This window comes from Erinaceus europaeus, chromosome 7 (genome assembly GCF_950295315.1).
Source record: "Erinaceus europaeus chromosome 7, mEriEur2.1, whole genome shotgun sequence".
NCBI classification, from domain to species: domain Eukaryota; kingdom Metazoa; phylum Chordata; class Mammalia; order Eulipotyphla; family Erinaceidae; genus Erinaceus; species Erinaceus europaeus.
The window spans coordinates 17,504,837-17,576,925 of record NC_080168.1 but is presented as its reverse complement, the minus strand read 5'-3'; the positions used below and the strand labels follow the sequence as shown (position 1 = coordinate 17,576,925).

Below are 72,089 nucleotides of genomic sequence, written 5' to 3'. Positions count from 1 at the left end.
CTGAAACAATCTTGTCAGAGCTTTCTGATACAGACCCCAGTGAGGGGCCAGCCCAGCCCCCGTCCCCTTCCAGCACAGAACCTGGGCAGGGCTGAGAGTGGGGAACAGAGCAGCCTGGAAGGTGAGAGCTGCAGCTGCGCAAACAGAGCCTGCATTGTTCCCCCAGCAGCTCAGGCTGCAGCCCGGGCTGGTGCAGAAAGGAGGCTGGAGCATGGGGCTGCTGGCTGGCTGCTGTGTTTACACAGGTGCCTGCCCTCCCAGGGGTGAAGCCCTGGCTCTGCAAACACGCGTGACCGCACGCTTCCAGAAGATGGATGCGCACATCTGCATGCTGCCAAGGGGAGAAACTGAGGCCCAGACCGGGGAAGGAAGGCTCTCTGCCCAGCAGAGCTGTGATGGCAGGCGGAAGGCCAGGCAGGTGCTCCGCATCCCAGCTGGCCTCTCTGGTTACCAGGCTGCCTTTGTCTTGTCAGACCTGCTCTTGACAGGCTGAAGCCTGCAGGCTTTTCACCTGAGATTGTAGCAGTTCGCCCAGCTGCTTCTCCCAGCTGAGCCCCAGGCCCCAGACTGTCTGGGGTGGGGCTGGGCTCCTGACCCACCCCCAGCCACACCTGTGGACACAGCCCTGCCAGCAAGAGTGGAAGGGGGCTGGGGGCACCCAGAGGCTGGAAACATTGCCCCAAGCTTAAGCTTACCTCCAGGCCACAAGAGCACCACTCCTTTGTATTCATGAATGTTTCCCTTCCCCACCCCCACCCCACAGTGACTTCTGAAAAAGCAGTGTCTCAGAGAAGCCAAAGGAATAGTCCAGTCTATCCATTTATTTGTCAGTCTTTTTTTAAAATTAATTGCCCAATTTAAAAATCCTCAGTTCAAATGCTCCAGATCTCTTCCCCTCCCCCCTTTTGGTTATTGCTGGAGCTCAGTGCCTGCACAATGAATCTACCACTCTCTAAAGCCATTTTATATTTTCTTCTTCTTTTTTTTTTTTTTAACTTGACAGAACAGAGGGAAATTGGGAGGGAAGGAGGAGAAAGAGAGGGAGTGAAAAGAGATGCACCTGCAGCCCTGCTTCACCACTGGTCAAGCTTCCCTCCTGCAGGTGAGGAGAGGGGGCTTGAACCTGCGTCTTTGCACATTATGACTTGTATGCTCAACCAGCTGTGCCCCCCCATATTTTTCAACAAATAAATTGTAAGGATGCGACAATAAAGGAAGAAGCAAAACATCCTACTTAAAAAACAAAAGAAAAGGGAAGGGTCAGGAGACACCTTATCCTTTACCACGTGCAAGGACTTGAGTTTAAGACCCTGCTCAAACATGGGGCTCAAAGCTCGGAGCAGGGAGAGCGAGCTTCATGGGCAGTAGAGCTGTGCCCCGGTGTGTGTGTGTGTGTTTTGTCTCTGTTTATTTGAACTTAAAAGGGAAACATGGGGTCAGGTGGAGGTGTACATACCTGATTATATGTGTGATTATACTCACATATTCAAGTCCCTGACCCCCCACCTACAAGGGGGGAAGCTACACGATTGGTTATCCTCTCCCTCTTTCTCTCCCCTTCCTCTCAATTTCTTCCTGTCCTATCAAATAAACAAGAAAGAAAGAAACAAAGAAAGGAAGAAAGAAGGAAGGAAGGAAGGAAAGAAAGAAAGAAAGAAAGAAAGAAAGAAAGAAAGAAAGAAAGAAAGAAAGAGGAAAGAAACACATGGTCACTGGAACCACAGAAAGTCAGTGATAATCCTGGGGGCAATAAAAAGAGAGAACCCTCTGCGAACAGAGGAATCACACAGGTGTGAGGCCCAGGTTCCAGAGCTAATCATCACACAGCAAGAATAAATTAACTATCTTTTTATTTTTTTAAAAATGTGTTATTGGATAGAGACAGAGAGAAATTGAGAGAGGGAGGGGAGATAGAGAGAGACAGAAACCCCTGCAGAAACAGAAGTCAGAAACAGAAGTCAGAAACAGAAGGATGAATACAGGATGATCTCACTCTCAGGCCGAAGTTGAAAAACAAGATTAGAAAAGAAAACACAAGTCGAACCTGAAATGGAATTGGAGTATGGCACCAAAGTAAGAAAGCAGAAGTATACTAGAGTTTGCAGTGAGTACCTCCCTAATACTTCCTCTCCACTTTTCCAAGCTTTGGGTCCATGATTGCTCAACAATTTGTTTGGCTTCGTATGTTAACTCTCTTTTCAGTCACCAGGTTCCAGGTGTCATCAGGATGCCGGCCAGACTTCCCTGGACTGAAGACCCCACCAATGTGTCCTGGAGCTCAGCTTCCCCAGAGACCTACCCTACTAGGGAAAGAGAGAAGCAGACTGGGAGTATGGACTGACCAGTCAACACCCATGTTCAGCGGGGAAGCAATTACAGAAGCCAGACCTTCCACCTTCTGCAACCCACAATGACCCTGGGTCCATGCTCCCAGAGGGATAGAGAATGGGAAAGCTATCATGGGAGGGGGTGGGTTATGGAGATTGGGCGGTGGGAATTGTGTGGGGTTGTACCCCTCCTACCCTATGGTTTTGTTAATTAATCCTTTCTTAAATAAAAAAGAAAAAAAATAAATAAATAAAATCATTAAAAAAAAAAAAAAGAAAGAAACCCCTGCAGCCCTGCTTCACCACTCCTGAAGCTTTACACTCTGCAGGTGAGGATCAGGGGCTTGAATCTGTATCCTTGTGCATTGTAATGTCTGCACTTAACCAGGTGCGCCACTGCCTGGCCCCTAATTTTTTATTATCTTTATTTATTTATTTGCAAGAGACAGCCAGAAATTGAGAGAAAGGAGGAGGGAGGGAGGGGGGGGGAGAGAGAGAGAGAGAGAGAGAGAGAGAGAGAGAGGGGAAAGAGAGGGAATGGGAGAGAGAGAACTGTAGCATTGCTTCACTACTTGTAAAGCTTTCCCCCTGCAGGTGGGGACTGGGGATTTGAACCTGAGTCCTTTCACATTATAACATGTGCACTCATCAGGTGCACCACCACCTGGCCCCCATTATCTTTTAATTTAGTATTCTCTTTTTTTAGTTTAAGCTTTTAAAAATTATTTTATTTGATAGGACAGAGAGAAATTGAGGAGGGTAGAGAGAGACAGAGACACCTCAGCACTGCATCACTTCTTGTAAAGCTTTCCTTCTGCAGGTGCGGACCTGAACCCATGTGCACTTAACCAAGTGTACCAATGTCTGTCCCCCACCCCCAATTCATTATCCAGGAATGCTTATCCCATACTAAAACCAGACAACCAATATAAAAAGTGTGTGTGTGTGTGTGGGGGGGGAGACCTTTGTGTTTACATTGCTATTTCAAACCAGTTGATCAATTTCTTTTTGCCACCAGGGCTTCGATGGGGTTTCACATCTACACAGTTCTACCAGTCCTGATGCACCATTTTAAAAATGTCTCCAGATAGAGGGAGAAAGGCACAGATGAAAGGAGAGATGCCCTCATACCACTCCACCACTCTAGAGTATTCCCCTGGGTCCTGAACCTGGGTCTCTGTGCATGGAAAATTGTGAGCCCAACTGGGTGAGCAGTCCTGGTGCAGTCTGTCAATTTCTACAAAAAAAAAAAAAACCCACAAAGAACTACTTGATTGAGACGCCACTACACCTTTGTGTCTGTGTGAGGTTGACTCATTTCTCTGAGTCTCTGCCTGGTTTTCCTACCATGGATGAAATGTCCTGAGACGGACCTTCAGCTTGACAGAACACACATGAACTCTTCAGACAAAGGGTTTTTATGTTAATGTAAAGCTAGCCTGGGGTAGCAGAGACAAAATAATGTTATGCAAATATTCTCTCATGCCCAAGGCTCCATAGCTCCAGGTTCAGATCTCTGGACCACCATGAACTAGAGCTGCCCAGTGCTCTGAGAAAAAAAAAATTAAAAGGCTAGTCAGCATAGATGTTTACAGCGAGCATAAGCCACTGGTAGGCAGTGTTAGTTTAGCATCACTATTTGCTTCACAATAATTGGATCATGTGTGCAGTGAGGCACTGTGCACCTACTATGCATCATGCTTGTCAGATAGGAGTCCTGTCTGTAAAACATTGAGTGTGTGGGGATAGTGTGTTCAGACTGAGGAGACATGCAGAAAGGGGGGTCTACTTCTGTACCCCGATTCTCACTACACCATAGGTGCCTCCAATCATCAGTCTGCTACACTTTCATTTTGTGTGAGCTTTCTGTGCCTGTGTTCTTGATTTCTAACATAAAGGTTAAAAAAACTTGGTTAAGCTGGCTAGATAGCTCATTTGGATAGTGCACAGGGCCTTTTCTCTTATTTGTTTTAATGGGAGAGAGAGGAGAGAGAGAGAGAGAGAGAGAGAGAGAGAGAGAGAGAGAGAGAGAGAGAGAAGAAGAAGAAGAAGAAGGAGGAGGAGGAGGAGGAGAAGGAGAAGAAGGAGGAGGAGGAGGAGGAGGAGGAGGGAGTGGGGAGAGGGAGAGAGGAGAGGGAGAGGGAGAGGGAGAGGGAGAGGGAGAGGGAGAGGGAGAGGGAGAGGGAGAGGGAGAGGGAGAGGGAAACCAGAGCACTGCTCAGCAGTGGCTTATAGTGGTGCTGGGGATTGAACCTGGGACCTCAGAGCTTCAGGTAATGACAGTCTAATGCAGAAACATTATAGTGTCTCCCAAGTCCATTGTGTTGCTTTGCCATGTGCACAACTCAGGCATTCCACTACACTGAAGGGAGTGTTTATACTGTGATCTCTCTCTATATATAAATAAATAAATAAATACATAAATAAATACATAAATGAAATGAAAACTGGCCAATGTCCCTGAGGCTGGACAGCTGGACCCCGGAGGATGTGGACCCCTCCCCAGTGTGGGAGTTGTATGGAGTCACTGGTCTCTCTCCTGGTGATGCTCTGATGCTGGCACATGGCACATCAGATCAGAAGGAAAGTGTGGCTGGCCCCCCGTATCCCTATGGACAGAAATGTGCCCCCCTTTTCTCTGCAGTGAGTTTCCTTCTGCTCTGAAGTGACTCAAAGGCATTTAGAATGGTGGTGGTGGGGAGGGAGGGGTTGGCTGGTGAGGGTCCAAAAGGGTCACGAAATTCTCCTGCAGATCAACCCTGCTGCCTGCCTGCCTGCCTGCCTGCCTGCCTGCCTCAGACCACACAGGCCTGACCCCACCTGATGCACCTGTCAGAGATGAGCCTTCCTCCATCTCTCAAGGGGTGAAAAGCAACTGAGGGACTCCCTGGGAAGCAGCTATGACGCACACACACAAATTCTAGGCACAAGCCCTGCTGAGTCTATGCTCTGTGTGTGATACTCAGGATCCCCACATTCGCATGCGTAGGCACCCTGTCACGTGCACGGCTGTTTAGAACAGGACTGTGGGTTGCTGGGTAACGGATCTCCAAAAGGGAGTGTACTAAGCAAAAAGGATAAATAAACAGGACAGGGATGAAACTGGAGGCGGGCATTTGGGTCCAGTGTATCTGGGTTGATGGGAGTGACACGGGGACTTTAGGGCTTGCTCAGCTCTGGCAGGAGTTTCCAGAACCACCATCCAGCTCCTCGCCCTGTGTCTTATGTGGTGGGGAAAGCTGAAATGAAATATGGTTCTCTGGAGGCTCATGTCTTTATGAAAGGCTATTACAGCTGTAACAAGACTTTTGTAATCTGTACCATATCCAGTTACATCTGCAGGCTCCTTGGGTTTCTTCCCAGTCTCAGGGAAAACACACACACCCTTTCTTCTTTTCTTCTTTCTTCCTTGCTTGCTTTCTTCCCTCCTTCATTATTTCCTCCCTCCCCTTCTTCCTTTCTTCAATCCTTTGTTCCAAACTTCTCTTTCTTTCCTTCCTCTCTTCTTCCTTCCCCTTAACTTCCTCCTTTTTCTGTTTTCCTCCTCCCTTCCTTCATTCCTCTAGTTTTTTCTTTCATTTCTTCTTTCCCCTTCTTTTTTTCTTTCCTTCCTTCTTTCTTCCTATTTGTCATTCTTTCTCCTTCTTTCCCTATCCTTCCATTCTTCCCTTCTCCTCCTTTCTTCTTTCATTTCTTCTTTTCTTTCTCCCTAACTTCCACTCACTGCAAGGTCATCGAATACATTCTTTCATGGAAGTTTGTCTCTACCCTCTGATAGAAGCTGGACTGAGATAAGTAGAGAGGCTAGGTGGTGGCTGCTTCAGGGCCTGCTGAGTCATTGAGGCAGCTGCAGACTGTGGGACAGATTACTGCCACTGGTCACAACGGGGCTTCACAGAGCTTTCTCTGTGTCTTCTATCTTCAGATGACAACTTATTCCCTGCTGCCTGTCTTCACAACACTGAGAGCTGGCCCTGAGTCCACATTGTCTCTTTCTCTTTCTCTTTTTCTTTTTCTTTTTTTGCCTCCAGGGTTATTTCTGGGGCTAGGTGCTAGCACTGTGGATCCACTGCTCCTGGTGGCCATTTTTTTTCCCCATTTATTTTTATTGGTTAGGAAAGAGAGGAATTGAGAAGGGAGGAGGGTTAGAGAGGGAGAGAGAAAGATAGACACCTGCAGATCTGCTTTACCGCTTGTGAAGCCCTCCCCCCTCCGCAAATGGGGAGCTTGGGGCTTGAACCCGGATCCTTGCACTTAGTATTATAAGAGCTTAACTGGGTATACCTGGCTTGTCGCCCCCCCTCCCCGCCCTGGGTTGTTTCCTCATCCACTCATCTCCTCATGCTTGCTTTCTAGGGACTGGCTGACTTTCTCATGAAGAAACAAGTTAGAACTACTCTCCTGGATTCCTGCCCCAACTCCAATAGTCCCTAGGTGTGTGATCTTAGGATATGCATTTAGCCTTTCAGGTTACTGATATCTCGCTTCTAAGCTTCAAAGGCATGATCCTTGTAGTAGCCAGGGACTGCACACTGAAGACACTCCACTTTGTTCTTTCCTCTTCATTTAGATGTGTTCAGCATGCTGTGGGGTCATGGCAGGCTTCAGGCAGTGGCATCTTCCTTTCTACAACGCAGAGGAACAAAACTAGATGCAGGGTTCTGGCTGAGAGAACAACATGAGTTGTAGGCTGAGCAAAAGAAGTGGGAGGAGGAAGGAAGAACAGACGGAGTTCTCTCCGTCCCAGATATTTAGTGAGGACGGTCGTGCTCAACTTGCTTCGTGATCTTAGAGACACCTGTCCCAGGTGATAACTCTTAGGGCTGGGTTTGTGGGCCCAGCAACTCTTCCTCTTCTTAATGATAGAACATTTCAGGTGCAATGTTTCAAACCATGAAGACAAGTGACTAGAATTTAGTTATCTAGGGCTGGGTGGTGGCGCACCTGGTTGAGCACACATATTAGAATGCATAAGGACCCAAATTCAAGCCCCTGGTCTCTACCTGCAAGGGGAAAGTTTTGCCAATAGGGCTTCAGGTGTCTATTTCCCTCTCTCTACTTCTACCTTCCCTTCTTCATTTTTGGCTGTCTCTATCCAATATATAAATAAAGATAAAAAAAAAACCCAACTATTTTCCCTTCTGCCCCATTTTCTCTCTTCTCGCCCTTATATTTTTCAGTCCCCAGGAATGAGCTCAGTCCAGTCAGCTATTTATCTGAGTGGAATAACAGTATAACCGTAACACATAACACAGAACAGCAGCAGCACCACCACGATTAGTTCAACGACACTGACAGCAGCTCATCCCCAAGTATTAACTATGTGTCAAACACGATGCAGAGGGCTTCCTCTTACCTCAGTTACAGAGGAGGAAACTGAGGCTAACTGAGATTGCATGTGCTGCCCAGCTGCTGGAAGAACTCAGATGTGAACCTCGGCAGTCACTCTAAGCCCATGTTGTCTCCTATCACACATGGTCCCCTCAAGTGTAGTTGTGTCCTTACTCTGGACAGCTGCTCGGGGACATGGGGAGACCCAGGGGTGACAGGTGTTAGACGATGCTAGTGAGCTATTCTTTAGTTCTGTTTTAAGATGTCTTATGAAAAAATAATGCCCACATATACAGGGAGAGAGAGAGAGAGAGAGAGAGAGAGAGAGAGAGAGAAAGAGAGAGAGAAAGAGAGAGAGAGAACAAAGTACTGCTCCACTATCCAATAAGCTGTGCTCATTTTTCCCTTGTTGCTCAGATGCAGCCGTGGGGCTCCATCCAGCCCAGGGCCTCACGCATATGAAGCAGGCACCACACTGATGAATCACTTTCACAGCTCTTATTCTTTAGTTCTTTTTCCTTCCTTCCTTCCTTTTTTTTTTCCTTTTTAAATTTGTTAAGACAGAAGTTGAGAGGGGTGGGAAGACAGAGAGAGAAAGAGAGACACCCGCAGAACTGCTTCACTGCTCACGAAGTGTCCCCCTTCAGGCAGGGCTCAAGCTCAGGTCCTCTCGTGTTGTAATGTGAGCACTGTGGCAGGTGTGCCACTCCTGACACACAGCCCATAGTCTTTAGTTCTTAAAAAGAAAAGGTAAGGAGACTCAGAGTATGATAGTGAGGTCACAGAGAATGCCAATCAGTCTTAGCTCAATAGCACTTTCTTTCCTTTGACCTTGGTGTTGGATGGCATTCCTGTTATGTCCACAGCCCTGTCTTCTGCTCTGAAGCACAAGGACTATCTCCAGTCCATCTGGATGTGGTGAACTGGGGCTGCCTTCTCTAAGCAATGTGCTGTACAGGCAATGAAGAGTTCTTTCTCAAGTGGTAGCTTTGGAGCAAATGGCAGGAGTCGGCCTTGGAAACACACACAGGGAAGAAGGGAAGCTGCACTGCTGTCCAGTCAGAGGCTCAGAGCTTGTGTGTGGTCATTCACTTCTTCTCTGTTCTGCAGCCACAGCCCATGCTCAGAGTCCTCACCAGACATCCTCTAACACACATGACATGCTGTTACTCTTTCTGTGGGATTGGGAGAGTAAGGTGTGGATGAATCAGTCAGCTCCAAGTCCTTGACCAGAGGCACAGCTCAGAGCCCACGTCCAAAAGACAGTGGTCTCAGACTGTTCTGTAGGACCTTTTAATTCGGGCTTTACTTCCCTGGGAAGTGTCTCAAGTCTTTGGTAGATGCTAAATCCAGTTGTCCTTCTGTTTTTAATTAAATAAATTAAATACTTGAAAAAAAGATTTATTTATTTACTTTTATGAGAGAGAGACCAAAGTTTGTGCTCTTCATTACTAAGAAAGTGAAATTGAGATCCATGTAGGTTAAATAATGAAGTTTTGTGAATATAAAGCATTAGACTTTCTTGCATTTAGGAAGAAATCTGCTTATTGACAACAAATTCATAGACAGACTTTCTTTTTCTTCTCTTTTATATTTAAATTATCTGTCTATTATTTGTCTGTCTGTCATCTATCTATTATTGGGCAAGGGAGACCAGGGAACTGCTCAGGTCTGGAATGTGGAGGCACTGGGGACTGGACCTGTGGTCTTGGAGGGTCTCAGGCATACAAGCTGGTGTTCTAACAAGCTGGGCTAACTTCCTGCCCCCCAAAGATATCTTCCTCATGTAATATTTGTAATTTTTTTCAGTAATGGACTGACCATAAATGTGAAATCTGCTTCTGGACAGACTGTTCCATTCCTTGATCCTTTTCTCTGCTTCGCGCCAGTCTTATTTCCTTCAAACCATAGCTTTTAAGTAAACTCTGAAATCAGCTGGTACAAATCTTTTCATCTAGATTCTTTGTATTTACACATGAAATTTAGAATCAGTTCATTGATTTCTCCATAAAAATCCTGCTTGTGTTTTGACTGGGATGACTTGGAAGCCCTTGCATCCCTTTGGGGTAGACATTATTTTAAGTCTTTGGCAAGTTTGGTCATCACAGATTAGTGTCCTGGGATGAAGCTTTAGAATCCACAGTACAAACATGGAGATCCATTATGCTAATCTGAAGGTAGTAGGTATATCTCCATTAAACAGAAACACCCTGGAGGCAGGGTTATTGGGACTCCATGAATAATAAGATCATTTGTGCAAAGGGGAATTCTGAATGCTGTGTGCATCTGCTAAAAGTCATGTTTGTAAGATACAAAGCCTATTTGTAAAATATGTAATGCCCTCAGAAGCCCGTGATGCACACTTTGTGTCTCACTTACATCTCCAGTAGACTGGGCAATAATACGAACATGAGGAAGGGATTACCTGTTCTGCAAAAGTAGGGAGACTAAGGCATAAAGAGGTTGAGTCATTAAGCTGAAGTCCTACAAGAAATGAATGAGGGGCCAGGTGGTGGCACACCTGGCTAAGCACATACAATATAGTGAGCAAGGACACTGGTTCAAGCCCCTGGTCCTCACTTGCAGGAGAAAAGCTTCATAAGCGGTAAAGCAGGTCTGCAGGTGTCTCTCTGCTTCCCTCTGTCTCCTCCTTCCCTCTCAATTTCTCTCCGTCTCTATCCAATAATAAAAAAAATTAAAAAAAAAAAAAAGAGAAATGGACGGTAATGCAGACACAGAAACCCACGCTTGTCAGATTCTGGACATAGTTTGAAGACTCTTTTGGGGAGGGGGCACTAGATGGTGGCGTACCAGTTAAGCATACATATCACCAAGATCAAATACCCTGGTTCAAGCCCCTCAGCCCCTCCCCACACCTGCAGGGGAGTCCGCTTCACAGGCGGTGAAGCAGGTCTGCAAGTGTCTTGTTTTTCTCTCCTCCTCTCTGTGTCCCCATCTTCTCTCAGTTTCTCTTTGTCCTATCTAATAAAGAAAATGTAGGAAAAAGAAAAGAAGAGAAAAGAAAAGAAAAAAAGAGAAAAAAAGAGAAAAGAAAAGAAAAAATGGTTTCCAAGAGTGGTAAATTTGTAGTGCCAGCACTAAGCCAAGCCCCAGCAATTAAAAAACCTATTATTAATATGATAGCAATTAAAAATAATTAGAGAGAGAGAGACTTTTGAGGTAGGAGACAATAGGTTCTCAGTTACTCCTAATTTTGTTTCAGCCAGCTATCCTTTGATACATTTTATTCCTTGGGGTTCTGCGTAAAAAATAAAAGGAAACAAACAAATTCCACATTCTACATTACAAATCCCCTGTATTCATTAACCAAATGAGAATTTCTTTCACTTTTCTCCTTGATAAACTTCTTGAAAGATTTGGATGAAGGGTGCTAGTGAGTTATGTTAAATTGGGCCAGTAGATCTGGATGAAGGGTGCTAGTGAGTCATATTAAGTTGGGCCAGTAGATCTGGATGAAGGGTGCTAGTGAGTCACGTTAAGTTGGGCCAGTAGATCTGTATGAAGGGTACTAGTGAGTTACGTTAAATTGGGCCAGTAGACATCCTTTTATCTCACAAAGCCTATTGTCTGAGTGGCTCAGGGGTTTTCCCCATAAATCCCCAAATTGCTGGTTTCAGAGTCTGGTGTCCATTCTTACAGCTGGATCTCAGACCAGAATGACTTATAGAGCAGTGGGTCAGGCTATTTCCTGCAGTGGTCTCTGAGCTCTGGATTCTTCTCTCCCTTGTCATGTCTCTTGAGAACTGGTGACCTCTTGCTTTTCATAGGCTGCTTCTCACAGAGTCCTCCTTTTTCTTTTCTTCATCAGCCTCACCCAGGATATTAAGCTTTCCTGTCTTCTTCCAGAAACTTGGATGTGTGTGTGTGTGTGTGTGTGTGTGTGTGTGTGTGTGTGTGTGTGTGTGTGTGTTCCTGATGCTCTTATCTTTGCCAAAACCCAGCAGTGCCAACAAACTAGGGAAAAATTGTTGAGATGAATTCAGAACTGACCTTGAACTTTTGCCCAACTCTCAGATGGAAGGTTCTCTCCTTCCCTACCACACCCCAGCACACATGCTTCTTGTTGGGTCAAGAAATGTTTTGTTGCTCTCCCCCCCCCCACTCTCTCTCTGTCATCCTTCTTCATGAACATTTCCCACTTACAATTTTCCCATCACTTCTTATGTGGAAAATTGATCACTGGGCTCAAACCTCAGGCCAGGAAGGGACACAGGGGGATACACAATCCAGATTCTTCTAGGACTCATTTCTGTCTTTGGACTTTTAGGCTCTACTTATTTTTTCATGTTTTAAATCTCTAACATTTATTTAGTTTTTTTTGATAGGATAGAGAGAAATTTAGAGGGCAAGGAGAGATAGAGAGGAAGAAAGAAGGACACCTTCAGCACTGTTCTACCATTTGTGAAGCTTCTTCCTCCCTGTAGGTGTAGGTTGGGGATTGAACCCAGGTCCTTGTGCACTGTAATGTATGTGCTCAATTAGGTATCCCATCACCCAGCCTTCAGCTTCTACTTCTCATTGAAACGTATCTGGAGGACTGAGGAGATAGTATAATGGTTATGCATAAGACTTTCATGACTGAGGCTCTGAAGTCCCAGGTTCAATCCCCAGTGCCACCATAAGCTGGAGCCTAGCAGGCCTAGCAGTAGTCTGATCTCTCTATTCCTCTCTCTTCCCCCTTCTTCCTCTCTCTCTCTCTCTCTCTCTCTCTATCTATATATATATAAAATTAAAATATGTATGTAAAAATTGTGTATGTACACATATATATACTTTTCTGGGTTTTACAACTTGTGTCATTCACTAATTTCATTAAATATCTTTTCTTTCTTCAGAGTTATTTCTTTTTTAATTTTTAAAATTTTATTTATTTTTTTAACTCACTTAAAAATTTTAATTTCTTCATTTATTTATTAGATATAGTCAGAAATCAAGAGGGAAGGGGGAGATGGAGAAGAAGAAAGACAAAAAGACAGAGACACCTGCAGCACTGCTTTAACACTCACAAAGCTTTCCCCCTGTAGGTGGGACCAGGGGCTCAAACCTGGGTCCTTGTGTATTGTAACATGTGCGCTCAACCAGGTGCACCACCAGTTGGCCCCTTCTTCAGAGTTCTTTCTTAGGGGCCTATAATGAATATGATGTATAATCCCATGATCAGTGCTGTTATATATATTGGGATGCCTAGATATCTTTTCGTTCCGGTCCCTTTCATTGTCCTATTCCACAGAGAAGTCTTTCTTAATATCCACTGGCAGTGTGTAGAGTACTTGGCATTCAAAATGAATCAAAGTAATCTTGCTGTTGAACTTCTTACTATTTATCTCAGTGGACAATCTAGATGAAGATGGATGTGAGTTACATGTAGTAATAATAGATGGAAAATTCAGTCCCCAAATTCTATAAGGCTGGAAGTTTTCAGACCAAATAGAAGACGTCAGTCAAAATGATAAATTTGTCAACCTTTGGTAAATGAACATACACTTGCTGATTTTGAAATGGGCTCAAATATTAGAGAATTGGTGTAGTTTTCCAGATGCTGAAACCCAAGACAGTATCTTTTTTCTTTTTTCTTTTTTTTGGTTTGTTTGAGTAAAAGGAAGACAGAAACAGAGACTAGAACACCATTCATTTCTGGAATATGGGATGCTAAGGATTAAAACTGGAGCCTTGGGTATTTCAGTCCTGAGCTTTGATGCTAAGATATTTCCCTGACTCTACAGGATACTTTTAAACAATCATTTCCTTCACCCACATCTCTAAAGTCTTAAACCGAAGAGCATTGGTGAAGCCATTATATAAGTACAGTCTTCACTACAGAAACAGCTTTTGCAATTAATATTCAAAAGATTATGTCAACAGCAGTTGTACTTGATTTTTGCAGTTGACAAGTTGTTGAGAATTTGGGTGTTAATATTTAGTTTTTAATCATTAATCTAATCACATTCTGAACATTACAGGAGGCTTGATAGTTAAGGAAACCATGTAGATGATCACACTACAAAGTTCTTTTAAAAATTTTAAAACTTTCTTTTTGAAGATCAGGTTTTTCTTAGAATTTAATTTCCAAAAAATAGAGATACATGTTGATGAATATTACCTATGGATAAAAGATGTGATAAGCATTTTTGGGTTCATCAAAGAGGACTGGGGTTTTAGGGCTTTTATACTCATTAAATAAGTTATAGTGATGTTTTTTAAAAGAATAATGTTGCTTTTTAATCTGTGTAACTTGTATCTCACCCAGTATAAATCTTGGTAAAACTTAATCACTTGAATTATGATAAAATAATTTTATTAAAATATTTGTATCTAAAGTATTTTGTTATAAATCTTACTAATTTTTACATTAGAATCTGTTTTCTTTGCTATAGCATTTTTATTTATTTATTTATTTATAAAAAGGAAACACTGACAAAACCATTTGATAAGAGGGGTACAACTCCAAACAATTCCTGCTACCAGAACTCCAGAACACTCCATTCCCCTCTCCTGATAGCTTTCCTATTCTTTATCCCTCTGGGAGTATGGACCCAAGGTCATTGTGGGATGCAGATGTGGAAGGTCTGGCTTCTGTAATTGCTTCCCTGCTGAACATGGGCCTTGACAGGTTGATCCATACTCCCAGCCTGTCTCTCTCTTTCCCTAGAGGGGCAGGGCTCTGGGGAGCTGCAGGACACATTGGTGGGGTTGTCTGTCCAGGGGAGTCTGGTTGGCATCATGCTAGCATCTGGAACGTGGTAGCTGAAAAAAGGGTCAACATATAAAGCCAAACTAGTTGTTGACTGATCATGAACCTAAAGGACAGCAGCAACAAATGCTGGAGAGGCTGTGGGGACAGAGGAACCCTTCTGCACTGCTGGTGGGAATGTAAATCGGTCCAACTTCTGTGGAGAGCAGTCTGGAGAACTCTCACAAGGCTAGACATGGTCTTTCCATATGACCTCTCCTAGGGATATACTCCCAGGACTCCATAACACCTGACCAAAAAGATAATGTGTACACCTATGTTCATAGCAGCACAATTCATAATAGCTAAAACCTGGAAGCAACACAGGTGCCCAACAGATGAATGGCTGAGAAAGCTGTGGTATATATACACAACAGAATACTATGCAGCTATTAAGAACAAGAAACCACTATCTCCGACTCATCTTGGATTCAGTTATAGTGATTTTTATTCTGAAGATACAATGACAGCTTTCTCTAAGGATAGAGAGACAGCCGGTATCTCTTTTCTCTCCAATCCTTTCCAGACTGTGTGTCCATACGTTTTCTTCTCAGTAGCATTCACCCAGCATCCTCACCACAAGAAAATTGATTGTCTATCTTACTTTGGTTATATTTTTCTAGGTGCTAGAATTTCTGTGCTAGAATAACTTTATCTCTGGACAGAACATTTTTAAAAGTGGAGGTGGGCAGTCAAATGACTCAAAGTTCATAATAGGACTCTATGCAAGACCCTTCAGTAGGGCAACACTTATCACATGTGACTAATAAATCCTTGACATGTGGTGAATGAGACAGAGAACAGAGATTTTCATTTAATTTAATCACTGACATACATTTCAGCTACCAGAGAACTTCTAAGTGTATTTGAAATAGCCTGGTGATGTTTCAATAGTGAGCTTTCTGACATCTACCTAATCATCAAGTATTTCTAATAAAAAAAAAAACTTCAGGGGATTTGGGCCGTAGTACAGTGGGTTAAATGCACATGGCGTGAAGTGTAAGGACCTGTGTAAGGATCCTGGTTCGAGCCCCTGGTTCCCCATCAGCAGGGGAGTCACTTCACAGGCAGTGAAGTAGGTCTGCAGGTGTCTATCTTTCTCTATCCCTCTCTGTCTTCCCCCTCTCTCCATTTCTCTCTGTCCTATCTAACAATGATAACATCAATAACAATAGTAACTATAACAACAATAAAAAACAATAAGGGCAACAAAAGGGAATAAATAAATAAATAAATAAATACCTTTAGCATTTGAATTGATATGTCCTTTAAGTACAAAATACACAATAAATTTGGAAATTATTAAGAAGAAATGTAAAATATTTCATTGGTACATTTTATGTGGGTTATATGTTGAAATAATATCTTGGATAAGTTGGATGAAATAGAACACATTTTTTAAAATTAGGTTCATGTTTTTTTTTCTTTTTTTATCTTTATTTGTTGGATTGAGACAGTCAGAAATTGAGAGGGGAGTGATAGAGAGGGAGAGAGACAGAGAGACACCCACAGCACTGCTTCACCACTTGTGAAGCTTTCCCCCTGCAGGTGGGGACCGGGGGCTCGAACATGGGTCCTTGCTCACTGTAACATGTGCGCTCAACCAGGTGTGCCACCACCTGGCCCCTCATGTTTCTTTTTATGTGACTCCCAAAACACAGGGTCTGATAAAATTGACCCATATTATATATCTATCAATAAGAACCGATCTGTTTTATACTATCTCCTTATTGCATGGTGACTCCTTTACAACCAAACACCACCAGCTAGACCTACAATAGGGCAAAGCGTTTACAGTGGAACACCCTTCAGCAGAAGAAAATCTATTAACCTCATTGCATTCTTTGAGTTACCACTGAATCTATGCTTGAATGATAATTGCCCTGGGATCTTTCATCTTTTTTTTTTTTTTGCATGTCTCCTGTCCTATACAGTCCACATACGTAGTTTATGTTTTTGAAATAAATACTTATTAAAATATTTATTTATTAAAAATAGATACTGAGAGAAAGATACAGAGAAGGATCAGAGCTCTGCTCAGCTCTGGCTTATGGTGGTGCTGGGGATTAAACCTGTGATGCATGAAAGCCTTTTTGCGTAACAATTATGTTTTCTCTCCCCAGCCCTCCCTTTTTTCCCTCCTCCAGGGTTATCACTGGGGGGCTTTGAATCAACTGCTCCTGGTGGCCTTTTTTTTTTTTTAATTAGGTAGGACAGAGAGAAATTAAGAGGGGAAAGTAGACAGAAAGAAAAATAGACATCTGCAGACCTGCTTCGCCACTTGTAAAGTGTCCCCACTGTAGGTGGGGAACCTGGGGCTTGAACCTGGGTCCTTGCTCAGGTCCTTGTGCTTAGTACTATGTCTGCTTAATTGGGTGCACTACCGCCCAGCTTCCCAGCTCCACTCCTTTCTTTAAATTTTAAATAGCAAGTCTCTCTCAAAAAATTCTAAAATTAAAAAAGATAGATTGAGAAAGAATTGAGAAAGATTGAGAAACAATGATTGTAAAAATCATTCCCTTAAAATATTGGCAGAACTCTTTTCTGCATAAATTTTTTTTAATGTTTATTATTTATTTATTTATTCCCTTTTGTTGCCCTTGTTATCTTATTGTTGTAGTTATTAATGTTGTTGTCATTGTTGTTGGATAGGACAGAGAGAAATGGAGAGAGGAGGGGAAGACAGAGAGGAGGAGAGAAAGATAGACACCTGCAGACCTGCTTCACCGCCTGTGAAGCGACTCCCCTGCAGGTGGGGAGCCGGGGTTCGAACCGGGATCCTTATGCTGCTCCTTGTGCTTTGCGCCACCTGTGCTTAACCCGCTGCGCTATAGCCCGACTCCCTCTGCATAAATTTTAAAGACATCTTCAATGAAACAAATACAATTACAAAGAAGAATAAGGCAAGTATAAACCTATGGGACTACATCAAATTACAAAGCTTCCTGCACAGCTAAAGAAACCACTAGCCAAACCAAGAGACCCCTCACAGAATGGGAGAAGATCTTTACATCAGACAAGAGTTTAATAACCAAAATAAATAGAGATTGCCAAACTCAATAACAAGAAAACAACCCCATCCAAAAATGGGGAGAAGACATGGACAGAATATTCACTACATAAGAGATCCAAAAGGCCGAGAAACACATGAAAAAATGCTGCCAGTCTTTGATTGTCAGAGAAATACAAATAAGGACAACAATGAGATACATACCACTTCACTCCTGTGAGAATGTCATACATCAGAAAAGGTAACAGCAGCAAATGCTGGAGAGGTTGTGGGGTCAAAGGAACCCTCCTGCACTGCTGGTGGGAATGTAAATTGGTCCAACCTCTGTGGAGAGCAGTCTGGAGAACTCTCAGAAGGCTAGAAATGTACCTACCCTATGATCCTGCAATTCTTCTCCTGGGAATATATTCTAAGGAACGCAACACATTTATCCAAAAAGATCTGTGTACATATATGTTCTTAGCAGCACAATTTGTAATAGCCAAAACCTGGAAGCAACCCAAGTGTCCAACAACAGATGAGTGGCTGAGCAAGTTGTGGTATATATACACAATGGAATACTACTCAGCTATAAAAAATGGTGACTTTACCATTTTCATCCGATCTTGGATGGACCTTGGAAAATTCATGTTAAGTGAAATAAGTCAGAAACAGAAGGATGTATATGGGATGATTTCACTCTCAGGCAGAAATTGAAAAAACAAGATCAGAAGAGAAAACACAAGTAGAACCTGAACTGGAATTGACGTATTGCACCAAAGTAAAAGACTCTGGGATGGGTGGGTGTGGGGGAGAATACAGATCCAAGAAGGATGACAGAGGACCTAGTGGGGGTTGTATTGTTATATGGAAAACTGAAAAATGTTATGCATGTACAAACTATTGTATTTACTGTCAAATGTAAAACATTAATTCCCCAATAAAGAAATTAAAAAAAAAATCATTCCCTTAAACTTCTCTTTTCACATGGGAAGAAGAGCTGCCCTGGCACCTTCTACTCCTCTGTGGTACCTTCTAATCATGGCTGGTTTAAGGCTCTCCTGGCATTTCACACTAGAAATAACTGGGACCAAAACAGTACAATTGTACAAATGCTGACCAATCTCTATGAAGCACCAGACTAGTTGACTATAATTGAAAAGAAGATGATGGGTCATGAACCATACTCTCCAGAAAGTGGACTAGTTTGAATGGAACAGAGGAATGAATAGTAATAGGAGTCTACTTTAGGAGTTAGGTGGCTGAGGGTTGATTCTAAATTTTTCCAGAATTCACTACATGACATTGGGTGGTGGCTCCCATCCTCCCGTATCTCCAAACTCAGTGGCCAGTCACCTAACTCAAGTTGGACATGCTAAGATCGACCCAGTCTGGAAAAGAGAAATTTCCCATGAGTGGTCATCCCACTTCCAGTTATCTTGTCCATCTCCAAAACTCTGTCCCTTTACACTGTCTGAACTGGAAGACACTTTGAAGAAGGTTAAACCGGGAACAGCTGCTGGCTATGATAACATCACCCCAGAACTCATTCTTAACCTGGGTCCCGTGGCAAAGAAGTGGCTCGCTTCATTCCTGTCCCACATCTTGGAATCTGAGTCTATGCCCAAAGTTTGGCGTCGTGCGAAGATTATAGCGGTTTTGAAACCAAAGAAAGACCCAACACTGGCCGCCAGCTATAGACCAATTTCTCTCCTCTCCGTGTGTTACAAACTCCTTGAGAGGCTGCTTCTGTCACGTATTTCTCATCTTACAGAGAAATTCCTATCACTTGCCCAAGCTGGTTTCCACCCAGGAAGATCTACCTGCGAACAAGCCCTGGCCCTCTCAACTTACATTGAAAATGGATTCCAGAAGAATTTAAAGACGGGTGCTGTCTTTGTTGATCTCACAGCAGCCTATGACATGGTCTGGCACCGTGGTCTCCTAGTCAAGATCTCAAGATGCCTGCCTCCATGGGTGGCCAACACTATATCGTTTCTTCTCCAAAACAGAAGATTCCGGGTGCAGTCTAGCAGATGGAGACTTGTCTCAAGTGGCCTCCCCCAGGGCTCTGTTCTGGCTCCTACGCTATTTAATATTTATATCAATGACCTTCCAGAAACTTCTTCAAGGAAGTTCATCTACGCCGATGACATCTGCCGTGCAACTCAGGCATCCAAGTTCGACATCCTCTAGGAAACACTCACGAAAGACATGTCTCTGATATCTGATTACTGTAAAAAATGGCGACTAATCCCTATCACTGCAAAAACGGTATCGTCTGTTTTCCATCTACACCATGCCTCGGCCTCGCGTGAGCTTAATGTGCAGCTTGGCGATACGAGAATCCGGCATGAAGCCCAGCCAGTCTATCTTGGCATTACTCTCGATCACACCCTGTCATTTCACGATCATCTCATAAAAACTGCAGTAAAGGTGGGCGCGAGGAATAACATCATTGCAAGACTGGCCAGCTCCTCATGGGGCACGAGCGCTTCCACACTACGATCATCATCTCTGGCATTATGCTATTCCACCGCAGAATACTGTGCCCCAGTATGGTTCCGTAGCCCCCATGTCCACTTGGTCGATTCCAAATTATATTCCTCCATGAGGATAATTTCTGGAACCATCCGTTCCACCCTGGTTCCATGGCTGCCAGTTCTTAGCAACATCGCCCCGCCAGATATTCGTCTGGATGTGGCATCATCTAAGTTCATTTCCCACGTCTACACTCGACCGGACCTGCCAATATACGCGGATATCTTTGCCCACCCTGTCCAACGCTTGACGTCTCGTCACCCAATCTGGTCTCCTACGCCTACACTGAACTTCTCTGTTCCAGACTCTTGGAAACAGAGTAGGCAGTCAGCTGAGGTAAAGAACAAACACCTCATCACAGACCCCTGCAAGCGTCAACCCGGCTTTGACCTAGCACGTTATGATTGGGCCCTCCTCAATCGCTATCGAACAGGCCATGGCCGGTGCGCTGCTATGTTCCATCGCTGGGGAGCCAGAGATGACCTGAAGTGCCCCTGCGGCTACAGACAGACTATGACCCACATAGTCAACGACTGCCACCTCTCCAGATTCAAAGGAGGTCTCGAAACTTTACATCAGGCTCAACCTGATGCTGTTGACTGGCTATGGAAGAAGGGCAAATGCTAGAAGAAGAAGGGTGGTGGCTCCTGGTAGACACCCTGCTCAGCTAGCAGGAGAAGTGTTTAGGCTGAGGTCTCTAGGACTTCTTAATCCTACAAGCCAGATCTCTCACCCTCCCCTCTTCTTACTTCTGAGTGCAAGAGCTTCAAGATAGTCACTTGGGGCTTGAAAACAGTGAGCTTTGGGCCAGCAATCTGTTCCACACGGACTGAGGCATTCTGCCATGTCAGCTTATAGGTTCTGTGACAAAATGTAGCCTCACCGTGGGACAGTGACTTCCTTCTTAGTAGCATATGTCTCATCATATAGATCTGCTAGGTCCAGTGCACACACATTTTGCAGCCATTTGAATCATAAGTCAAATTAGCATCCAGCAAGCATATATATATATATATTTTTTTTTTTTTTCACTCTCACTGCTATATGGGAGGCCTTATTTGAGGGCATGAAGAGCATATGATTATTATTTCAGTGTGTTGCATTGAAACTCTAATGGTGTTGAACTTTCCTCCTACACATTCATTAACAACTTTCATTTACTCTCTTATGAAACTACTGTTTACGTCATTGATCTATTCTTTTGAGAGTTTTTTATCTTAGTGATTTGTAAGAACTCTTTACTTTTAAATACGCTATTCCTTCCTTTAACACATTTACAATCTTTTCTTACAAATACTTCTTTTTCCTGTTTGTGTCTTAAATTAATTTTTCTACATGTTCATTTCAAGTTATGGACACTGATATTTTAAAATGGTGAGATTTATTAAATGTTAAACAAATGGGCCCTTCCCCTGTGTAGATTTAACACACCATCTTCACTCCCAATAGGCAGTCTCACATATTTATTATTTAGTTTCTCTTTACTAATTTATTTTGATATATGACATGAAGAAACTAAATTCTTTTACTCAGTATAATCAGTTAGGTCTCACTGTTTATTAAACAGACTATTTTGTTCCTTTAAGCTTCTACATCCATTTAATCTAGCCCACCATTGAGAGCATTAGAGAAACTCCATCAGAAAAGTGTGAACAGAACAATTAAACTGTATCAATCCAGCTTGCATTATATATGGTCACTAGGAAGTAGAAAGTGCGATAAAATGGGATGGGTGCCTAGTGAATTATTACTAATAAACCTAACACCACAGCGGTGTATAAACTGAAGAATTTAGTTAGATAATGAGTTATTACATATTCAGTTGGAAGTTCAGCAGAATCAAACTGACCAGCTCACTGGGCTTAATTTATAAACATTTACCTTAAAATCTCTAGAATCTAGAGCCGGGTTGAAAATAGGAGTGGAATAAAACATTCTACTTGGGATCAAGAGGATCTTTCCATGTTGGTCAGATGTCACTGAAGGGCATGTGACTACACATGACTACAGGAGTTGCGCTATAGTTCCGGTTACTAACTCTTGAGGAGGAAGCAATTGCTCTTCTTCTGGGTGGGCTTTGTGGGGGATGTTTAGCTTCGGAGGGTACATAGCAGCCTTCTGGGAGAGGAAAGGCATTCATAAAGGTCAGCCACTGTCTGACATTTTATATGCAGGTTAACCTCATCAAAGCAAGGACTGCAAAAGCTGAATAAGGGCAAGAGACTGGCATACATTAATGATGACTCTTTAGTCACTATCAGGCCACCCCATCAGCTGGGGCTCTAATCTGGGAGTCCTGAGTTTCCCAAACGGACATGATGGGCCTAGACCTCAAATAAATCCCTCTCTCCATTGTTACCGGTCATCTCTATCAGGAACAACACAATAGACCCCTTTGTGGGCCCCCATAGGACCTTTCCCTCAACTTGGATCAACAATGGTAGAGAATGTTCTGTCCTCCGAAGGGAGGCTGGACAATATACTCTATGCTACACCTGAGGAAGATGGTTCCTGATATTGGGGCAGTTTGGAACGTTCCTATTGATGACTACAGAATGGGAGCTCAGGGGGGCTGGCGCTCTGGGCTATGACTGGAGTGACTGAAAAGAAGGTTCCAGACGTGGAGCACGGGCGGCGTTTTCACTTCTCAGTGCTGCGGCGGCTCGACCCGTGACCATGGCGGTGAGCGAGGAGCTACAGAAGGATCTAGAGGAGGTGAAGATACTGCTTGAAAAGGCCACTATGAAAAAGAGTACATGGATTCGACTTCCGGAGGCGGAGCTACGAGCAGCAGATCGCTTTCTCTCCTCTCCTCTCCTCTCCCGGATCAACTAGGAATACCAAAGGAGACCACCCGGACCAAAACAAGACAGGACTAGAATGACCACAGAAACCCAGTAAATCACCCGTGAGTACAAACACGCGTGGCTGGTGACAGAGAGGAGAGAGGGGCCTAAGGAGAGATTAAGTGACTGCTAACAGTTCGACAGTTTGTCAGTGGAGACACCACCTCCAGTCTGCTCCACCAACAAGGGGACAGCTGAAGGGAGGAAAGGACTCCCCAGAGACTCACCAAGTACAACTCTGAGTCTCCATTGCTACTACCCTCAGAATCTGGAGCAGCAACAGGGAGGGACACCAGGGCACAGAGATCTAACCGGGAAACTCAGAAGACCTATACCTCGGTGGCATAGCTGAGGGGCTGTGAAAGTCTCTTTGCATAACCACTGGATTATCTCTGCCACACCCTGCTTTATCTCTTGGTCAGGAGTCAGTGATTAAGCTAAGAAGCCTATTGATAGTTTAAAAGCCCTCAGGCTCCCATAGCCTACAGGGGAAAAAAAAAGGCTTTTACACCACTGAACTCCAACTCAGGGATTGAAAAAACTGTTAACTTATATAAAATGGTTAAAACAACAAGAAAAAATATTGGAGACTCGAACCAGGACAAGAGTCCAGCTAAAAGTCCTCCAGAGGGCGAAGCACAAAACAACGAGTTCAACATCCAAACATTAGCTAAGGAAATAATAACAGGAGTGAGTAAAGAATTTGAAAAAATTGTAATCAGAAATGTAGGAACAACAAATGAGAATATGGAAGAAAATTCTAATTATCTCATGGTTATTAGAGAGCTGAAAGCTGAAATTGCTGAGCTAAAAAGGCAACTAGCTGAACAAGCTAAAATAGTATCAGAGCAGGGCAACAAAATAGATGAACTCCAGAAAGCAGTAGAGGGCAGAGAGAATAGAATCAATGAGGCTGAAGACAGAATTAGCAAGATTGAGGATGAATTAGAGACAACTAAAGAAGAAGTAAGAGATCTCAAAAAGAGATTAAGAGATGCTGAAAACAACAACAGAGTCCTATGGGATGACTTCAAAAGAAACAATATACGCATTATTGGCTTACCAGAGGAAGAAAGAGAAGGGGAGGAAGAAAGCGTTCTCCAGGCCATAATAGCTGAAAATTTCTCTAGTCTAGACAACACCAAAGACATAAAGATTCAAGAAGCCCAGAGGGTCCCAAACAGAATTAACCCAGACCTAAAGACACCAAGACATGTCATACTTAGATTGGAAAGGAATAAGGATAAAGAAAGGATCCTCAAGGCTGCAAGAGAAAAACAAAGAGTCACCTACAAAGGAAAACCCATAAGATTAGCAGCAGACTTCTCCATACAAACACTACAGGCCAGAAGAGAATGGCAAGATATCTATCGAGTGCTCAATGAGAAAGGCTTTCAGCCAAGAATACTATATCCTGCTAGATTGTCATTCAGACTAGATGGAAGCATCAAAACCTTCTCAGACAAGCAACAGTTGAAGGAAGCAACCATCACCAAGCCTGCCCTGAAAGAAGTTCTGAAAGGTCTCCTATAAACAACCAGACCACCACAAATAGGACATATATCAAAACACTCTAAAACTCTACAAGAATGGCGTTAAAATATCTTCAATCTTTGATATCAATAAATGTGAATGGCCTGAATTCACCTATTAAAAGACACAGAGTAGGAAGATGGATCAGAAAACACAACCCAACAATATGTTGTCTACAGGAAACTCACCTAACGCAACAAGACAAACACAGACTTAAAGTGAAAGGATGGAAAACTATCATTCAAGCCAATGGCCCACAAAAAAGGGCAGGAACAGCTATTCTCATATCTGACATGATAGACTTTAAAATAGATAAGATTAAAAAAGATAGGAATGGAAAAAGAGTACGTGATGCCCTTACAGCAGAGAAATCCAAGATTGAAACAGAAACTAAGAATAAGATGCAACAGAAACCACAGAAAAAAGATCATCTTGACAATGACAAGCCAGCTGCCGTGGTAGCTCCCATTATAACACGATACAGTGTGAAGATCAGCAACTATGGATGGGATCAGTCAGATAATTTTGTGAAAATCTACATTACCTTAACTGGGGCTCATCAAGTACCCCATGACAATGTGCAGGTGCATTTTACAGAGAGGTCGTTTGATCTTTTGGTGAAAAGTCTTAATGGGAAGAATTATTCTATGATTGTGAACAACCTCCTGAAGCCCATCTCTGTGGAAGGTAGTTCAAAAAAAGTCAAGACTGACACAGTTCTTATCTTATGTAAAAAGAAGGTAGAAAACACTCAGTGGGACTACCTGACTCAGGTGGAAAAAGAATGCAAAGAGAAAGAAAAGCCCTCCTATGACACAGAGACAGCTCCTAGCGAAGGGCTGATGAATGTGCTGAAGAAAATCTATGAAGACGGAGATGATGATATGAAGCGGACCATTAATAAAACCTGGATGGAATCAAGAGAGAAGCAAGCCAAAGGAGACCCAGAATTTTAAGACTTTAAAGTCATTTTGGGGGACTGAAATACTGGTATTTCCAGTAAGGAAATGTTGGCAAGCTAGACTAACAACTCTTCCGAGAGTCCTGAGGAAAGGTAACTTAGAACTGGAGGAGTGACTCGTTTATGCAAAATAGGCCCATTAAACACTGCAGTGATTTCCTTCAAGGATAATATTGCATTCTCCTGTGAAAGTGCCACATTGTGGGGGTCAGGCGGTGGCGCAGTGGGTTAAGCGCGTGTGGCGCAAAGCGCAGGGACCGGCGTAAGGATCCCAGTTCGAGCCCCCGGCTCCCCACCTGCAGGGGAGTCGCTTCACAGGTGGTGAAGCAGGTCTGCAGGTGTGCAGGTGTCTATCTTTCTCTCCCCCTCTCTGTCTTCCCCTCCTCTCTCCATTTCTCTCTGTCCTATCCAACAATGAATTGCGTCAACAAGGGCAATAACAATAACCACAACGAAGCTATAACAAGGCCAACAAAAGGGGGAAAAAATGGCCTCCAGGAGTGGTGGATTCATGGTGCAGGCACCGAGCCCAGCAATAACCCTGGAGGAGGAAAAAAAAAAAGAAAGTGCCACATTGTGTTTTGTGCAGCTAAGAGGTAGGAAATACATTTTTTGCTTACCTTTAAGTTCCTGACATTGCCTCCCACCAATGTAAGAAAAAGTAAAAAAATAATAATCCAAACTTTTGCATAAATTGCAATTTAGCATCTTCTTGAAGCCTGCTGTAATAGAAGTATATCTCTTCTGCCAGCAGCTAAAGTGGTGTGCACAGTAGTTGCTCTAATCCAGTCAGAACTGTTTCCCCAACTAATATTTCTAAATATCACAATAATAGACAAACATCTTTGTGCAGTATAAACTTTTGATAGTAAGTGGATGGATGACTTTCAAGAACTACCATAAAGCAAAAAATAAATGTGGAAAATACATCTGTCAAAAAAAAAAAAAGAATGTGAACTCAGATCTACAGGGATGCAGAGGTCACATAGGCTCCTAAGCTGCATATGGGCCCCAGATCACATCAAACCTATGGGGTTTACAATCAACAATATTTATACCCCTTCCCCATATTTGGGAGCTACTCTCTTCCCTGATCCAGCTTTCTGTCCTTTTTCCAGCCATGACATCACCTCCCAGACAATAACTTGGATCCACCTGCATATCAGATTTCAGGCTCAGGCAAAAAAACAAACAAAACAATCAAACAAACAAAAAAACACTAGTATAGCCACAGGCCCTTTGGAATGTAACTAAAATATGCCTACTAGCTATCTACAAAATGGAGAACCCCCCCCCAAAGTCTTGATCATCACTATTCCAGCCTTTAGGTCCATGATTGGTCAATAATTTCTTTGGCTTTGTATGTTAACTCTCTTTTCAACCACCAGGTTCCAGATGCTAGCATGATGCCGACCAGACTCCCCTGGACAGACAACCCCACCAATGTGTCCTGAATCTCTGCTTCCCCAGAGCCCTTCCCCACTAGGGAAAGAGAGAGACAGGCTGGGAGTATGGATGGACCTGTTAACACCCATGTTCAGCGGGGAAACAATTATAGAAACCAGACCTTCAACTTTCTGCATCCCACAATGACCTTGGGTCCATATTCGCAGAGGGTTAAAGAATAGAAAAGCTATCAGGGGAGGGGATGGGACATAGAGTTCTAGTAGTGGGAATTGTGTAAAGTTGTACCCCTGATATCCTATGGTTTAGTCAATGTCTCCTTTTTATAAATAAAAAATAAAAAAAAAACAGTCTAAAAAATGCAGGTTGCCAGAGCACTGCAAAACTCTGCCTTCTGGTGGTTCTGAAGATTGAATCTGGAACCTTTGGCGTCTCAGGCATTAAGTCTTTTTGCATAACTATTGTTATGCAGGCTTAATTTGTTATTTTACTGGGGGGGGTTAGTGATTTTATAGTGCAGTTATCTACACATGGGCTCTTTACTTTTTATTTTATTTTTTTGCCTTCAGGGTTGTCACTGGGGCTCGGTGCCTGCATTATGAATCCACTACTCTGGGAGACCATTTTTCCCTTTTCTTGTCCTTGTTGTTTATTGTTGTTGTTGTTGTTATTGCTATCATTATTGTTGGACAAGACAGAGAGAAATCGAGAGAGGATGGGAAGACAGAGAGGAACAGAGAAAGACAGACACATGCAAACCTGCTTCACCACCTGTGAAGCAACCCCCCCCTGCAGGTGGAGAGCCAGGGGCTCAAACTGGGATCCTTAAGCTAGTCCTTGTGCTTTGTGCCAGGTGCGCTTAACTCACTGCACTACCAACATGGGCACAATTTCCCAGCTCCATGTGATGAGTGTCTACAGAATACTCTCACTCCCAACTTTGGACCCCAACCTTCCCAAAGCCTGCTTCTTCCATTGCTTCTCCAGAGTCCCATGCTTTGATGCAGTCTACCATCCTCAGTCTAAGTTCCACACTGTCACATTTTCAGACTCTGTCTCCCAAGTTCCACCTACATGTGAGGTCATCCAATATTCATCCCTCTCTTCCTGACTTATCAAACCCAACTCCTTCCTTTCAAATTTAATCTGTGATGAGGCAAAGATTGAAATTTTAGAGTTTCTGGTCTAATATCCAGGCCTTTGACTGTTGGCCCTGATTCACCAACATCAGTTGTATGGCTCTGTCCATTTTACTTTCCCTTTACCTATGAATTACTTTGTCTGTGGCTATTGTTTGTATTCCCAGTTTTTGAGTGCCTTATTATAGAGTTGGAGTTCCTTTGATTCTTTTCATGTAGGACTTCTTTCAGAAATTCAAAAGAAACAAGTTTTGTTGATACCTTTTTATATTAAACCTTCAGGACAAATAAACATATGTTATGGGACCAGGTGGTGGCCCACCTGGTTGGGCACACTTATTACCATGGATAAGGACCTAGGTTCAAGCCCTGGTCCCTACCTGCAGGGGGGAAGCTTCACAAGCAACGAACAGTGAAACAGTGTTATAGGCACATCTATCTTTCTCCCTCTTTATCACCCCCTTCCATCTCAGTTTCTCTGTCTATCCAATAAACAAACAAAAAACCAAAATATTTAAACAGCAGATTGCCAGCTGCTTCTCTAACCAAAGTCAAGGCTTTTTTTTTTAAATATTTATTTTATTTATTCCCTTTTGTTGCCCTTGTTGTTTTATTGTTGTAGTTATTGTTGGATAGGACAGAGAGAAATGGAGAGAGGAGGGGAAGGCAGAGAGGAGGAGAGAAAGATAGACACCTGCAGACCTGCTTCACCGCCTGTGAAGAGACTCCCCTGCAGGTGGGAAGCCGGGGTTCGAACCGGGATCCTTATGCCGGTCCTTGTGCTTTGCGCCACCAGCGCTTAACCCGCTGCGCTACAGCCTGACTCCCTAGTCAAGGCTTTTTGTAGGGCCACCTGCTAACCAGGGGCCACTAAGACTCTACTAGAATCTTCCCTCTCAAGGAGAAAGGACTCAGAATCACATTTGGCTATGGAAAAAGACTTTCAAGTTATTTGAGCTCATCATGTCTGAACCAGTGAGGCTGTACCCTGTGTTCTTTTGAGGTCAGATTCACTTTAATTAAGAAAGTGGAAATTAAAATGAAATCCAACACACTCTACTCAGCAATGCCCTCCTCCTCTACCCCTACCACCATGCACATGTTCTGAGGGGTTCCAGGAAACCCCAATGCTATTAGGACAAGAGACAGCAGAGACTTCTCAGATGACTTGGTTGATGCCAATTGACCACCCTACTGCTTGCTTCCATGAGAAAGTCTATTCCTATTCAGAGGCAGTTAATTTTGGTTCATCATCTTTAAGTGCGTTGATGTCAGTCTTGAGTCCTATTTGTATTACATTTCTTCCCTGCTGAGAAGAGTAGAATCCATGGCAATGGGGAGTTGGGGTTTTTGGTGAAAGGACTCCTAGGCCATGAAGCCTCTAGTTCAGAAACTGTCCAACTTAGCCTGCTCTCTGCTTACATCCCTTCTCTCCTCCACCCTCTCATTTGTCAGTGTCCCTCCCTTCCCCTAAGACAACTCAAAACTCTTCCCAAGTTAACACCATACATGAAAATGTCCCATTTGTTTTTCTCCTGCTCACACCCTGCCTAACTCAACATCATATGTAAATATCTGGAGGAAGTACATCTACTTTGCATAATGTCTTGAATGTTAATTGTTTTCTCTGGATAAAATCCTTGGCTACAGAATTGACATACAATCACCACATTTAAACACACTTCATTGCATGCAGCTGTGATGATGTTAGACGAATTCCTTTTGGATGCTTTAAAATTAAAACAATAGCAAAGAGGCTCATCTGAGTAGGGTTAGTTTCACAGTCATATTAAGTCAGGATCATTTAGAATCTTTCTCAAGCCCTCACATTGTTAGGGTAGTGGAAAGTCTGAACCACTTCTGAACCACTGATGGAGAGGTTAGCAAGGACTTGAGGGTGTTGAGGCTCCTAGAATTGGGAAACTTGTGATCTCTCAACAGTTGCTTTTTCTCTCCTGGTTTTAATAGTAGAAAATTGAAATCATAAGGATTAAGTGTGTTGTAAAGGATGAACACCCAACTCAAACCAGGTTAAGAAAAGCAATTTTTTAATGGCCACTGAAGGGGGAAGTCCACAAGTGCAGTTGGTTTGGGGCAGAAATGTCTGTAGATTTTTAATGTCCTTTCTATTGGAGTTGGCTGTCTTCTGTGTTCACTCCCTTTTCAGGCAAACAATTCAAGTGAAGCCAGTATTATCCTATAGCTTAGCACTTCTGAAACAGATAAAGAAGGGTCTTTCTCAAGATGTTTCACCAAAGGAAAGGGAAGGTTGTCAGTGACCCACCTGGGCTCATGTGGAATAATCATAGTGGCCAGAGGGGTATGTAGATCAAAATCCCAGCCTGGACCTGGGGTGAAGAGCAGCCCCTTCCAAGCATCATGGATGGCTCACCTAAGGGAAACTAGACCATGTTCCTGAGCAAAGGTGCTGGACAAGTAGAGCAATTCATGTTCACTTCAACATATGATAGGTGGAAAATATAGGGGGATTTTTAAAATTCTGTTCTAGGTGAGTCTTGGATTACTCTTGGCCTTGAATGAGAAAATTAAGTCTCTGGAGCAAATAAATGATGTCATGTGGTACCAGAAAGATGATGGGCTCTAGAAGTAAATTATCATGTGGAATCTATAGTTATGTGAGAATTTGGTCCTCCTCCATTCCAGAATTTAATCTTCCTGTCTATATCTATGTCACATCAGTTCTCTCTGTGGCACCATGGCAACTCCACGTGGACACTGCAACACAAAATTCACACAGTGGAGTTCCATTGAACTATCTGGGGTGTATTGCTTGCCTTCTGACTCATTTCTACTGGGCAGTAGTATGTGTCATGGTCCATGAGGCTGTCATGTTTTCTAATGACTGATGACACAGATGTTGGCCTGAGGGAAGGACATGGCAGCTCTGCTGAAGAAGCCTTTTGATTGACAGGAGCTCTCTGAACCATGTGCTTCATCATGAAAATCAACACACTGCAAAGAGAGAGAGCACTATATTGGGAATATAGCATCATAATTGCTGTTGTTATATAATGTACAAAATAAAGGAAATCTATCCTATTGTAGAAGCTTATATACTTAAAGCACTTGCCAGTGACAATACTCAAGTCTCATGAGGCAATTGGTCTAACTGATCTAATTTATTATTATCCAATTATGACTGCCTTTGAAATAGGGTAAGATACTGCAAGGCTTCCTAGTAAACATTCCTTTGTTTCTTCAAGCTCTTTCCATTACTATCAGTGCAAGACTAGCCACCTTCCATGGTGACATTCAATTTTGGTAATACCACATTAAAATGACCTCTACCTTATCACTACTTGAGATCTAAGCAGTGCTAAACTCATTTCAGCCTCTGCTTAAATAACTACAAATTTTTTTTGTTGTTGTTCTGTTGCTGGGGCTCTCTGTCTGCACATCCATTATTCCCAGTGGCCATTTTTTTCCCTATTATCTTTTTCTCCTCTCCTCTCCTCTCCTCTCCTCTCCTCTCCTCTCCTCTCCTCTCCTCTCCTTTCCTTTCCTTTCCTTTCTCTTTCTTTTTTTCTTTCATTCTGCCTATCTATCTATCTATCTATCTATCTATCTATCTATCTATCTATCTATCCACCTACCTACCTACCTACCTACCTACCTACCTACCTACCTACCTATCCTTTCTTTCCTTTAAGGGTAGAGACAGACAGAAATTGAAAAGGAAAAGAGAGGGAGAGAGGGAGAGAGACACCTGCAGTACCATTTCATCACTCATGAGTCTCCTTCACTGCAGGTAGGGACCAGGGGCTTGAACCTTGTTGATTGTACTGTGTGTGCTCTAGCACCGATCTCTATAATTACATTTTAAGTACTGCCTGGAACTGGACATCCATTCTGGTACTCAAATCATATTTGGGTTATATACTTAGCTTTATCTTAAAAAATTCTGAGTTGTTTACATGTAAGCCATTATTCTTTATCCCTCTGGGAGTATGGACCCAAGGTCATTGTGGGATGCAGAAAGTTGAAGGTCTGGCTTCTGTAATTGCTTCCCCACTGAACATGGGTGTTGACAGGTCCATCCATACTCCCAGCCTGTCTCTCTCTTTCCTTAGTGGGGAAGGGCTCTGGGGAAGCAGAGCTCCAGGACACATTGGTGGGGTTGTCTGTCCAGGGGAGTCTGGTTGGCATCATGCTAGCATCTGGAACCTGGTGGTTGAAAAGAGAGTTAACATACAAAGCCAAAGAAATTATTGACCAATCATGGACCTAAAGGCTGGAATAATGATGATCAAGACTTGGGGGGGGGGTTCTCCATTTTGTAGATAGCTAGTAGGCATACTTTAGTTATATTTCAAAGGGCCTGTAGCTATACTAGTTTTTTTTTTTTCTTTGTCTGAGCCTGAAATCTGATATGCAGGTGGATCCAAGTTATTGTCTGGGAGTTGATGTCATGGCTGGAAAAGGACAGAAAGCTGTATCAGGGAAGACCGCTAATATGGGAAAGAGATATAAATATTGTTGACTGTAAACCCCATCTATTTGATTTTGTCTGGGGCCCATATTCAGCTTAGGAGACTATGTGACTTCTGCATTCCTGTAGATCTGAGCTCATGAGTAGGAACGTTCCAAGCTGCCCCAATATTGACCTGTCTTCCTCAGATGTAACATAGAGTATGTCGTCCATCCTCCCTTTGGAGGATGGGACATTCTCTACTGTTGTTGATCCAAGTTGAGTGCAAGGTCCTATGGGGGACCCACAAAGGAGTCTTTTTTGTTGTTCCTGATAGAGATGGCCTGTAACAATGGAGAGAGGGATTTATTTGAGGTCTAGGTCCATCATGTCTGTTTGGGAATCTCAGGACTCCCCGACTAGGGCCCCAGCTGATGGGGTGGCCTGATAGTGACTAAAGAGTCATCCTTAAAGTATGCCAGTCTCTTGCCCTTATTCTACTTTTGCAGCCCTTGCTTTGCTGTATAAGTACCGCGTGCTAACCGATTGTGCCACTGGAGCTCTTGTCCTTGCTTTGCTAAGGTTAACTTTGGAGTGAGTGAGAGAACTGTGATAAGAAGTAGGTGAGGAGGGTATCTAAGTCTAATTAGATACTATTTCATTAGGAACTTTATACTGACTCAGAATGGGAGAAGATCTTCACATGCCATACCTCAGACAAGAGACTAATCACCAAAAATATACAACATTAGGCTTCAAAGCATGAGAAGACCACTCAATTTGTGACAGCATAAAACTTGCATGTCTGAGGTCTCCAGAATTGGTGAGTTCAATTACTCAGCACCACTATAAGTCAGACTGAGCAGTGCTCTGCTGTCTTTCTATCTTATTTTTTCCTCTCTCAAAATAAATTAACATATAAATAACATTTTAACTGAGTTTCTGTTATTCAGTTAAAATATATCTCTAAGTTCTGAGTCTGTTCTGAAGGGAACTTAAGTGTAGGGTTAAACAACAACTGTTCTTTATTACATAAAAAAAAAAATCTTGGGGCCGGGTGGTGGTGCACCTGGTTAAGTGCACGCGTTAAAAGTGCATAAGGACCCGGGTTCAAGCCCCCGGTCCCCACCTGCAGGGGAGATGCTTCACGAGCGGTGAAGCAGTGTTGCAAGTGTCTATCTCTCTCCCTCTCTATCACTCCCTTCCCTCTCAATTTCTGGCTGTCTATCTAATAAATAAATAAAGACAATAAAAATAATTTAAAAAATCTAAGCATTTCTGCTATTTAGCTCTTCATTCCCATCATATCTAGTACAACATATTTTTCTATGCACAAATATGTGTGACTTTTCTGACAGCTATATATATATATACATAAGTATATATATATATGTATATGATTGTATAAATATGCATATATTCTCAAACTAAGTATCTATATTAAGTTGTGATAGAACCCATTACTCCCTGTTGGTGGAATTGCTGTAATCTATCTGTAATTTGTTAATACAAGAATACTAGTTTGATGTGGGGGTTCTCATTAAGTGTATCGGGCTCTAGACCATCAATAGTTTTTATTTTTCCATTTATTTTGTTTTGCCACCAGGGTTTTTGCTGGGGCTCTGCACATGCATGACTCCACTGCTCCTGGAAGACTCTCTTTTCTACTCTAGAGGGTAAGAGCTAGAGAAGACGAGACACCACAGCATTGCTCCACTGCTTTTGAAGTTTCTCTGCATGGTTCTCCCCTGTGGTGCAGAGAGCTCAAATCTAGATCCCTGCACCTTGTATAATGTGTTCTTTACTGCACGAACCCAGCTTCCATCAAAAACTTTTATAAGTTCTCATCTCTACATGCAAAATCACACCTATGACCTATTACTTTTATTAAGGCTCATCAATCACTTGTCTGGCTTCTGGAAAAGAAATTCAAAGTGTACAGCTAATGGTAAGCTTACGTATTTTGATTTCTGGAATCAACTTTTATTTTCACTTTAAAAATTAAGGAGCTGTTTCTTTATTTTGCTTCTCTGGACATTTATTCCATTCTTCACTACTGCAAAAATGCTTAAACTTAGGTCTGAATGTTTTTCTGGTGGCTCTCAGCCCCTCAGAACTATGCTGTTAGTCCTCAGTCCTGGCAACCTCTCATTCTTCCCCCTGGTCTCTGAGTAGTATTTTATATAATATAAGTAAAATACATATAAAAATAAAAGATTTCAAATTCCAGTGGCTACACAAATAAAAAGCAATCTAATAATGAAGAAGGGTTTTTTCTTTTCCATGTGTTTACACTCACAGCCTTAATTTGCTCTGATATTCATTATATACATGGGCCAAATCAGATTTTCCAGGTCAGTCAAACCTGTTAGAATGTCACTCGTGAATGTCTTGGAAAGAAGTGTCATGTCTCCGATGTCCCTATCTGAATGGGTCAAAGTATAAATCACCCACAGATTGACGCTTGACTGTGCTAGAGGTTGAAAGGCATCTAAGCAATGCTTTTTTTTTTTCCTCTTGGAGTTTATTAGTCAAATGAAGAGATAATACCAATGGGAAAAGACTAATGGAAACTTCAGGGCATATGCAGTGAGTGCCCAAGAGCTGACTACAAAATAAGGGCTGAGTCATGCATAAGAGATTTTAAGTCCAATTCTCTATCCTCTACATACCTCCCTGGCCATGCACATCCATGATCTTAGCCATAGAGAACGTGTGATCATGTCTATAGAAAGAAAAGAATGAGCATTCCTTATCCACGTCTAAAATAACTTTGTTCTTCTAACCCTTTATTTGTAACTGTTTGTTTATTCCTACCTTCATTGTGTCTCTGGGAAACTCTTCTCAGACACTGAAATGCCTTCCTAACTGCCATCTATCAACCTCTACACTCAAATTCCTCAGAAACCTGAGGAAACTAAGGCACAGAACAGGTCACAAATATCGTCTCAGAAATGCAATTAGAACAAAGCAATGTCTTCGACTCAAGGTAGAAGAAATTTTCAGTTTGCATGAAATGGTTAAATAGGACTGGTGAATTTAGATGAGATTTTGGGGACAGTAGTCTGAAACTATCCTTAAATCTATCTGCATCATTTGAGACATCATTGTTGTTGCTGAGGAAGAGAAGGGTTTGCCGTGCTAACAAGAATACTAACTAACTGACTAGGTGCCACGCATTATGCTAAGTACCATGCATGTGTTATATCATTTAATCCTTTTTAATTTTTTTCAAAAATCATTTATTTATTGAATTATTTATTAATTTATTATTGGACAGAGACAGAGAGAAATTGAAAGGGAAGGGGGAGATAGAGAGGGAAAGAGACAGAGAGACACCTGCAGCCCTACTTCACCACTCGTGAAGTTTCCTCCTGCAGGTGGGGACCAGGGATTTGAACCCAGGTCCTTGTGCATTGTAATGTGTGCACTTAGCCAGATATGTCTCTGCCTGGCTCTTTTATCACTTAATTCTCCCAGTAGCATACAAAGATTTAGAATCATTATCTTTGTATGTATTTATTTACTTTACTTTGATAGAATGGAGAGAACTTGAGATGGGAAGGGGAGGTAGATGGGGGGAAGAAGGAAAGAGAGAGGGGAGAGAAAGAGAGGAGAGAGAGAGAGAGAGAGAGAGAGAGAGAGAGAGAGAGAGAGAGAGACCTGCAGCACTCCTTCCCATTTATGAAGATTCCCCCTGAAGGTGGAGACAGGAGACAGGGGACTTGAACCCTAGGACAGTCATTTAATATAGGGCATATTCCTATGACCACACACACATTACTTAACAATCTGTACTGAGAAATGCATCCTTTGATGGCTTTATCATTGCATTAAGGTCATAGAATGCAATTACGCAAACCCAGAAATTTGTAGCCCTTCTACATACTTAGACGGTGGAATAATGAATTGAAACCACCATCATATATGTGTTCCATCACTGACCGAAACACCTTAAAAGGATGCCTAACTGCATTATATGAATCTTCCAGTTATGAAGATTGTATCAGAAATGAAACACACCAACAAAGTAACAAAGTAAAAAAGGAATGTTTTATAGCGACAAACTTGTGGGAAATGAAGGGAACCCAACGAGAGCTGGTCAAACAATTCTTGAGATTGCAACAGCAGGGTGTTGCTAATATGCCAAGGGCTGAAGAGATTCAGGGAGAGCTGTGGTTTCTAGAACCGAGACTTTCATTGAGGAAGGCCTTGATATATCACCTCATGGCCCAGTGGGGAGGTAGGTCCCCAGGGAATATACACCTGAATTCTCTCTCCTTTCTTGTGACCTCCTACTACTGTCTTCCATGGGTAGTGACCCAGCAGATCCAGAGGGCCAGGAAGCCCAATGACACCATCCCATTAGTGTCAACCATACAAGAAACATGCAGGATAGAGAATGGACATGGAGAGAGTGAGAGGAGATAAAGAATCAGTATAGACATCTATATTTCTTTTCTTTTTCTCCTTCCTTCCTTCCTTCCTTCTCTCCCTACTTCCTTCCTTCCTTCTTCCCCCCTTCTTTTTTTTTTTTTTGCTTCCAATCACTGGGGCTCAGTGCTGGCACTATGAATCCGCTGCTTCTGGTGGCCATTTTTTCATTCTTTAGAACAGAGATAAAGTGAGAGATAACAAGACAATAGAGAGACAGAGAGATACCTGAAGTCCTGATTTTCCACCTGTGAAGTATCCCTGCTGTGAATGGGGAGTGGGGGCTCGAACCCAGGTCCTTGCACTGATACTTGGACTTAGTACTATGTGCGCTTAACTGGGTACATCACCCCTGCCCCCAAGGTCTTCATTTCTTTTTCCCATGCTGGCTATTGTGGTCATCTCATTGCTCTGTGCAAATTGCCGTACTCAATCCATGAAGAATACTAACTCATCAACTATTACACAACAACTGAACATCATCATACAGCCTGGTCACTGTAAAGGCAGCTTCCTCTGAGAGCTAACTGCTAGACTTTTATTGCTATGGATTCTGGGGACCTCACAGCCTGTTGTCTCTGAACCCTGTGTGATGAAATTAGCCCCTTGCCCTCTCCTCCTACTCTGTTTCCCAGCAAGTCTGCTACCAGGAAAGGTCTGTTTTCCCTCTACTTTAGTGGCATGACTTCCTCACCAGTGGGATGGATGCTGGTGAGAGCTTGAGCTCTATCTAGTCTTTTCTCAGCCTTCACCCTCTCTCCAGCTAACCTGAATCACAATGCTTTTTTGGTGACTCACCTCATTTTTCTCTAACTTCTCTAGCTAGAGCTTGAACTCTTTCTTTCCTTTAAACAATATTTTAGTTATTTATTTTCGAAAGAGACAGAGAGAAGTTGAGAGAGAAATGGGAGAGAGAAAGGGAGAGATGCCTACAGCACTGTTTTACTGTTTTTTGTGATGCTTCCTCCTTGCAGGTGAGGACTGGGGGCCTGAACCCTGGTCCTTGCTCGCTGTAGTGTATGCACTCGACCAGGGGTGCCACTACCTGGGCCTAGGAGCCCTTCCTCTACTCAGGTGTGGCCCACTGAGTTGCAGCATCAGCATGACTTGCATCACTGGTCTGTGAGAGATGGCTCCAGCCTGCATCTTGACATCAAATCTGCCCTCTGTAAGATCCCTGGGTGAGTCTTATGCAGTTGCTTTGAGAAGGATTGCTATAGCCTATATCCCATATTGAGAATTATGTAATGCCACTCCAATTTCTATTTCTGGAATTTCAAAAAAAATCTTCAAGAACATTTTTCCAAGTAATAGAGGAATATTTGAGGCTATTGTGTTCTTTGGGAATTATATATCACCACTGCATTTATTCCAGTTTATAGCTTTCAGAACACTTTCAGACTAATTGGCTCATTGGAGTTCCCACTACAACTCTATAAAACCCAGAAGGCAGATGCTATGAGCTCCATTTCCCATATAATAGTCTGAGACATTACTAAGCTATATGAGTCATCTGCTTGGGGACAGGCCTGGGACCAGATATGGGGACCTGACATTCATTTTGTAGTACATTGAAAAGGATACCAACACCCCCTCATCTGTCCCTCCACTGCATGCCTCCAGTGTTTCTCAACAGGGGCTCATATCCCATCTATTACAGTATCAGCATTATAGAACGAGGGGTTTTTTTAAGCTAGCAGATTCCGAAGGTTCATACTTACATAATACATCCACTTATGCCAAGACTTGAGAATCACTTCCTTGTCCAGTTAGAAGGGTAATATATCAAAACACTGCGAGGAGGGGATTTTTGGTTGATTAAATCTGTAGCCCCAGGACTTGAGTCTATGGAAGACTTTGACACAGAATAGGAATATTTTCTTCTGGTTGTTTGCCCATGTGGATGGAAGACAGTAACAGAGAGTTGGTTAAGAGAGCAGAGAGTGGGCAGCCTTCTGGGTGTGGCACTTGAGACGAAAGGAACCAGCTGTGGAAAGAGGAATGATGTGACACTTCTGCGAATTGGAATATGAGCAAGAATTGGGGAATGAGGGATTAGGGCTAGTGGTTGTCGGCAGAAAGTGATTGAGAGAGAAGCTGAGAAAACTTAAGGAGAAAGGGGAAAGAAAAGAAAGTAAGGGAACATGGGAGGAAGAAGAGGGAGAAGTGGAAACTGAGGGAGTGAGAGGTAAGTATGCTTCCATCAAAAAACCAAGAAAGAAATCGGGATGCCTGCAATGAAATCTGAAAGTGGTTTGCTTTTCAGAGTGTGTCTGCTTCTTGACCTGACATTAAATACCTTGTGGTATTTGCCACTTAAATTTGAGCTGACAAAGCTGTGGATAAATAGATCTGTTAGACTCTAATATTTGGACCCTGTTCTTGAAATGCCAGTGGTGTCTGTACTCTAGATGTACACTTAATTTGCTTCTTACACTTCATTAAGTCACAGCTCATAATAAAGTTTGCTCATGCACTTACCTTAAACATAATTTATTCTAATGCACATGCTGGGAAGATGTAAAATGTTTTTATTTGCAGAAAGTATGATTATAGATGGAGGGAATCTTTTGTTGCCCATAAAGAGCTCGTATAACAAGCTCAATGTTTAGGAAAAAAAATCGTTGTAAGTTTCTCAGACTTCTTGCTGATGAAACCAAGAGTTTAGATGGTAGACTGGCCTATGAATGCCCTTCAATTTCAGCTTGCCTGATGTTTCTCCATAATTAGACTGGTCTTTTGGGAGGCAGACTCATCACATTAAGGATAGACACTTCTAAAGTGACATCCCTATAGATGTTAATCTTGATTACTTGGCTGAAATGCTGTGTGCTCATTTTATCCACTAACTTGGTCTTTTTCACCATTTCTGCCTATTAAAAAATATAGGGTAGGAAATATTTTTTTCCAACAGAGCACCAAAAGAATGTGCAGAAAGAAGTGAATTATAATACATCATTATTGCTTTTTTAAAAATGGCAAGAAAATAAAAAGTCAAGCCACAGCTGAGGAAACAATATTTACAATATACATATGTGTCAAAAATTTGCATTACAAATGCAAAATGAATCATTACAAATCCGTAAGAAGATAGAAACCAAATTAAAAATGGCAAAAGGCTCAGATACCTCACCAAAAGTTTCCTATGTAGTTAATTAGCATAAGAAGAAATGATTTCCATTGCATGCCATCAGGGAGTTGAAACTCAGTACTCAGATGCCACTGCACAATTATTAGAATGATTAAGATTCCCCAAACTTGCCAATACCAGTTGCTGACACAGAAGTAGAGCTGCAATAACTTTCATTCATTGCTTTAGGAACCTAAGTTACTGTAGTAATTTGGTGAGAGAGTTTGACAGTTTCTTATTATATTGAGCATAGTTATGCCATACAATAAAGAAATTGAACCGCTAGGAAATTGCCCAGCTGATTTGAAAACTTTTGTGTCTACATAAAAAAAAAAGTTTCTGAGAATGTTTATTGTTGCCTTTATATCATAATCCCTGAACTGAAACAGTCACGATGCTCTTCAGTAGGTGAATGGGTAAACAGACCAAAGTGAAGCAGTATAATGAGATCTCAATCTCCAACAGCAGGGATATATTTTATAAAATGCAGACTGCCAAGAGAAAGAACTCAGAATTTAAAGTCTACATTGCATGGTTCCACTCACGACATTCTGCCAAAGACAAAACTATACAGATGAAAAACAAGTAAGGGTTTAGAATGAGGATTGACTAAAATACAAGGCACTTTAAAATAATCATTTATTCCCTTTTGTTACCCTTGTTGTTTTATTGTTGTAGTTATTATTGATGTCATTGTTGTTAGATAGGACAGAGAGAAATGGAGAGAGAAGGGGAAGACAGAGAGAGGGAGAGAAAGATAGACACCTGCAGACCTGCTTCACCACTTGTGAAGTGACTCCCTGCAGGTGGGGAGCTGGGGCTCAAACCGGGATCCTTACTCCAGTCCTTGCACTTTGCGCCACCTGCACTTAACCCGCTGCACTACCACCCAACTCCCCCAAGCTGCTTTCTTTAAAAGAGCTGTGACTCAGAGCTCTACAGAGAGGACACTGTGGACTTGAGTACATGCCCAGGCTACTGAGAGCCACTAGGCCTCCCTGTCTTTGGTCTGGTCCTCTGCCCCATATGGTAGGTGTTACCTGAACAGCCTCTGTGTAGAATCATCAGGACAGATTTCCCTGAGTGAATTGTGCTTCATGCCTGGCTCACCTTCTAGAGACTGTTTTCCCTCATGGCCATTTGTAAAGGTAGTTGGATTTTCAGAGAGGTGACTTTTGGAGATGAATGTGCAATGTACTTGGGCAACAGTTTTTATTTCCTCTAGCATCCTTCAAGGTAGATAATCTCACTGTCCCTGGATACTCTGAGAAGTTATGTCACTTACCCGAGGGAGCACAGCTATTAAGTCAGGCTCAGTTTTGAATCCAAGTTGCTAAACTTGAGAGATAGACTCCCCCGTCAATAACACAGTGTAGGGTAGCATCACAAAAAGAATCACCTAAGTGCTATCTACAGAAGGACAATGGGCATGTGAAAAATATTGAATATGATTATTTATTTAGAAATTAATAGCAATTAAATAGTGATTCCTAAGATTATATAGTCCCACACTACACCCACCATCAAATTTCTATGCCTCTTCTCTCCCCTGCCCCAAACTATAATCTCACACAGTCTTAGAGTTTGTAGTTGGATGCTTTTTTGTTTTTGCAAGGCCTTGTGGTTCAATTCTCTAGATTTTAACAGATGAATGATGCCACCCAGTAATTAGCTTCCACCTTCTTCCTTGCTTTGCTAATCATAACAATAAGTAGCTAATTTCTTTTTATTATTGGGGGGATGATTTCTAGAACCTATGTTGACTCTCAGGTATAATTTCTCATCCCCCATCAATGTCATTCATTGTCCAAGCAATGAGAAACAGGATGACAGTGAGATATCACATCATGACTGGGAGAAGGCCCTACAGCAAAAAAGATAGAAAGAACAAGTTGGGGGGCCAGGTGGTGGCACACCTGGTTAAGTGCACATAATATACCATGCACAAAGAACCAGGTTCAAGACCCCGGTCCCCACCTGTGGGGGAAAAGCTTCATGAGTGGTGAAGGAGTGCTGCAGGTGTCTCTCTGTCTCTCCCTCCCTATCAATTTATCTCTGTTCTATCAATTAAAATAAATCAACTTTAAACATTAAAAAAGCAAAGAGCAAGTTTAGCACATCTAAGGACTCCTTGTACTATGTTGGTGTAAATTAAAATTGGCCTGACTCCTATAGGAAACGGGGCTGGGTGGTGGCGCACCTGCTTGTGCGCACACATTACAGTGTGGAAGGACCTGGGTTCGAGCCCCTGGTCCCCACCTGCAGGTAGAAAGCTTCACAAGTGTGAAGCAGGGCTGCAGGTGTCTCTCTGTCTCTGCCCCTCTCTATAACAACCTTCCCTCTCAATTTCTGGTTGTCTCTATCCAATAAATAAATAAAGATAATAAAATTTTTAAAAAGGAAACAGTGTGGAAATTCCTTGAATTATTAAAAATAGACCTGTCACACAACTCAGCAATATTTCCCCTAGCTATCCATTTAAGGGGCACAAAAAACCACTGGTCAGAAGAAGTATATGGACACTTGTGCTCATTTCAACACTATGTCCAACAGTCAGATTTAGAAATGTTCCAGGTATCCAACAACAGGTCAGTGGATAAGAAGCTGTACATGTACTCAGAAGTCCTACTCAGCTCTCAGACGGGATGAGCGCTTGCCTTTCCTACAACATGGGCGAAGCTGAATGGCCGCATTTCAAGTAGAACAAGCCAGAAAGTAAAGGTCAAAAACCTTACATGATTAAAAAAAAAATCAGACTAAAAAAAAAAAAAAAACCTCAAGACTCAGAAGAAATTAAGGTTACCATGGGAGTGGGCGGAAAGGGAGGACTCTGAGGTTGAGAGGGGAGAGACAGACACCTTGGCGGCAGGCATGTCAGAGCAACACACCATTTGCAGAGAGGTGAAAAGTTTTACCCAAACTATGTACAGTCTTTTTTTTTTTTAAGCATTTATTTATTGGATAGAGACAGCCAGAAATCGAAAGGGAAGGGGGTGACAGAGAGACAGAGAGACACCTGCAGCCCTGCTCCATCACTTACAAAGCTTTCCCCCTGCAGGTGGGGACTAGGGGAGCTCAAACTGGGGTCCTTGCGCATTATAACATGTGTGCTCAACCTGGTGCTCCATCACCCAGGCCCCCAAACTATGGATGGTCTTGTAAACAAACATCCAGTAGAAAATAAAGGAATGGTGCGCACACACACACACACACACACACACACACACACACACACATACACACACACACTCACCTAAGCAGCATGACCTGCTGATCAGCCCAGAGGAGAGTAGAACCGAAAGGCATATGAGCTGAGCCTTTTGCTTGTGGGGACTGTGATGCACACTCAGTTGACTGAGAAGGAAGACCCACGAGTCCTCGAGTTTCGGACATTTGTGATCTAGAGTCAACACATGGGAAGAAAATGGGTTCTCTTTGATGTCTGCTGCCTTCAGCAAAACGTTCCTAGCCTCCAGCCACTCTTCTCTTGCAGACATCTTCTGGCTTAGCATTGGCCTCCAAGTCTATGTCTCATTCTCAACCAAAGACAGAGGGCCTAGGACAGGAGGCGGACAGATTTGGGCTTTAGCCCAATGCCACTTGCTGTGTGAGCTTTGGCAAGTGGTTTTATTGCTTCATGTTGGGGGGCTGTGTTCTATTCTGTTATGCTACGCCATATTACAGTCATCTTCACGGTGTCATTACGAAAATTAATGAGATAATGCATGTCAGATTTCTAGCAGGTTTCCTGGCACGTTGCACACAGCAATAAAGTACATATAAACTATCTGTGTAACCTTCCTGGACTCACAGTCTTCCTTCTCTTTGGTCTCCCACTGCACCATAATTGTGTCCTTTGGGATATGTCACGTGTGGCCCATTTTTTCCAGAAACTTTTTTTCTCCCCAGAGGAACCCAGCCTATTCAACCAGTGGGACAAGCTTCTTTATTCCCTCCCCAAATTTTTTTCGTTCATCTTCTTATTATCATATAATGCTAGCTACCAGTTCATGTTTCCCCTCTACCTATGACCGTGTGTGTGTGTGTGTGTGTGTGTGTGTGTGTGTGTGTGCGCGCGCGCTGTGCTGTGGCTTATAACCCTAAGCTAAAGAGAGGAAGAAGTGGCTTAGCTATATATCACTGTGGACAGACTGATTTTACTTTCCTTTGTACCTTAGACCATTGGCTGTAAGGTGGACATAGTCATATCTGCCTCATAGGGTTATCCAAAGAGCACAGTAAGACTTACTATGAAAAATATTTAGACAGACTTAGAGCACTACATGCATATATGGCATTGTTATTCAAATAGAAAGTTCTCATTTTTCTTTGGCTCTGTGATCAGTTAACTTCTGATGTGGAACAGAAAAAAAACACACACCACAAGTTCTCAGTGGCATGCAACAGTAAACATCCTTTGCTCACACATCTGTGGAGTTGAGCTGATGTGGGCTGGGCTCACTCATACATGTGGGTGGGGGGCTGGAGTTTGGCTGACCATGTTGGGCCCGGCTGAGAAGATTTGGTTCCACATGTTTTCTGTCCTCCCAGGATTAGTGAAGGGGCCCAAGCATGTCTCTCTCAGGGTGATGGTGGAAGCAAATGAAACCATGTAGGGTTTCTTGAAGTCTAGGCTTGGAATTGGTGCACCATCTCTTCTATTGACATAGCAAACTGCATGACTGAACTCGGGTGGGAACTATCCGCCTCCCACTGTGAGGAAGTATTTCCAAAGAAAGATGGTAGGCATTAATGCAATGCCACCATCCTGGCTTTCTTGCCCAATCCTCTGATTCTCTGGAAATCCAGTGAAGGAACCATGTTCATGCAAATAAGGATGGTCTGCATTATTGGTGGGAATACAAACTGATGCAGCCCTTCTGGAAAAAGTACAGAGTCCTTAAACCAATGAAAAATGGAAATACCTTATGATTCATTGGCACCACTCCTAGACATATATCCAAGGAATATAAAAACAACCTGAAATTTTGAAATGATATTGTACCCTATGTCCATAACTGAAAAGTTCACAATAACCAAGGCATGGGATCAATGTAGATGCCCATCAACAGATGACTGGATGGGGGCCAGGTGATGGTGCACCTGATTAAGCAAACATATTACAGTGTGCAAGGACAGGGTTCAAGCCCTTGGTCCTCACCTGCAATGGAAAAGCTTCATGAGTGGAGAAGCAAGGCTGCAGGTGTCTCTCTGTTGCTTTCCTTCTCTATCCCCCCTCCCCTCTCAATTTCTCTTTGTCTCTATCCACTAAAAAAAACCAAATAAATAATTAAAAAAAAACCCAGATGATTGGATGGTGAAATTATGTATATATATATATATATATATATTCAATAGCATTATTATGGTTATATATTTTTTTCAATGGAATTGTTATTTAAATAGAGAGTTCTAATTTTTCTTTGGCTTTGTAATCAGTTAACTTTTGATGTGGAACAGAGAAAACCCCCCCACAAATTCTCAACGGCATGCAACAGTAAACACCCATTGCTCACATATCTGTGGAGTTGAGTTCCTCTCTATCCCACACCTCGAAGTCCCAGGCTCAATCCCCTGCACCACCATAAACCAGAGCTGAGCAGTGCTCTGGTTAAAAAAAAAAATCTATGTCCAATTCCAGCCTGTATGGGGTGGGAGGACATGTATGGGCTGCAGGGGTGGATACATCTACCGTGAACTCAGGAGAATTCGGAGATGGGGATTACACCAAGGAGGGTGCAGGGGTTCCCCTGAGGCACCTAGAAGGATGGATGCCCGCCCCCATCCTCACCCCCCCAAAAAAGCCATGCACACTACCTCCTTCTATTCTCGGATCCAGGCAAGTCCTGAGAGATGGCAGCCTTGCCTGAAGCTGCCTGCTGGCTCACAGGTCCTTTTCCAGATGGGACAGACAGAGCTGGTGCAGCGTGCCATCCACACTTCCCCCTTGTACTGCAGAAGGCTAGGCTTTCTCTGAAGGCTCAATTATTGAAAAAAAATAAAATTTTATCATACTCAGGACATAAATGAATGGAACTGGAAGTGATTATTACAAGTTAAACAAGTAAAGAAGTGAAAGACTGGATAGTTTCATTTATGTGTAGAATACAAATGGCTAAAACAAATAAGCTTGCAAAAGAAATTAGTAAGCAAGCTGTCTTTTAGACATTGTGAAATTAGGGTGCTTATTAGAGGGAAGGGTTGGGGAGGCACAGGGACTCTGGTGTTGGGGGCAGTAAGTTGTACACATAGACCGTGAAATCTTATAATTTGGCAAGCCAAAGCTAAATGAATAATATATCAGAGGATGTTGGATTCAGGTAAAGAGAGAATCCTTGTCTCTATCATGATGCATTGCATCTATGACCTAACTCTTCGCATGGAGCGAGTGATCAGTATGTCCTGACTTTTAGGGTATTTGGCCTCTGCTTCTAGTCCTATCTCCTGACTCTTTGTATGTGTTTAGATACTGTTTTGTTTTTAATGTTTGATCTATCTCTTTATTGAATAGAGACACAGAGAAATTGATAGGGAAGCACGAGGGAGAAAATGAGAGAGGAAGAGAGACACCTGCAGTACTGCTTCACCACTTACTGCTTTACCACCTGCGAAGTTTTTCCTTGCAGGTGGGGTCCTGGGACTTGAACCCGGGTCCTTGCACATTGTAACACGATAGCTCTACCACTGCCTGGCCCCACATACTTCTTTTTATTTTGCAAGATGATTGCTTTCACAAAACTGGAGAAATATTTATGATTCTCCTTTTCTGAGGATCCTGCAGGAATTCTTACAATTCCCGAAGAATTGCAAGAGCAGCACATGCAGTATTCAGGACTCTTACAGAGACCGTCCCCACTCCCATGTCATTCACATCCTCATCAGAGCTGTCCTTACAGCCAGGCTTGTTCCTGGGGATACCAAGTCCTTACAAACAGATGACTGGGGCCACCTTGAGTTTCCAGTAATGAGCTTTTCTTTGCCTGGTGGGTTTATTGGCTAAATTACTCCAAAGAACTGAGTGAAATATCTCAGAGCCAGAAATTCAGGGTCAGAAAGTTTCAAACCAGAATAGCATCTTCAAACAAAGATGAACAAGAGTGAAAGAGACAGTGTGTGTGAGTGGGTGTGTGTGTGTGTGTGTTGAAAACATATTCAGTAACCTGTGGGCCAAGTCCAGATGTTCCTCAAAATGGTCTAGAACATCTTTGACTGGGGGCACTTGAGTTTATGGAAAGTGGTTGTCAGGGAGAATTGAGAAGAGAGGTAACTCATATATCTGGAGAGAGAGGAGAGAGATGAAGGGAGAGAGAGAGAGAGAGAGAGAGAGAGAGAGATGACATCAAAGTTGATTTAAAAAAGACTGGATAAGGGATGAGAGTTTCAGCCACAAAGACACACCAAAAATGTAGTTATTAACTCCATCATTCAACCCTTACGATGTGCCTGACACTGTTCTACATAGAGAGAACTAAAGAAATGTAATATTAAAAAAAAAACAAAACCTCTCTCTTCTGTCTCAAGTATAGCTCTCTCCCTCTCCCAAATGTGCCACCAAGTTGCAGATGCTACCATGACACCAACCTGACTTCCCTGGGCAGATGACCTCACCAATGTACCCTGAAACCCCACCTCTCCAGAGCCCTACCCCATTAGGGAAAGACAGAAACAGGCTGGGAGTATGGATTGACCTGCCAACATCCATATCCAGTGGAGAAGCAATTATAGAAGCCAGACCTTCCACCTTCTGCACCCCATAATGATCTGGGGTCCAATACTCCCAGTGGGATAAAGAATAGGAAAACTTCCAATGGAGGAGATGGGATGCAGAACTATGGTGGTGGGAATTGTCTTGAATTGTACCACTCTTTTCCTACAATCTTGTAGATCATTATTAAATCACCAGTAAAAAGGTAACATTGCCTAAACCATAGGATAAGAGGGGATACAACTCCACACAATTCCCACCACCAGAACTCTGTATCCCATCCCCTCCCATGATAGCTTTCCTATTCTTTAACCCTCTGGGAGTATGGGACCAAGGTCATTGTGGGATGCAGAAGGTGGAAGGTCTGGCTTCTGTAATTGCTTTCCCGCTGAACATGGGTGTTGACAGGTCGATCCATACTCCTAGCCTGTCTCTTTCTTTCCCTAGTGGGGAAGGGCTCTGGGGAAGCGGAGCTCCAGGACATATTAGTGGTGTTGTCTGTCCAGGAAAGTTTGGTCAGCATCATGCTAACATTTGGAACCTGGTGGTTGACAAGAGAGTTAACATACAAAGTCAAACAAATTGTTGACCAGTCATGGACCTAAAGACTGGAATAGTGCAGATGAAGAGTTGGGGGGGGGGGGTCTCTGTTTTGTAAATAGCTAGTAGGCATATTTTAGTTATATTTCAAAGGGCCTGTGGCTATACTAGTTTTCGGGTTTTTTTTTTTTGCCTGAGCCTGAATTCTGATATGAAGGTGGATCCCAGTTATTGTTTTGGGAGATGATGTCATGGCTGGAACAGGTACAGAAAGGTGGATCAGGGAAGAGAGTATCTCACAAATATGGGAAAGGTGTATGAATATTGTTGATTGTATTTCTTTTCTTTTTTTTTTTTTTTAACAAACTAAAGCAATTGCTTTTTCTTTTTTTGAAATATTTATTTATTCCCATTCATTGCCCTTGTTGTTTTATTGTTGTAGTTATTATTGTTGTTATTGATGTCATTGTTGTTGGATAGGAGAGAAATGGAGAGAGGAGGGGAAGACAGAGATGGGGAGAGAAAGATAGACACCTGCAGACCTGCTTCACTGCCTGTGAAGTGACTCCCCTGCAGTTGGGGAGCCAGGCGTTAGAACCAGGATCCTTACGCTTTGCACCACGTGCGCTTAACCCGCTGTGCTACCGCCTGACTCGCAGCAATTGCTTTTTCAGAGACAGTAAAAAGACTAAAATAAAAGAAAGCAGCTATTAACTTGCAGTAGACTTCAATTTTCCCAGGAAGATTCTGGTCAAAGCTGCAAGTCTGGGAAAAGTGTTCCAAGTTTCCCAGGCAGGAGGAAGTAAACTGGTGCTAGGGCTGCACTGAAGAGTCTAAAGAGGCACTAAATCCTCTACTCCTTTGTTGTCTTGGGAATTTCCAGGCTGCAGAATCAGCCTTGACAAATCTATCACTCACTTGGGATCAAATATTTTGTATCTGGAGGAGTGGGGGTAGTAGTAGTTCAATGCTTTGTTGTTTATCCAGATCATCCATTTACTTGCTATATATATATATTTACCTCCAGAGTTATCGTTGGGCTTGATACCTGCACTATGAATCATGGTTCCTAGTGATCATTTTTTTTCCCATTTTTGTTGTTGTTGTTGGACAGGACAGAGAACAATTGAAAGAGGAGAGGAAGATAGAGAGGCGGAGAGAAAGATAGACACCTGCAGACCTGCTTCACCACATGCAAAGCAACACTCCTGCAGGTGGGGAGCTGGGGGCTTGAACCAGAATCCTTGAGCTGGTCCTTGCACTTTGTACTATGTGTGCTTAACCCAGTGTGCTACTGCCCAGGCTACACTATATGTTTAGTGAGCATATATTATTTATCAAACACTGTGGTGCTACATTCTTAGGGTCAGATACAAGCCAAACTGGTTCGCTCTATCTTCTTGAACCCAATAGTTCAGTGGAGGAGGGATATGCTAATTAATGATAATTAAATTAATGTTGGTTAATTAAATATGCTAATTAATTAATTAATTAACCTTAACTTAAAAAAGGAGTGTCATCAAAAAAATAAACCAAATTTTGGGACTATCCTCTTCATATAAAGTGACCAGGGAAGGAAGGGTTTTCAGAGCAGATATTTCAGAGACCCAGCAGTTGAGGTAGAGGGATATAATGACATGCTAGGACCAATAGAAGTTATCCTGCAGTTATCTATGACTTTCTCAAACTTCCATCTATTTTTCACATGGCACTTGCAGAGGTAGGGGTGTGTGTGTGTGTGTGTGTGTGTGTGTGTGTGTCTGTGGTGTGGTGTGGTGTGGTGTGTGTAGTGTGAAAGGTAAAAGCAGAGACTCTACACAACTTATTGACACAAGTGATGCGTAGAGAAGCTGAGAGAAGGAAACAAACTTTGAAGATTCACTTAGGTGGTAAAAAGCAGTTACAGTTAATGTTGTGTTGGACAAGTATCTGGTGCAGCAGAATGAGAAGGAATGGAGAGGGAGAAAACTGATATCAACTCCAAGGCTTCTGTCTCGAGACTTTGGGTGAATGGTCCACTATCTTCTTCTGTGTGAGTCTGCTTTTTTGTTGGAAATATGAGCCAAGAAGTCAGGCTGTGAATAAGCATCTGTAAATAGCATATTTTTCAGATTTTAACTTTAAGGATATAAGAAATTTCCACTTCTGTCTCTAAAGTAGACGGAAATTTGGATAGCAGGAGAGGAGTCTAAATGATGATTTATTCAAAGTTTTAACAGTTTTCATTAGCCCTCACAGGTGTATTGGAAATGGGTATGGGAACTTAACATACTCTTAACACACACAGCACAGGAAGTATCGATAATTCCTGGTTTTAATGGCAGGGTCTATCTTGGCGTTACTATCGATCACACTCTGTCATTTCACAAACATCTCATAAAAACTGCAGCAAAGGTGGGCGTGAGGAATCACATCATTGCAAGACTGGCCAGCTCCTCATGGGGCGCGAGCGCTTCCACACTACGATCATCATCTCTGGCATTATGCTATTCCACTGCAGAATACTGTGCCCCAGTGTGGTTCCGTAGCCCCCATGTCCACTTGGTCGATTCCAAATTATATTCCTCCATGAAGATAATTTCTGGAACCATCCGTTCCACCCCGGTTCCATGGCTGCCAGTTCTTAGCAACATCGCCCCGCCAGATATTCGTCGGGATGCGGCATCATCTAAGTTCATTTCCCACGTCTACACTCGACCGTACCTGCCAATATACGCGGATATCTTTGCCCACCCTGTCCAACGCTTGACGTCTCATGACCCAATCTGGTCCCCTACGCCTACACTGAACTTCTCTGTTCCAGACTCTTGGAAACAGAGTTGGCAGTCAGCTGAGGTAAAGAACAAACACCTCATCACAGCCCCCTGCAAGCGTCAACCCAGCTTTGACCTAGCACGTTATGATTGGGCCCTCCTCAATCGTATCGAACAGGCCATGGCCGGTGCGCCGCTATGTTCCATCGCTGGGGGGCCAGAGACGACCCGAACTGCCCCTGCGGCTACAGACAGACTATGACCCACATAGTCGACGACTGCCACCTCTCCAGATTCAAAGGAAGTCTCGAAACTTGACATCAGGCTCAACCTGACGCTGTTGACTGGCTACGGAAGAAGGGCAAACGCTAGAAGAAGAAGAGTGGCGGGGTCAATTGAATCATAATAGTCTCATGAGCACAGTTGTTTTCCATCTCCTTTGATGAAAAGAGAAGAGGGTTTGAATTAACAAAAGCCTTACATTCAGATAAACACCAAGAGAGTTTGCAGACTATGTGTGTCATAGACAGTCTACATAAGATATAGTTGAGTCTGAAATAATGAGGGGTGAACTTCATTGAAAAAAAGAGGATAGTTAAGATAATTGCTTATAAAATGTAGTGAGTAGAAATCTACCACCACATTAAGATAACAATACCTTATTTCCAGGTGGCATTTATAGCCAAAATTGAAAATTTGTTTGTTTTAGGCTAAGTCATTAGGGTAACATCTACATTAACACATCTAAGAAGAAAAATCATAATTTTTATTATGCTGGCAGAAAAAGCCTTTGAGATCAAGTCAATATCCATTCTGTCAAAAGTTCTTAAGAATGCCGGGAATGACTTCTTTAGTAAGAAGTACTTTGGTTTTAATGTCAGATTCATAATGAGAAAACATTAAAGCCACGTCCCTTAAGATCAAGAACAAAGACAGAATTCCTATTGTCACTCTTTTATTTAACATTATACTGACTGTATTAGCCAATCAAGTAGAAATACAAGTAAATGGAAATAAAGAAGTAAAAATTATCACTATTTGTAGATATCATGGTTTAGGTGAAAATTTCAATATTGACAATAACTCAAATTAATAGATTGATGATAATTTAGAAAAAAACCAGTGGAATTTAAATTAACATTAAAAAGCCAGTTGTCCTATATATTAAAAACATAACAATTAGAGACTAAAATGATGGAGAAGAACTCTACTTATAGCAGCAACAATGAAGACAGAACACCTAGATGCAAATTTAATAAATAAGCAAAACTCACAGAAAGAAAATTTAAACCCTCCTCAAAGACAGAAGAGTAGATTTAAACAATTGAAAAGCCAACTTTGTTTTGCTTAGGACATCTCAATATCAGAAAGATGTGATTTTTTTCCTATAGCTATTTTATATATTGAATATAATCTAATACTAACAAAAAATATCATATTTAAAACTTTCATAAAGAAATTGATACTAAAGTTTATATAGAAAAATAAACATGCAAAAATAACTAGGAAAACATTAGGAAATGAAAATAAGCTGTGGTGTAGGATTATCCCTGTTTGAATGTTAAATATGTTCTAAACCTTCTATAATTGCAGTCATGGGATTAAGTAGACAGACTAGCTAGTGACTGAAATATAATTGAGAAACTCCATATCTATGCAATGTTTGTATATGATAAAGTAGAAGCTTTGGCCATTGATAAAATTTTGTATAATAGATTAAATAAAATGTAATCCTTAAGACATAAATAAGAATACTTTTCAAATCTATCAGTATTATAAAAAATAGAAGTAATTTTGAGATTCTAGGTAGAAGAAAATATGAATAAATGACTTTATAACTTAGATACTATTTCGTTCTAAGTTTGATTTGAAATCCTGCTTTAAAATGATTATATAATATTTGTAATTGGGGGGTAGATAGCATAATAGTTAGGCAAAGAGATTCTCATGCCTGAGGCTCCAAAGTCCCAGGTTCAATCCCCTGTACCACCACCCTAAGCCAGAGCTGAGTATTGCTCTGGTAAAACAAACAAACAAAAAAGTAATAATTATATACTTAACTATATAGAATTGAAAGCAAAACCTTGGATGGTTCTAAACATAAGCATGATATTTAAAAGCTGAGAAATAAGCAGGGAGAAAGTTATTTCTATGTGTATCACATGTGAAAGACTAATATTCCCAAGGTAAAAAAGAGTCATTAGAAATGAGTAAAATATATGTCCAGTCATTTTTGAAATGATATTTAAAATTTAAAGCAGATATCTAACATTTATTATAGCAAAATGAATGGAAATTAAATCTTAAAATCTTAAAGACTTAGCTGTCAGGATAGGAAAAAAATTAAACTGCTTGATACACTCTGTTGACAAAGTTCTGAGGAAAAAGACCCTCCCATTGCTAGTAGGAATGAAAGCTGATACAGTCCTTTGAAGAGAAGTTGACAATATCTAACAAAACTCATATGTGTTTATCTCTTGATCTAGGAATCTTTAGTCTAGGACTTTCATCTGAAGATACAGTTCCAGCAATATGAAATATATATATATGAAAAATTTCTTCATTGAAACATTGTTTTCAACTGAAAAATATTAGAAATGACCCGAGTTTCCCTACCTGGTAGGCTCAGTCAACTATAACATATCCACTCAGTGGGATGCTATGGAGCTGTACTACAAAGAAGACACATTTCTCTCTCTGATATGAAATGATTTTCCAGACATTTTATTAAAATAAAATGTGTGCATACAAGGTATGACATGTGACTTTTGAGAGAGAAAAATTTACATATATACAACATCTGTTTAATCTTGTCAAAAGCAATACAGGAAGTATAAACCTGAAGTGAATACAATTTGTTTCTAAAAGGGTTGTGAGGAAATGTAGTGGAAAGCATGGATAATGAGGGTGGAAGGGATGTAAAGTTTTTACTTTTGGAACAAGGGGATGTCATATACTAAAGACATCTAACTACCCTATAGATGAATAACATTACTGAACTGCAGGATGAAAACACCAAGACAGGTCTTTTGGCCCGGTCACTGGTATTATCTAGGATACGGGACTTTTTCTATTCCCAGAAACTGTGTTCTAAACCATGTTACAACTCTCCAAAGGCTGTGTTCATGGCATTTACAGAATCATTTTGGAAGAAAGCTACATGGTTGATTTATTAAAATCTTGGGAGTCTAAGGTTGAAGAGATAGCTCACTGATTAGGGCACCATGTCTTGCAGTGGATATAGGCAAGGTTCACATGGGAGGTGTCACAGAACTGAAGGAAGTTCTCATGCTGTAGTCTCTCTCTATGGAAAAAAAAAAACCTTGAAGTGGCGAAAGATCCTTATTCTTAAAAGAAGGAGAGAGGGAGTCGGGCTGTAGCGTAGCGGGTTAAGCGCAGGTGGCGCAAAGCACAAGGACCGGCATAAGGATCCCGGTTCGAGCCCCAGCTCCCCACCTGCAGGGGAGTCGCTTCACAGGCGGTGAAGCAGGTCTGCAGGTGTCTATCTTTCTCTCCTCCTCTCTGTCTTCCCCTCCCTCTCTCCATTTCTCTCTGTCCTATCCAACAACGACAACAACAATAATAACTACAACAATAATGAAAAAAAAAAACAGCAAGGGAAACAAAAGGGAATAAATAAAATAAAATAAAAATAAATATTAAAAAAATAAAATAAAAACTTTAAAAATAAAGAAGGAGAGAAAGAGAAGAAGAAAGAAGGAAGGGAGAAAAAGAAAGAAGGAAGGAAAGAAGGAACATAGAAAGAAGAAAGGAAGGAAAGAAGGAGCTTGTCTAACAGGGCTGGGTCTATAACTCAAACAGAAAAATTAATTAAGACTAAAACTTGCCTCAGTCCCACAGATGTAACCAACATGACAGACAGCAGCCATAATACCAAGGAGGAGCATGAATAAAGTAACCATTTGCAAAGTAATGACTGAGGTGATTGGCAGATAATATGGCTAGTCTTGGAATGTTTCAAGAAGTTAATGTGTGTGACTGGGGTTTGAAGGCAGTTGTAATTGTGACTAGCAGAGCAACATGGAATATGGTGGGTACAGAAGAGCTGGAAGGGAATTCTTGGCAGGGAGATAGAACATGCAATAGCCTGGAAATGATTAAGTCATACAGGCATTATCTAAACTCTTGATTAAGTTGGAAGGTGGGAGTGAGATATAGAATGCATACAAGGATCAAGGAGGGAAAGTATAGAACAAAAGAATGTGAAAATCTTCAATATTTCATGGTAATAAACTGAAGATTAGTATTGGAAGTAAATAAATAAATACATACATAAATAATGTTCTGGTCCTGGTGGAATGGGGGTACACAGCCCTCTGGTTTATTTCCCCTGTTATTTATGCCTCTAGGAGGATGGACCAAAATTATTTTTGTGGAGCAGAAGATGGGGGTTCTGGCTTTTGTAACTGCTTCTCCATTGGATATGGGCATTGGCAGGTTGGTCCATATGCCCAGCCTGTAAAGACACCTTTTCTCTTCTTTTTTTTAAATTTTAAACATTTTTTTATTATCTTTATTTATTGGGTAGAGAAAGCCAGAAATTGAGAGGGAAATGGGGTAATAGAGAGGGAGAGAGACAGAGAGACACCTGCAATACTGCTTCACCACTTGTGAAGCTTTCCCCTTGTAGGTGGGGACTGGGGGCTTGAACCCAGGTCCTTGTGCACTGTAATGTGTACGCTCACCCAGCCGCAAGACACCTCTTCTAACTATAGTCACATTCTGAGACAGTGGTGGAGGTGTTAGATCAGGACTTTGACATATGGACTGGGGGAAGGGGCATACTTGAATCAAAACAGGTCTCTTGACTGGAGTCACACTAATGCAGTGGTGGGGGCAAAAGCTAAAGTATTGAAGAGGGCAGAGTCAGTGAAAGTTAGTGCAGAGAGTGCTCTGGAAAGGTTGGCTGGAAAGTGAAGGGGAAATATGCATCCACAACCAAGTGAAGGTACTAAAGCAAAAGGATCCCTCCCCTCCTCCTTCCTTCTTTCTTCTCCTTTCCTTTCCCTTTTCCTTCTTTTGTCCCCTTCCTTCTTTCTTCATTTTCTTCCTCTGTCCTTTTGCTGTTTTCACTTTTGAGAGATAGAGACTTTAGAGCATTTCATGCAGAAGGAAGAAATAAGTAGAAAATGAAGACTGAAGACAGAGGAAGGAGAAAAGAATTGCTCTACAGTGGGGTCCCCAAGGAGGCAGAGGAGCCAAGGATGGGGGGGGGGGGAATGCTCCTCTTTGGCCACTGTCATTATCTAGCCTTGTCTTTTCTTCTAACTGAGCTTCTTAACCTTTTTCTTCATTGTTTTCTCTTGCAGTCCCATGCAAGGCAGTGTGAAAACCCAAGACAGCCCGCATGCATTTTTCAGCATGTAGAGACTCTACAGTGTGTATATATGTTCAGATAACAATGTTCAGATACTTCCATTCAGATCACGTTATTCTAACTACAGATTATAAACCACATCCAGAGGCAGAAAAGAGCTTGACCTTAGCAAAAAAAAAGGACGAGTCCCCCCCTGCCCCACCGTCCCCATCACCCTAGCCAGTGATGTTCACTTCTGATTGGGGATGTCTGATGACTAATGTTACCCCTGCCTCTTCTCTGCCTTGACGCAAGAGGACAGGTTGGGTCAAGTGTAGCGCTGACTTTCTAAGCTCCTAGGTGCACACAGCAAATGGCGGTGAGTGAGAGAGTGGGTGTCGGATAGAGACTCTCAAAAACTCCCTGGCTGACCCTGTGCGAGGGTGGTGAGAATAGCTATCTTGGTTGTACAATAGGTGAGATCAGCAATCCACAAACTGTCTGCCTACCCCTTGCAGTGGGCACCAGAGGCACAGCAGGCTGGGGCTCTGACCCAGTTTCCACTTGGCCCACCAAATGGAAACAGCTACTCACTGGGCCACTTGATTCTTTCCAAAGAACAGTGAAGAGCGGTGGTTTAGGGGAGGTGGGGGAGGGTGGATTGGCTGGGAAAGAAAGTCAGAAACAAATGCAGGCCCTACAGCCTCATCCTCCAAGAACTAAAGAAACCTGGGTCTAGAGGCATGGGCCAACCCACCCTAACTATGGGAAGAAGAAGCAGGAAAATTGAAAAAAGACAGAACCACTAAACGCACTGAAGCACTCCTCAACCATCCTCTTAGATAAACAGATATACTTCTCATGGGGTGAGATGGAAACCTAGCTTGACCTCATCCAGCTGGTGAGAAAATGGCAGACATGGCTCCCTCTTCTGGGTCGTCTGGGTAGTGCTTTGCTGAGGTGGATATTTCGTTATATCAGTTCCTTTAAAATATTCTTTTAATTTTATTTATTTATTATTGGATAAAGACAGAAATTTAAAGGGAAAGGGTGATAGAAAGGGAGAGAAACAGAGAAACACTTGCAGCCTTGCTTCACCACTCTTCCCCCCAGCAGGTGGGGACCGGGGTCCCAAACGCGGGTCCTTGCGCATTGCAACATGTGCACTCAAGCAGGTGCACCTGCCTCCCAGCTTTTTTTTCCCTCTAGGGTTATTGCTGGGGGTCGGTGCCTGCACTACGAAGCCATTGCTACTGGAGGCCATTTCCCCCATTTTGCTGCCCTTGTTGTAGCTGTTATTATTGCTATAGCTGTTGTTGTATAGGACAGAGAGAAATGGAGAGAGGAAGAGAAGACAGAGAAGAGGAGAGAAAGATAGGTGGGGAGCCAGGGGCTTGAACCAAGATCCTTACACTGGTCCTTGCGCTTCGCGCCATGTGTGCTTAACCCACTGTGGTAGGCCCCCAGCTTTTTAAGGTCTTCCTCAAGAGGTTTAATTTCTTCCCTTGCTTCTCCAAAAACCTCCTTAAGCAGTAGCTGAGAGAGGTGCCAGGGTCCAGTGGTGTCTGGACTTTTACTGGGACCCCTGAAGCCAGCTGAGCTGCCGTAGCTCTACCCTAGAGGTGTCAGAAAGATGATACCTAAGATGTGTCAGAAAGATGATACCTAAGATGTTCCCACACTGAGATCTACAGGATGTCCATAAATACTAGAAACATAGTTAATACTAGTTTATTTTCTCTTTACGGATTGAAATGTCCCTGGCAGTGTAATGCGTATTTGCTTCTATCTCCAGAGTTTATGGTGGATAAGGGTGGTTACAGACAGCCATGATGAAAGCAGGTAATTCATTCATGCAAACAGTGTGGTCAAGCCCCTCTAGTATGCTAAGTGCTGAGGAATTTGCAGATGTGCATAAGATAAACTGTGCTGGTGCTGTTGACAAGCATACGATGTAGGAATGATAAGTTAAATTCCAGTAAACAATGCAAGAAGGAATGTCTGTCTTTTGTACTCATCACAAAATTTGGTGCATGGCCTGACCAAGGCTCCTTTAATTCACCAAGGGCAGTAACCCAGCTCCAACTTAAGCAAAATAGGAATTATTTATTAAAAACAAAGGGGAAGGATGTTTTGAAAGCAAACAGAACTATTTCTTGCTTTACACAGTTGGTCTTTGCAAAGACAGAGTTGGCTTCAACTGTGAGAGTAGCCAAAGCCTCATGAGGGTATAAAGACCCTGCCTGAGACTGATACCAATATGCAGACAAGAACCTGGAGTCAAGAGATGAAGAGCCTCTCACCCAGGGGTGATCTACCTCCAAAAAGATATAGACAGTTACTGAATGTCTTTCATCAGCAAATCTGGACCAATGACTGATTTAAAAAAAAAAACAAACACCAAAGCATCACTCAGCTTAGGTTATTGGTGATTCCAGAGATGGAAACTGGAACCTCTCACATGCAAGTCCTAATATCCTATCTACCACTTCACTGTCTCTGCAGCCCTGGACCATGAAGATGGAATACTTCTGGTCATGCTGGGGTGTCAGGTGCCTATCAGTGTAGATGAAATGATGAAGTGAGTCCTTCAACAAAAGGGGTTCTGAGACAAATACCCCATACTAGAAAACAGGTCGGAAAGGATAGTTATCACCAAGAATACACAGTATAGGGAAAATACAGTGAAGCATAAAGGGTTCTCTCCAGAAAAGAAAACAGAAGAAGGAATTTGAGGTGTCACTGGGATAAGACTACATTTTGGGGACCAGGGAGAGGACCAATGCCAAATACCACAGGAGGTACAAGGAAAGGGTTTAAAGAGTCTTGAATGCCAGATACAAAGTCTGATATTTGCCAGGAGGTATGGAGGATTTATAATTATTTGTTTTTTGTTTTGTTTTGTTTTGGTTTTGCCTCCAGGGTCATTGCTGGAGCTCAGTGCTGGCACTACAGATCCACTGAGGCCGGCAGCCATTTTTTCCATTTTATTGGGTAGAGAAATTGAGAGAAGAGGGGGAGATAGTGAGAGAGAAATAGACAACTTCAGACTTTCTTTGCCATTTGCGAAGCAGCCCTCCTGCAGGTGGTGAGCTGGAGGCTCAAACACAGATGCTTTTGAGGGTCCTTGTGCTTAGTACTATGTGCACTTAACCCAGTGCACCACTGCCCAGCTCCCATGGATTTATGAGTATTTGATGGTAGATTTAGAACTGGGAAATCAAATCTGACTTCAGAGTACTATGTGACTTGACACAGAAACCTAGATGAATCAGGTCATGGAAAAGGTGATTCCAATGATATAAGTGAAGGCCAATGGAAGAGGGTCTGGAGCAGGTGGGAGCAATGGGACTGGGAGGCAGGACACTGCTGCCAATTGAGTTCCAGTCTACTTAAACATGGAGAATGAGGGGTATTAAGGAGTCAGAGTGATACGAAGGTCTTCGCCATAATCAGCATGACTCTAGTGAACAGAATTAGCTTCTTCTCTCATGGATGTGCCCAACAAAAGAAGTTTCAATTCCAAATCACAGAGACCATAATTCCTCCTCTACCTTATTATCCCCAAGGGTTGAATTTCTTTTTTTTTAATTTCTTTATTGGGGAATTAATGTTTTACATTCAACAATAAATACAATACATAACATTTGTACATACATAACATTTTTTTTTGTACATACATAACATTTCCCAGTTTTCCATATAACAATACAACCCCCACTAGGTCCTCTGTCATCCTTCTTGGATTTGTATTCTCCCTACTCACCCACCCCAGAGTCGTACTTTGTTGCAATACGCCAATGCCAGGTTCCACTTGTGTTTTCTCTTCTGATCTTGTTTTTCAACTTCTGCCTGAGAGTGAGATCATCCCATATTCATCTTTCTGTTTCTGACTTATTTAACTTAACATGAATTTTTCAAGGTCCATCCAAGATCGGCTGAAAAAGGTGAAATATATATATGTATATATATATATATATCACAACTTGCTCAGCCACTCATCTGTTGTTGGACACCTGGGTTGCTTCCAGGTATTGCCTATTACAAATTGTGCTGCCAAGAACATATGTGTACACAGATCTTTTTCGATGGGTGTGTTGGGTTCCTTAGGCTATATTCCCAGGAGAGGAATTGCAGGGTCATAGGGTAGGTCCATTTCCAGCCTTCTGAGAGTTCTCCAGACTGTTCTCCACAGAGGTTGGACCAATTTACATTCCCACCAGCAGTGTAGGAGGGTCCCTTGGACCCCACAACCTCTCCAGCATTTGCTGCTGTTACCTTTTCTGATATATGACATTCTCACAGGAGTGAAGTGGTATCTCACTGTTGTCTTTATTTGCATTTCTCTGACAATCAGAGACTTGGAGCATTTTTTCATGTGTTTCTCGGCCTTTTGGATCTCTTCTGTGGTGAATATTCTGTCCATGTCCTCCCCCCATTTTTGGATGGGGTTATTTGTTGTCTTATTGAGATTTGCAAGTTCTTTATATATTCTGGTTATTAGTCTCTTGTCTGATGTATGGCATGTAAAGATCTTCTCCCATTCTGTGATTTTTTTGTTTGGGTTGTAGTATTTTTAGCTGTGCAGAAGCTTTTTAATTTGATGTAGTCCCATAGGTTTATACTTGCCTTAGTATTCTTTGTAATTGGATTTGTTTCATTGAAGATGTCTTTAAAATTTATGCGGAAAAGAGTTTTGCCAATATTTTCCTCTAAGTATCTGATAGTTTGTGGTCTAACATCCAAGTCCTTGACCCACTTTTGGAATTTACTTTTGTATTTGGTGAAATATAATGGTTCAGTTTCATTCTTTTGCATGTTTCAACTCATTTTTTCCAACACCATTTGTTGAAGAGACTCTGCTTTCCCCATTTAATAGTCTGGGCACCTTTGTCAAAGATTAGATGTCCATAGGTGTCAGGGCTTACTTCTGGGCTCTCAATTCTATTCCACTGGTCAGTATGTCTATTCATGTCCCAGTACCAAGCAGTTTTGATGACAACAGCCCCAAGGGTTGAATTTCTAATGCTTCTGCCTTGGTCAAGTTCACTCTAGATCAAAAGCCTTGAACAGGGGAGGTATAGTAATAGACGAAACAGACCATCTGTTGTTTTCTTTCAGGTGACATCCTTTTTCCTTCTGTTGACTTGTCTGTATATCCTGAAACAGGTACAAAGTCAAGCAGTTGTTTCCAACTCTCTTTAATATGGGAAAAGTGCCAAAGAGATAAGTTTGATTCTTGATAATATTTCAGTTTATACTTGATTCAAAAAAGTCAGATGAAGGTATAGGCATCTAAACTGAATGGGCAGTGATAGAGTACTGCTAAAATATCAGCCAGGTCCCTCCCAAAATAAGACAAGAAATGGATTAGAGTGACCATCTTTCCAACCACTCGTCTAATCTGTACAGGGAGCACAAAGTTGGGGGCTCAGAAAGGACTGTATATCCCTGCAGGTAACATGGGTGTTGTCTTAATGCTTCTGGCATGGCTATAACCTTCTACAACTCTGTTGCCATAATTTCTGTTGGACCAGGAAAAAATGCAAGTATCTAGGGAAGGGGGGGGCAATGTCATGTGTTTCCAGGGGAGCATGACAAGGTTAGCTTCAGCCCGGGAATGTGTTGACAGGGAGACAGTCAGAGGAAGGCGTGTGGTTAAGGGGCTGAAGGGACTGGCTTGGGAAGAGAGGTGGAAGTACTGACATTAGCTTCCTCCATGCTACCAATGCCAAGATATGTGGCCTGATGAAAGGGAGCCATGGCAGGGCGTGGGCTCTTGGGAAGCCGGTAGATTATTGTTGTGGCCCAGAAAGCTGGTTCTGAGAGGAACAGAGGAAACTGTAAGCCAGGGAAAAGATGTCTAATGGCTAAACCAGTTAGGGGACAGGATTATCCACTAAGGGATGGGCAGAACTATGGGAGGCTAGACTAGACAGAGGGGAACTCACAGCTCTAAACAGCATCCCACACAGTGGAAAGAACACTGATGTTAGGCACTGGTGGTTTGGAAGGATAGAGATGTCTCCCCCCTCCTGAATCAGAAGGGATAGATAAACTCATCCTGGCTGCTATTTTTTTCTGTAAGTATGGGTGTCCTCATGCCCCCCGACCCCCAAGAATATCACTCTGCATTATTTTATTCAAAGCTATAGCAGCATATTCAAACTGGACTACTTTTCCTGTTTCAGCTACTTTGTTTAAGAACATCTTTCTGGAAAATGGGATATATACATATAGATAGATATATTATAGATAATAGATATAAAGTTAACCTATACCTGTGTGTGACCTTTGGAGAAATATTGCTGTTTCCACTGGAAGGGGATGGGGATACAGTACTAAGATGGTGTAAAAATTAGACCCTTATTTTCTTATAATTTTGTAAATCACTATTAAAAATTTTCTTTAAGAATTTTTTTTTTTTCTGGAACACCTGCTACATGGAACTTTGACCATAGGAACCATTCTACTCCTTCCTGGTCAATGGCATTTCTCTCTCCCTACATTCATCTTTTTGGTGTCACTCTTAGTCTACTTCGAATGAACTGTATCCATGATCTGTACCCACCAGCTAGTAAATGAAATTGTATAGATGTGGCCAAAGAAGTCACTCTCTTCATGAAATCTAGATGTTTTTAATTGCTTATATTATTATTATGATGATTAGAATTTCATTAAGTTCACTCATTAAGTGTTAAATGGCAATAACTCCATTTATAGTTCACAAAATATTAAAAGATAGCTCCAATGATCTAATTTATAGATAACCATATCCCTATATATTTGCATGTCTGAGTGTAAGTCTTGAGTTGGAAGGATGTTGAATGTGTCTCCCTATTCCTTCCAATTGAAGAGGACTCTGAGAGAGAGGGGGTGGGGGGAGAAGTGCTGCCTCCATCAGGTGCATTTGAAGGGAAAAGCACAACCCATCCGTGTCTTCATCCTTCCTCTTCCTCTTGGAGTGAGCCTGCTGGTGGGAGGCATGGATCTTTCTTTGCCCCTGCAGGCCTTCAGCTTTCTGGGGGCAGAATCTTCCCTCCAGAAGAGCTTGTCCACCCTCACTAAGATCTGTGGGTGAGGAATTCTGCACAACAGTAGGATTCAGAATGAGAAAAAGTCCACTTGTCCCCAGATGAAAACACCTTCACTGGCTCAAAGCAGAACAGAGGTGAAGTTTTGCTCTTCATCTGCTTTATTCTTTGTTTTTAGTTCCCCGTTGGCTCAGAATTCTAGTGGGGCAGAGAGTGCTATTTATGGAGCACTTCTGAGGGGGTCGAGCATGTTCCCCTGTATATTCCTCACCCATTATCATGATTCTTTCTTTGAGTCTTCAAAACATATTTCTTGCCTCATGAATTGGTTTTCCTGCTCTTTGGGGGTATGAAAGTGGACACCATCCTCTTTTTTTTTTTATTGGGGGATTAATGGTTTACAGTTGACAGTAAAATGCAGTACCTTATTCATATGTAACATGTGTTAGTTTTCCATATAACAATCTAACCTCCTCTCCCATGTCCTCCTCTGCCATCATGCTCCAGGGCTTGAACCCCCCACCCCCACCCCAAGTCCTTTACTTTGGTGCAAGACACCAAATTCAGTCCAAGATCTGCTTTGTGTTTTTCCTTCTGTTATTATTTTCAACTTGTCTATGAGTGGGGTCATCTCATATTCATCCTTATCTTTCTGGATCCTGGTTTAAGCGCCCAGCTCCGCACTTGCAGGAGGTGTCACTTCACAGGCAGTGAGGCATTTCTACAGGTGTCTGTCTTTGTTTTTCTTTCTCTATCTTCCCCTCCCCTCCCCTCTCAATTTCTCTTTTTCCTATCCAAAGAAGAAAAAAAAATGAAAAAATGAAAAAAAAATGAAAATGAAAATCCACTACAGTAGTAGTGGATTTGTAGTGCAGGCACTGAGCCCCAGCAATAACCCTGGAGGAGGGGGGGGCAGAGAGAGAGAGGGACAGAGACAGACAGAGACAGAGAGAGAGAGAGAGAAAGAGAAGAGAGAGATATGGATTGGCAGACAGACCGATAGACTGACTAGAGCACTGCTCAGCTCTGGCTGATGCTGGTTCTGGGGAATGAACCTGGGACCTCAGAGCCTCACAGCATGATAGTCTTTTGCAGAACCTTTATGCTGTCTCCCCAGTCCTGTGATTCTCTCTTAGAAGATCCAGGGCTTGGAGTAGGTATGGGGGTTTGTGCACACAAAGCCTGAGCCTTGTGTGTGGTAGAGTCAAGAAAAAGCAGGAGAAGGACGGGTTGGCAGGCAAGGCAGCCCCAGGCAGCCTGGTGACAAACTGGAAAAGAGAGGGCCCCTTGCGCATTTGCACTGGCTTGTGCAGGGAGGGGTGACTGGCAGAGGACAGCTGGCTTGGCTGATCAGGGCAGGCCTTGGGGAAGGGTTTGGCCAAGGCAGTGGAAGAATGCTCTTAGGAAACCCACTTGTCTAGAATCCTAACATCCCTGCTGCGTCATCACCACACCGGGCAGGACAGGGTCCTGTGCCTCCCTGTGTGGTTCTCCTTCCTGCCCATCAGCAAGACTGGACACTCTGAGGAGGGGTCAGTGTGAGCGCATGGAAATAATGCAGGGCTCCAGAAGAGCATGGGATCAAATCCTGCTGAGACTCCATTCAGGTTTATTGTTCTTTGAAGGCCAGAGCAAACAATAAACAATGGGCAGAGAGGAGAACCTTTCTCTCTGTGCCTTAGCTTTCTCAGCCTTCAGCCATAATTGCAACAGCCACCACAGGAGGCTGCAAGCATAAGTGAGAGGGGGAACTTGGGCAAAAACAAGGACCCTGCTTGGTGTATTCTTAGCCCCAAATGGAAGCCATTCAAGGCAGCATGGGGGCAGAGAGCTGACCAGAATCCCTTATTTCTGTCTTAATTGAAAATCTTAATATATTGTTTAGCTTCTTCTTCCTTCCTGTTTTGTTCTCTTCTCTTCTCTCTCTCTCTCTCCTTCTTTCATTGTCATGAAGGTTATTGCTGGGGTTGGGTGCCTGCATAACAAAATCCACTATTCCTCCTGGCAATTTTTTTTTCTTTTTCTTTGATAGAGGGTGAATAATAGAAAGAGAGGGGGTGGTGGTGGGGCTGACTGGTGGCACACCCATGTCAGAGTGTGCTAGGACCTGAATTCAATCTCCTATTTCCACTTATAGGGGAGAGGCTTTAGGAATGATGGAGCAGAGCTACATCTCTCTCTCTCTCTCCCTCTCCTCCAGTGTCTCTCAATTTCTCTCTTTCTCCATTCAAAGTAGATAAATATATAAAATGTTTAAAAACACAGAGACAGAACCGCAGCACTTTTTCATCACTCATGAAACTTTTCCCCTGCAGGCAAGGACTGGGGACTTGAACTTGGGGTCTTTGAACACAACGATGTATGCACTGTACTGGTGTGCCTTCCCCAGCCCCAGTCATACTCTATATTTGGATATGAATTTGAATTAAAAATTATTTTCGGGCTAGGTGGCGACACACCTCTTTCAGTGTACATGTTGCAATGTGGAAGGACTTGGGTTCGAGCCCCCATCTCCACCTACAGGGCAGAAGTAGTTTCTCAAGTGGTCAATCAATGCTGCAAGTATCTGTTTGTCTCTCTCCCTCTCTATCTCTCCCTTCCCTTTCGATTTCTCTAACAAATAAATGTAAATATTTTAAAATTATTTCACTAAAGAACTGGGAGATAACTCACCCAGCAGAGTTCACATTTCAGCCTGCATGAGGACCTGGGTTCAGGACACTGGAACCACATGGGAGCATCTGGAAGAGCCCATGAACAGTGGAGCAGTTCCATGATATCTCTCCTCCTTTTCCTCCTCCCTTTGTTTCCTTTTCTTCCTCTCTTTCTCCTTAATTTCTCTCTTCCCCTGCCTCTCTGAAGTTGAATGGAAAAACTATTTCACTAATGTATCATGCACACGGATGACTTAGACTTCTAGTGACCTTTTAAATCATTTAACCAAAGTCCCTCACTGGTCATACCCTGGGCCAGCACTGCTGATCTTGCCTCTTGAACTCAAGTCTCTTAGTTCTTGCCCCCCTCAGTCTTCTCACCTGTGAAGTGGGGGTTTATAACACCAACCACTCTGGCTCAAAACAAGGGTGATAAGTGTCAGAAAGTGCTTCTTGCCTTCACCTCCATTCGGAGCCGAGTGGCCAGTAAACACGCGGCAAATGCCTAATCCTGACTACTGGTGTTGGTGTGGGTTTGGACAGTTGTGAGAGAATTACTTACTGATTGTTTGGTCAGGATATGGAGACTCACCTCCAGAGAAGGTTCTACAGAGAAGGGAGGGATGAGTATCCTCTGGAGACAAAAGTGAGTAAGATTAAGAAGCCTGAGCGGGGTAGAGGTCTCTGAGGAGACCTGGGTCCAAGAAGCCAGGAAGCCAAGTGGCCAAGCGCTTGCTTGCCCCAAAGGCTGGCGGTGCAGCTGCTCTCCTTCTCCACAGAGGCCTTGGGCTCCCTCCACAGCTTTTCCTTTCAGGGACTGTTTCACATTTCAAACAGAAATAAAATAAATAGTGGCAGTGTTTATGGAAACCTAAGACAGAAATGAAGACAACTGAGGAGAAGCTAAGTGGAAGCAGGCCAGAGGGGGTTTTGGAGGATCCCCCTTTTCCCGGAGTTAGCAGTTTCAGGCTGGGGTTTGTCAACTCTTCCTACCACATGCCTGTGTATCTCCCCAGCAGCCCCTCCACTGTACATGTGTACACACGCAGACTCAGACACACACACACACACACACACACACACACACACAGACTCAGACACACACAGACTAAGGTACACACACATACTTATACACACAGGACTCACACAGACTAAGGTACACACACATACTTATACACACAGGACTCACACAGACACACACACAGACTCAGACACACACACACAGACACACACACAAAGGCACACATACACATTCACACATATACAGACTCAGACACACACAGACTAAGATACACACACATACTCATACACACAGGACTCACACACTCACACACAGACTCAGACACACACACACAGACACACACACAAAGGCACACATACACATTCACACATACACAGACTCAGACACACACAGACTAAGGTACACACACATACTCGTACACACAGGACTCACACACACTCACACACAGACTCAGACACAAACACTCACACACACACACACACACACACTCAGACACACACATACACAGACTCAGATACACACTCACACATACACATACAGACTCACACACACATACAAGCTCACACACAGACTCAGACACACACATACACACACAGACTCAGACACACACTCACAAAAGTTCACACACACACAAAAGCTCATGCACAGACTCAGACACACACACACACACACACACACACTCCCACTCATATGCCCACTTCAGGCACTAGCTCACACATCTCTCTCAATTTCTGGAAATTCACTCACTTTTTCCTTTATCTCACTGGCCTTTTGTTTTGCTTTGCTTCACTTCACTTTGCTTTGTTTTGTTTTAAACAAAGAACCTTATTAACTCATTCCAACCACATGGTGCACACGCCTTGAGCCCCTTCTATTTAAATTGGTTTTAACTGTCACTCTCAAGATATACCAAGTCAGACTTGGTGTTTTTTGGGTGTTTTGTTTTTGAATGTGGAGAAAACATTCCCAAATCAGAGTTCCCACAGGGGTGGGTGGAGCAGGCAGGAGCAACCGCTCTCCAGGAGGAAGACTTGCCATGCTGTTTGCCTAGAACTTGCCTGCCCACCAGGACCTTAAGTAGATGCAGGCTACTTTATCCCTCTACCTGCTTACTGTCTGTATTTATTTATTCATTTACTTATATATTTCGTACTCTCTAGGTTTCACCACCCTAGACTAGGAAGGGGAGAGACAATGCGACACTGAAGCTTCCTCCAGTGTGCTAAGGGGTTCGGCTCGAACCTGAACCCCACCTGGCAAAGCAGCACACTATCCAGGGAGCTTGTCTGGTGCTTGCATCTGCTTGTTTGCATTTTATTTTTTAAATTAAAACAATAGATCTTTTGCATTTGTTTGTTTAGAGACAGACAGAGATAAATCAATAGGGCAAGGGGAGGCAGAGGAGGGAGAGAAAGAGAGAGAGACAGACAGACACAGGCAGCACTGCTTTTCTGCTCACGAAGCTTCCCCCATGCAGGTGGGGGACCATGGGCTTGAACCCATGTCCTTGCAACACATGTGCTCTACCAGGTGTGCCAACACCCAGCCTCTGTTTGTTTGTAAATAATTTTCTGGCCTTACCCAGTTTCATTTCATCAGGCTCCATCATAGAGGAGAGACTTTCCTGGATGCAAGTATATTGATACCAGCCATACTGCAATGTACAGCCTACAGACAATTAATTATATGGACTGATAGTCTCAGGGCCTCCAGGAGAAGAGAAGGCCTTGCCCAGACCACCGTTCCCTACACCCAGGAGTAAGACTTACTCTGAACCAAGTACAGGTTGCTCTGGACATGGCCCACAGCTTATGGAGATGAATGGTGAAGCAAAAAGGAGGAGTGGGGAGGGAGGAGGAAGCAAAGAAGAAGGAAACGAAGGAGGAGGGGAGCGGGGAGAAGCCCTAAGATACAAGGCATTCTTAGAGACCAGGTTTCCCAGAGACTCTCTCAGAGAGAACTGGGCATCCTCCATGAAACTTGCAGAGTGAGTGGCCTCCTGACCTGGGTGTGGATAGACAAGCTGGAAGAGCAGGTGGCACCAGGAAGGCGGGGAAGGTGGCAGAAGCGGTGCTTCCTATTTGCTTGAATTCTCCGGTCACCCCCACTCATGCCCACCCAACCTTAGCCGAGGAGGCTGGAGGGTGTTTGCTGGGTGTTCTCCCTGGTCTCTCCTGCCTGGTCTGTACCACTGCCCTTTCCTCTGCTCTGTGCCCGACGCAGTCTCTGCTGGGCTGCACTCATGGGCATCCTTGTCTGCTAGTTCCTGCTTGGCACTGAGAGAGGACGAAGAAGCCAAGGACAACCTTCCCCAGGACAGCAGCCCCCTCACAGCTGGGTGCTCAACTGCTCTGCCTCCTGTCCCCATGGGAAGAGGCATGGCCACACCTCCTTGTGCTGCCTGCTGTGAGAGCAGGAGACAGACATGTCCTCTCTTGAGGTCTCCGCACACTGCAGACCTTGCAGACAATCCTTCTTTAAAACTCCTGCCCTGGGGGTCGGGCGGTGGCGCAGTGGATTAAGCGCATGTGGTGCAAAGCGCAGGGACCAGCGTAAGGATCCCGGTTCCAGCCCCCGGCTCCCCACCTGCAGGGGAGTCGCTTCACAGGCGGTGAAGCAGGTCTGCAGGTGTCTGTCTTTCTCTCCCCCTCTCTGTCTTCCCCTCCTCTCTCCATTTCTCTCTGTCCTATCCAACAACGAATTGCGTCAACAAGGGCAGTAACAATAACCACAACGAAGCTACAACAAGGGCAACAAAAGGGGGAAAAATGGCCTCCAGGAGCGGTGGATTCATGGTGCAGGCACCGAGCCCAGCAATAACCCTGGAGGAGGAAACAAAACAAAACAAAACAAAAAAAACTCCTGCCCTGCCTCAGCCCACACACCCTCTGGTCCTGTTGGGATCGTGGTTCCTGAAGATTGTGGTTGACACAGATGCCTTAGGGCCATGCTGTGGGGGCTAAGTGACAAGGTGCCAATACCGAGGCAGCTGGGGGGGTGGGTGCCACTTCTCAGAGCTCCTGGATAAATTCTGAGTGCCAGCACCTAATGTCCAAGTCTCTGCACAACTCAGAAGCCTTAGGATTAACTTACTTATTTTAAAATTTTATTGATTGTTATATTTATTACTATCACATATTATTATACTTATACTTACTATTATTATATATTAATATTATGTCTATGCAACATTTATTATTACTATATATCAATACCACATTAATATATTTATTATTATATTTATGATATATCATGAGTATTATATTGTATTGTTATACTATATATTCATTTTTTAAATTTATTTTTTATTTATTATTGGGTAGAGACAGAGAGAAATGTAGAGGGGAGGGAGAGACAGAGAAGGAGAAAGACAGAGAGACACCTACAGCCTTGCTTTACCACTTGTGAAGCTTTCCCCTGTGGATGGGAACCAGGGGCTTGAACCCAGGTCCTTGTGCACTGTAATGTGTGTGCTTAAACAGGTGTGTCACTGCATGATGACTATTAATTAATTAATTAATTAATTATTCATTTTCCTACCACAGCACTGCTCAGCTCTGGTTTATGGCAGTGTAGGGGACTGAACCTGTGACCTTGGAACCTCGGGCATGAGAGTGTCTTTGCATAACTATTATGTGATCTCCCCTATCCATACTATTTTCTTTATTATTATTTTTTTCTTTATTATTTAGTACATGTTACACCATCTATTTAGTTATTTGATAGTGAAAGAAATTGAGAGGGAAGAGGAGCTAGAGAAGCTTCCCCTCTGCAAGTGGGGACCAAGGGCTTGAACCCGGGTCCTTTGATCATGGTAGTATGTGCCTGCCACCACCAAATGACACCACCAAACTGTTCTCTAGGACTGACTTTTCAAAGGTCTGTCTGAAGCCATCCTCCCAGGGGAAATAAGCTGGCTGAGAAGAGACCTCCAGGGAGATGGTGCAAGCTACCAAGCAGGAGTTGGGGAAGCAGAAGGTGGGTGCTGCTCTCTCTGCTGCAAACAAGCCAGCCCTGGGGTGTTGGGGCAGGCATGCATCTTCCAAGCCTGGTGGAATTCTGTCCTCTGACTGAGCTGGTTTGACTCAGCAGGGCAGGAAACCACAGGGCATTCCTCATTAGCATTTACTTAGGAGCTCATTATCAGCTTCTGAGAAAAACACCAATCCAGGGTGCTAAGTTCCTCTGGAGTTGAAATTTTTATTTCTCTGGGGAAAAATATGAAAACTTCTATTTCAAAGAAAGCCCTGATTTATAGAATTGTGACAGAGCTGAGCAGCCCCTCAATTTCTTGCTTTTCGTGATGCACATTTATGTTTTTGTTGCTTTTTTTTTTTTTTTTTAATTGCTACCAGGCCCATCTCTGGGACTCAGTGCTTGCACAACTAACCCACTGCTCCCAGCAGCCATTTTGTCCTTTATATTTGTTTAGTTTTGACAGGACAGAAAGAAATTGAAAGGAAATGGGAGCTAAGAGGGAAAGAGACAGAGAGGCACCTGCAGCCCTGCATCAGTGCTCATGAAGCTTACAACCTATATAGGTGGGGAGGAGGGTTTGAACCTGCATCCTTGTACAATGTGTGTGACAGTAGGATGAGCCACCACCTGGCCTGCTGTTATTGTTTTTTAAGATAGAGACAGAGAGGCAGAGTGGAAAAGAGAGACAGAGAGAGAGAGAGGAGAGAGAGAGGAGAGAGAGAGAGAGAGAGAGAGAGGAGAGAGAGAGAGGGAGAGAGAGAGGAGAGAGAGAGAGAGGGAGAGAGAAAGGAGAGAGAAAAGAAAAAGGGGGAGGAGAAGGAGAAGAGGAAGAAGAAGAAAGAGAAGAGAAGAGGAGAAGAGTAAAAGACCATAGTGCCAAAGCTTATTTCAATGCAGCCAGCCTCAAACCTGGGTCACAGGTCTGCAAAATAGCACACCAGCCAAGTGAACTAGTTCACCAACCTGATGTTTCTTTACGTTAGTGATATGTTAGGTGGCTGTTAATATACTAAGATTTGATAAATATGTACATGTTCCTTTTATAATAAAACTGGCTATAATTTGAAAAAAATAGAAGGAGTGTATCTAAACTCAGGGTTTTGCTCAACAGATTCACAAATGGTAACTGAACAGGAACAGACAGGAAAAAAACTGGAGGCTAGAGGAATCAAAGGTTTACATATTGAATATAATCCTTCTTCAGGGCTGGAGGGATAGCATAATGGTTATGCAAAAAGTCTATCATGCCTGAGGTTCTGAGGTCCCAGGTTC

At 42.8% G+C, this 72,089-nt stretch overlaps 1 protein-coding gene across 1 annotated transcript; it reads left to right on the top strand.

The window, feature by feature from the left end:
* The first annotated feature begins 22,539 nt into the window (after positions 1-22,539).
* LOC103110806 (calcyclin-binding protein-like) lies at positions 22,540-25,421 on the top strand. Its single transcript, XM_016186773.2, has 2 exons — positions 22,540-22,691; positions 24,664-25,421. The coding sequence occupies exons 1-2, from the start codon at positions 22,616-22,618 to the stop codon at positions 25,272-25,274; spliced, it is 687 nt and encodes a 228-aa protein (XP_016042259.1). The 5' UTR covers positions 22,540-22,615; the 3' UTR covers positions 25,275-25,421.
* The last annotated feature ends 46,668 nt before the right edge of the window (positions 25,422-72,089 follow it).

Coding starts and splice junctions, on each gene's coding strand:
- LOC103110806 (XM_016186773.2), top strand. CDS start 22,616: ATGGCGGTGAGCGAGGAGCTACAGAAGGATCTAGAGGAGGTGAAGATA. Junction 22,692..24,663: donor AAAGGCCACTATGAAAAAGA/GTACATGGATTC, acceptor ATGGAAAAAGAG/TACGTGATGCCCTTACAGCA.